This window comes from Nyctereutes procyonoides, unplaced genomic scaffold (assembly GCF_905146905.1).
Source record: "Nyctereutes procyonoides isolate TBG_1078 unplaced genomic scaffold, NYPRO_anot_genome, whole genome shotgun sequence".
NCBI classification, from domain to species: domain Eukaryota; kingdom Metazoa; phylum Chordata; class Mammalia; order Carnivora; family Canidae; genus Nyctereutes; species Nyctereutes procyonoides.
The window spans coordinates 3,904,290-3,976,138 of record NW_026575020.1 but is presented as its reverse complement, the minus strand read 5'-3'; the positions used below and the strand labels follow the sequence as shown (position 1 = coordinate 3,976,138).

Sequence of the window (71,849 nt, the reverse complement as noted above, 5' to 3'; positions counted from 1 at the left end):
CACCAATCTTTCTATCTCTGTAGATTTGACTCTTGTAAACACTTCACATAAATAGATTTATATAATATGTGGCCTTTATGCCTGGCTTCTTGCACTTAGCATAGTATTTTAAAGGTTCATCTATGTCTCATATCCTCCTTGCTTTTTTATGGCTCAGTAATATTCCATCATATGGATATAGCACATTTTGTTTATCCATTATCAGTTTAACGTTTGGATTGTTTTGACTTTTGGCTCTTATAAATAATGCTATGAACATTCATGTACAAGTTTTTGTGTGGACAAATGTTTATATTTTCTCTTGGGTACATACCTAGGAGTGGAATTGCTGGGTCATATGGCAATTCCATGTTTAACAGTTTGTTTATTTTTAAAAGATTTTATTTATTTATTCATGAGAGACACAAAGAAAGGCAGAGGCAGAGGGAGAAGCAGGCTCCTTGCAGGGAGCCTGACACGGAACTCGATTCCTAGACCCCAAATCAGACCCCAGGTCAAAAGCAGATGCTCAACCCTGAGCCACTCGGGGGGGGGTCCCTTTTTTTTTTTAAGGATTTGTTTATTTAAAAAAAAAGGATTTATTTATTTGACAGAGGAAGAGTGTGTGTGTGTGCGTGTGTGTGTGTGTGCGCGCAAAGGAGGGAGGGATAGAGACAGAGGGAGAGATCTCAAGCCGATTTCACACTAAGCGCAGAGCCTGACACGAGGCTTTATCTCATGACCTCGAGATCATGAGTTGAGCTGAAGTGAAGAATTGCTTAACTGAGCCACCCAGGTGCCCCTCATGTTTAACATTTTGAAGAACAAACTATTTCCCAAAGTGGCCTCATGATTTTACATTCTTGTATGTAATATATGAAGGTTTCATATAGGGTTGAATATATAGAGGATCTTTGGCAAAACCTGTTATTGTCTTTTTGATTCTAGTTTTCTAGTGGTTATGAGATGGTATCTCATTGTGGTTTTGATTTGCATTATCCTAATGATGTTGAGCACCTTTTCATGTCCTTATTGACCATCTCTGTATTTTCTTTGGAGATATGTCTGTTTAAATCATTTGCCCACTTTTATTTTTTATTTTATTTTTAATTTTTAATTTATTATTTATGATAGTCACACACACACAGAGAGAGAGAGGCAGAGACACAGGCAGAGGGAGAAGCAGGCTCCATACACTGGGAGCCCGACGTGGGATTCGATCCTGGGTCTCCAGGATCACGCCCTGGGCCAAAGGCAGGCGCCAAACCCCTGCGCCACCCAGGGATCCCCATTTGCCCACTTTTAAACTTTTTTTTATTGGCAGTTGTAAGAGTTCCTTATGTATTCTAGATACAAGTCCTTTATTGAATATATGACTTGTAAATATTTTCTTTCATTCTGTGAAATATCTTTTCACCTTCTTGATGGTGTCCTTTGAAGCATATAACTTTAAAGTTTTAGGGCCCAATTCATTTATTTTCTTTCATCACTTGTGCTCTTGGCATTCTATCTACAAAACCATTACCTAATTCAAGTCCAAGAAGATTTAATTTATTCCTATGTTTTCTTCTGAGAGTTTTGTACTTTCAGCTTTAACATTTAGCTCTGATCCATTTTAAGTTAATTTCTAGATCTGTTCCTTTGTATTCTCAGTATGTTAGAATTTGTTAAATGTTTCTTCTGAGTTTACCTTGTTTTTTTTTTTTTTGTCTTTTGTTCAATTAAATATGGTGTATTATGTAGATTGATTTTTGTATGTTGAACCAACCTTGAATTCCTGGGATAAATCACTGGGTCATGGTGATTTTTTTTTTTATATATGTTGCTGGATTGGGGTCTTAATATTTTGTTGAGGATATTTTTGCATCTATATTTATAAGGGATAATTGTAGTTTTATTTTCTTGTGATGCCTTTGTGTGGTTTGGATATCTGGATAAGTCTAGTTAAAGATCTGCCAATTTTGTTAATCTCTTCAACATACTAATTTTTGGTTTTACTGATTTGGTTTTACTGATTTACTTTTTCCTATTCTCTATTTCGTTTGGTTCCATTCTTGTCTTTACTACTTCTTTTCTTCTGCTTGATTCAGGTTTAGTTTGGTCTTCTTTTTCTGATTTCTTTTTTTTTTAAAGATTTTATTTTATTTAATCATGAGAGATACAGAGCAGGAGAGAGAGAGACAGAGACACAGGCAGAGGGAGAAGCAGGCTCCATGCAGGGAGCCCGATGTGGGACTCGATCCCGGATCTCCAGGATCATGCCCTGGGCTGCAGGCGGCGCTAAACCGCTGCGCCACTGGGCTGCCCCTTTTTCTGATTTCTTAAGGTGAAATGTTAGGTTCTTTATATGAGATCTTTCTTCTTCTTTTTTCCTTTAAGATAGGCATTTATAGCTATATATTTCCAAGCACTTACTTAGCTGCATCCCATAGGTGTTGATATATTGTGTTTTCATTTTCATTCATCTCAAAGTATTTTCTAATTTCCCTTATGAATTCTTTGGTCCATTGATTGTTTAGGAGTGTGCTGTTTGATTTCCATATATCTGTGGATTCTTAAATTTTCCTTCTGTTATTTTTAAAAATTTTAAAGGAGATTTTCCTCTTTTTTAAAAAAGATTTTATTTATTTCTTCATGAGAGAAAGAGACAGAGGCAGAGGCATAGGTAGAGGGAAAAGCAGGCTCCCTCCAGGGAGCCTGATGCAAGGCTTTATACCAGGACCCTGAGGTCACCACCTGAGCCACAGGCAGATGCTCAACCACTGAGCCACTCAGGTGACCCTTTTCCTTCTGTTATTGATTGTGGTCAGAGAATTTAATTTATATGATCTCAATTCTTTTAAATTTATTGAGATTCATATTATATCCTAAATGAGGTCTATCTTGGAGAATGTTCCATGAATACCTGAAAATAATATGTATTCTGCTGTTGTTGGGTGAAGTAGTCTATAGTAGCTGTCAGGCCCAGTTGATTTATAGTGTTGTTCAAGTTTTCTGTTGCCTTATTGATCTACTTCATGGTTGTTATATCCATTATTAAAAGTAGAATATTGAAGTCTCCAACCATGATTGTTGAATTGTATATTCCTCCCTTCAATTCTGTCAATGTTTTCTTCATGTGTTTTGGCTCTGTGTTTTAGGTACCTATGTGTTTGTTACATCTTCTTGACAGATTGACCTTTTTATCATTATAAAATGTTCTTCTTTGTCTCTATAATCAATTTTTGTCTCAAGGTCTATTTTGTCTGATATCAGTATAGTTTTTCAAACTCCTCTTGGGTGTTGTTGGGGCGGTATAGCTTTTTCCATCACAGGGATGTTTCCTTCTCTGCTTCTGGTAGCATCCCCAGTGGTAGCTACCTGTCTGTGATCCTAGAGTCCATCAGCCAGCCCCTACCTCTGTGGTACCAGCACCAGATAAGTATCCCCACCTTGGCCCCAGCTTCTGCCCTAGTTTCTGAGCTCTGGTAATACTATCTTCTCCCTGTGTCCCTTCAGCTCCAGGGAATACTGGCAACTTCCTGCTGTTATTAATCTCTTGGTGGCTTCAGAATGCTTTGTTAGACTTCTCAGCTTTTCCATCACCTGCATAACTGGCTTCCTATATTATTTTTTATAAATCTTTTATTTATTTATTCATGAGAGACACACAGAGAGAGGCAGAGACATATGCAGAGGGAGAAGCAGGCTTCCTCTGGGGAGCCTAATGTGGGACTCGATCCCAGGACCCTGAGATCACGACCTGAGCCAAAGGCAGATAGTCACTGAAATACCCAGTGCCCTGGCTCCCTCTATTAAATTGCTTTGTTTTTAATACCTAGAGTGAGTCTTGTTTGCTTCAACCTTGACTGATACAAGATGCTTCCTGTCCCCAAAAAGTTTTTTTTCCCCAAAAAGTTTAAGGTACAGAAGAAATTAAGGTGAGATTATACCCCTGTTCCTTACAATTATGACCAAGACCAAGCATAACATGATGCTTTACCTAAAATAAGGGAAAGAAATCCAAGATTGCATAGTGCAGGAAGGCAGATGGACATGTAGATAGAATAGAGTTTCTTCTCCCCAAACTGATGAACATTCTGTTGGTGTGTAGTGCCATGAGCTTAGTCCCCTGGATGATCGTGGGCAAGTTGCTTCCCCTCTCTGGGCCTTATTTTTCTCAAGTGTAAAGTGGGGAGATTGGGCTGCCTCGCAGACACCTATGCTTTGGCATCTGAGACTGAAGTGCAGGACTTTTCTTGTGGCATCCTGGTTATTGCTTAACCACTCCCGTTATCCCAAATCTCCCAAATGGAAGCATGAGAAGACCTCATTGAACCTTCCCTCCAGGCCAAAGGTTTTGACTACTCTCATCATTGGCATTTGGAGCCCATTTGCTTTCAGGGATATAAGAAATCTCTTGAATTAGGTGGAAAGGACTCTTAGGGGTTATATCTAGGCAGGGTGTTGGTAAGGAAGAGCAGGCAACTTTAACTTGGAATTATTCCAGAAGCTTCCTCCTGCAGCCCTTTTCCATGTGCCAGATGCTTCTAAGAAAAAACTGAGAGGCATAAGACCTGTGTTCCAGCCTTGCCTCTGCTGTAACTTTGGGCAAGTCAACTCCTCTCTCTAGTTCTTGGCCGCCCAACTGAAAATCATGGGATTGGACCACTTAAGGTCCAGGCTCTCTTTTCAGGATATTTCTTATTATCCCCAAGGATTCTCTGGCTGATATAGACCCTCATAGAAGGTACAAAAGTATACTGGGAAGGACTGGAGAATTTTGTGGCAGATGCAGCACGTTGTTGGGGTAGAGGGATAAGGGGCTGCTCATTCTGGTCTCCTTAGCAGCCTCTGCCTGATGCTAAGTGGTGGTGCTCATTCCAAACACTTTTCCTCCTCTCCCTGTCCTGCCCAGCCCCTTTGACTCTGGCTATGTGGACATTGCATGTTGTGGTCTGGAAGACTCCAGTTTCAGTTTCTGGTCTCTGAGCAAGACCATGGGGATTCCCCAGTATTTTTCAACACTAATTGTGAGCTTTCCTTCTTTATGATAGCATGTGATCAGTGACTATTCACTGTGAACATTTTCTTTATGGATGGTACAATATAGGAGGAGTCCAGTTTGACTAAACTGGGCTCCAAGTCCCATCCCATCCATGGAGGCCCAGGATGGCCCACCTCCACTGCCCTTTCTTCTCTGAACTTCCATCGCACTTTACTCTGGGGACACCCAAATTGGCATATGCAGCAACGGCATGTGAACTATTTTCTATTCTGGAGTAACTTTATGCTTCTTGAAACCAAAATTGTGCTGTGTACTTTTCTGGGTCATCTTTGCATTGCTTCAAACAGTGCTATGATTTAAAAAATCAATTTTAAAATGTAGCTTGGTATAGTTCAATAATAGTTCAATAATGGGTCCCCTGGTTGATGTCCTCTATCATGGAATGTTCTGTATCATCCCACTTGTTATGGAGCATGTGTTGCATGTCTAGCAAGCTTCTCGAGACTGCTGCTTCTTTCCTTATGAGAATCTTTTTTTTTTCTTAAGATATATTTGAGAGAGAGAGAGGTGAGAAGGAGAGAACATGAGCAGGAAGAGGGGCAGAAGGAGAGAGAGAGAATCTCCAGCAGACTCCCTGCCGAGCACAGAGCCCAACATGGGGCTTGATCTCACCACCCTGAGATCATGACTTAAGCTGAAATCAAGAGTTGGATGTTTAACTGACTGAGTCACCCAGGTGCTCACTCTCCAGATTTTTTTCCTTCTGGAGAATCTTAAAAGTCAAAGCAAGGACTTTGCTTCCAGAAGTGAAGTCCCTTACTGATGCTTAGGGTTTTGTGGGATTGAGCTCCATTGTGTTCAAGCTATGCCAAGGATGCTTAGTCTTATAAATGAGGGTGAGCTCTTTGAGTTTATGTTCTCCATTTGGAGTGCAATGAATACTCCAAAGTGTCCATACAAAAGATATGTCCATAAGAGAAGCAGTGTGCTTGCTTATATCCAGAATTTCTTTCGACCATTCTAGGTCTTTGGTCCTTTAAAGACTGATTGCCTTACAGAAATGGAGGCCGTTCAACACTGCCTGATCAGCAGGTGCCTAATAAGCATTTAATTGATTAATAAAGTGACTTTCCTAAGATGAAAGCACTCTCTCCACCTCTTTCTTGGGAAGTCCTTTTTTTCTTTTTAAATTGACTTTCTTGAGAGTTGACTACAAACGCTGGTCTCAGCAGCAGCTTGAATAGGACCTGTATTGTGGCAGAGCAGAGAACACCTTGGTCACAGGGAATAGGCGCCAGGACATCTATTTTGGTTCTACAGTGACTTCATTTATTCACTTTACAAATATATTTGACAAGCACTTATGTGTCAGGAATGGCTCTGGACTCTATACAGCAATGAACACCTATGGTCCCTAGCATTACCTAGCTCTCTCAGGGCATATTGGGTGTATTAGTCAGCTCAGGCTGACAAAATACCATACATTGGGTGGCTCAAACAATTGAAACTTATTTTATCACACTTCTGGAGGCTGGGAGTTGCAGATCAGGGGCCAACAGAGTCAGCTTCTTTTCTCAGCTTGCAAGATGGCTCACTAGCAATGTCCTTCTCACTATGTCCTCACATGGCCTTTTCTCAGTGTGCAAAAGGGGGAGGGGAAGGGGTTAGAGAGAGAGAAAGTCAGGCCTCTGATCTCTCTTCTTATAAGGACATTAATCCTATTGGATCAGGGCTCCACTCTTATGATCTTATTTAACCTTAATTACTGCCTTAGAGGCTCCAACACCAAAATGTTGTCATCCTAGGGGTTAGGGCTTCCATATATGGATTTTGGAGGGACACAAACATTTCTTCCATAGCAGTGGGGAAGATGGAAAAATAAAGAGGCAATTTAAAAGTACAAGCACTAAAAGCATAAAAACATGCATGAAAAGGTATGCATTCAACTCAATATGAGAAGGGAAGAGGATGCAAATACAGAGGTATCCAGGAATATCATGGTATTATTCTGTACACCTTGATGTATTAAATATTTCATAATATTTAGTAAGAACTAATGGGTGGGGGTGAGGCAAGCCCAAGATGCCACAGGAGCACATAGGGAGAAAAGTGCCATCTAAGAGCAGTAGGAGTAACCCAGGGGAAGAAAGGAGGATCGTGACGAGTGGTCAGTAGCAAGTGCCAAGGCCAGAAGTGTTGCTCAGCAGACCTTGAACAGGCTGCTTACGTTCTCAGAATTGCTCAGTTTGGGGAGTTCAGGACCCTGGGAGAGCCCCACTGCTTAACCTGGCCTTCTTGCAGGGGAGATGTAGCCTGTGGGCCAGATTTTTGGCCTTTGTTACCTGAGCAATGGGAGGTTGTGTTTGGCACACAACACATCTTTTGCTTTTGCTATGTCTTCAGAGCAAATCTCTCTTTGCCGTTGTGATGTGTCAACAGATGGTGTGCAAAGCATTTCTTAGAGTTGACTGTTCCCCACTAGTCTATTTGTCTATTTGTCTATTCATCCACTCATCCAACATCCACTTACTGAGCTCCTGCTCTGCCAGGTATTTGGTCAAGGGCTAGGACTTAAAGATCTAATAAGCCATGGTCAACTACAGATCACAGAGCATACCAACTAGTGGGAAATAAGAAGTGACCACATTTGCATAGGGCTTCCATATTTCTAAGTGCGTTCTTATATCTTATCCACGTAACCTTCATGGTTTCTCTATTTGCTAGGTTTCAATTTTCTGATTGAGGAAACTGAGATCTCAAAGAGAAGTGACTTGACCTTTGACTCCAAGCTAAAGGGCTTTTCCCATCATGCCAGGCTGACACCAGGCATGACCTGAAGGACTCAGGCCATGGTTGTCCCCTCCTTGCTTGGAAGGGGACAAGGCTCTCAGACAAGGCTTTCCGCACCTCGTCTCTGAGAATGTGTGCTCTGCTTTTGGGGAAGTCCTACCCAAGAACAAAAGTTTCTAAGAAGGAGCAGGGAAGAGGATCTGGAAGAAACCTTCCTAGTTATTCAGTTCAACCACACACTAACGACTTGGTGGCGTAGAGGGTAAAGAATAACGTAGTTAAGCTGTTTCTGTCTGTAAAGCCCTGACCATGGCCTTACTGTTTCTTACCAATTTTTGGACCCACCTTGTATCCTTTTAATGAACTCCTTTTTCTGAATCAATTAGCTTAGGTTGCGTTTTCCAGTTAAGAACCTAGGCTGCTAGAATTTGTAAAGAGCGATGGACTATTTACTGATGTGACCCACCCAGTCTTCTCAAGTGAAATGGGGCCCATATGCAAATTCTGTCAACAAACTGGAACAATACTGATTCTTCAAGATAAGATTCTAGGGGCCTAGGTTAGATGAACCCGTCTTATCGTGTATATTAAATGAGATATGCAGAATGTATGTATGATAATGACTGAATCCAGAATCTAGAAGAAATTAAAAAATACCAAAGACATGTCAGAAAACAGTATTAAAAAGTCTGGATTTGGGGGATCCCTGGATGGCTCAGCGGTTTGGTGCCTGCCTTTGGCCCAGGGTGCGATCCTGGAGTCCCGGGATCGAGTCCCGCGTCGGGCTCCTGGCATGGAGCCTGCTTCTCCCTCTGCCTGTGTCTCTACCTCTCTCTCTCTCTCTCTCTCTGTTTATCATGAATAAATAAAATTAAAAAAATCTTAAAAAAAACCCGCCTGAATCTGGGGCTCCTGGGTGGCTCAGTTAGTGAAGCATCTCCCTTTGGCTCACGTCATGATCCTGGGGTCCTGGGGTCAAGCTTGTGGGGAGCCTGCTTTTCCCTCTCCCTCTGCTCATGTTCTCTTTGCCAAATAAATAAATAAAATCTTAAAAAAAGTCTACATTCCCCTCTCTCATAGCTGAAATATCTCAAAAACGTTAATAAAAGCGCATTTATCTTTGTCAAGCTTATGCATGAGCTGAAACATCAGATCACAAAATAAGGTGAGCAGAGTGCAGGAGCAGTGGACACTGAGCAGGAGTGTGCTAGGAGGCATGGTCGCTGCAGGTGACCCTGATGGATAGTATATTTGAAAGCTCCTAAGAGTAAATCATAACAGTTCTTATCACCAGAAAAAAATTTTTTGTATCTATGAGACGATAGATGTTAACAAATTGTGGTAATCATTTCACATTTCTAATATGTATTACATCAAGTCACTATGCTATGTACCTTGAACTTAATACAGTACTGGATGTCTATTATATCTCAGTAAAACTGGAAAAATTGTAAAAAAAAAAGGAATAATTTAGCTGACCATAAACTCATGACCCTGTTACCTTAAGAAAGAACAGGGTGAGTCTTGAGCAGGGCAAGAAAGAATGGAGATCTTCTTGAGAAGGTGTGATCTGGAGAGATCTAACAGAAGGAAGCGCACCCCGAGTCCCCTGGAGGGAGCCAGATCTGTAGAAACACAGTCCCACCTTTCCTGCAGCTGGAGCCCTGGTCAAAGTACCAATTTCTTGGCTCTACCCAAGATGTCCTACAACTTCCATAACCCTCTGGGCAAGTAGATCAGTCGAGGATGGAACCTCTTATTCCTCCCTCCATCTCCAACCCCTGTTTTATTTTACTTGGGAACAATCTATTCCCATGTGAAGCCAAGGAGAGTGGGCCTCCCTCAGTGCTGGATAACTTGTATAGATTTAGGGTTCCAGCCAGCAAGGGACACCCCAAAGTTGAGAAAGGTTCTGCTTTGAACTTACCCTGGAAGTTTGTAATCTTCAAATCCAAAGAAGAAGCTCTCTTAATTCCAGCGTATGTGTATATTTTTTGTCGGTTGGTCAGTATTAAGAATTATATCTGGAGAGAGGCTATAATCTTTTTAGGGCGTAGGGCCCCTTTTTGGTCTTTAGCAGGCTTTGGGCCACCATGAAGGAAAGGATAAGGCAACAGAATGAGGTGAGGAGCTGTGGGCCTGCAGGGGGAAGGAGGCAGCTCTCTAGGACAGGCACAGACTAGCGTGAGGCCTCAGGTCACCCTGACACCTGTTGCCATGGCCTGGTGGTGGTTTCCTGCCGCTTGTCGGGACACGCGTGCACAGAGTACACCATGGGTTTGCCTTAACAAGAAGATGCTTCCTGTTTTGCCACCTGGGTTCAGTGCAGAGAGGAAGAGTTTATGGGTCTGTGTTTCTCACGTCGCCAAGCTCTGAGAGGGAACAAGTGGGGGCAGGTGACGATGGGGGTCTGGGAAAAGGTGAGAGAAAAAGCAGAGGAGGGATGCCTGGGTGGCTCAGTGGTGGGACACCTGCTTTCGGCTCAGGTCCTGATTCTGGGATCTGGGGTCGAGTCCCGCATCAGGCTCCCTGCGAGGAGCCTGCTTCTCCCTCTGCCTGTGTCTCTGCCTCTCTCTCTCAGTCTGAATAAATAAATAAATTAAAAAAAAAAAGAAAGCAGGGGAACAGTTTGTTCTAGAATTGCTCAGAAAAAGCTCATGCTATTCTAGTCTCAGCCAGTTCAGGGGAAGAGATGGCCACGTTGTCCTGCTCTCCCAACAGCTCCATGTCAGAGCCCCTGCGTGTGCATAAGGGTTGCCCAGAATTCCCTTGGCTTTTTTTGTTCCTTAGTGAGAGTCACCATGATGACTTTTGCAGTGACCTTTATCTTGGTGAGGTGGCGAAGGCATCTGGAAACTTGGACTGAAATAGCCTCTGTGGTAAAAGTAGAGGCCGGAAATAGTGATGCTGATCTCAGGGCAAGTGATGAATGAGAAGTCCAGAGTGCCTGCGCCCCACCGCTCAGACCGAGCTCACCACTGGGTCAGTCCTACATAATTCACAATGGAATTTGTATATTTTATTTTAATTAAGTTTATTCAATCAATCAATTTTAATTAGGTTTAATCAATCAATTTTAAATAAGTCCAATTAAGTTTAATTAAGTTTACTCAATCTTAATCAATTAATGTGTGTAGGAGGGTAAGCTTTATTTCTACTCACACTCTTACAACTTTGCATAAAATTGTGTCTCTACTTCAGAGATGGCAGAGATGGCAGGTACTATAATAAGCGATGCACCCCTATGCATAACACAGTGAATTTTAATGTCCCCCACTGCTTTGGGGGAAGAGAGGTCACAGCATACATTTTGAGAGACTCCCCAACAGTTGTCTGGCACTCTGGTACAGAAAGGATTTGGTTCAATTTCTTGCTGGCTTAAGATACTAAAAGGCACATAAAGTTTGGTTGCTCATCCCCTCTGGACTGGAGTGGGGCAGAAGGTGGATATAGGGAGGTGATCTGGGACAGAGGGGCAGTCCCTGGGTGTGTGGGCTCAAGTTCCTGTTGACAGAGCTAGTTGATCCTGAGTGGCTGCTGGGGTGACTGAGGGTAGCTTGAGTGCTCAGGCTGGGTGGATGCTGCCCTGGTGGCCTTTGTCTACCCAACACACCTGTTCACTGCCCTGAAAACAGAGGAGGGGACCTCCCTCTGCCCCGCCCCCGGAATCACTGGCATTGATGATGTTCCTGCTGAAATCCTCTTTGATGGTGTGAGGGCAGCCTCAGCTGAGGCTGTGTCCATCCTATCATGGCCCTTGAACAGCAGACCACACTGGGGCCTTCCCAGACCATGGATGCCATTGACCAGAGCTCATGTAGATGATAGGGGCTGAGTATAAGGGATTTCTTTGCAGGTCACAGTAGTGCTTGGTAAGGACTCTGGTGCCTGCAGCATCTTCATCTCCACCAGCCTGAAGTCCCTCCTATCTAAGCACCAAATCACATCTCCATTAAGCCACTGCTTCACCCCATTTGTCTTCAATGCAACCAGGTCCTGGATCCAAGAGGACCTGGATCCAAGAGGACCCTCCTGAGTTGGAGCATGTGAGCAGGCTCAGGCTTGGAGCTGAGAGCCACTCAGCAGCCCAGGTTCCGTGATGCCTTCCAAGAGGCTACCCATGATCTCCCACTCAAGGGCTGCTGGTTGAGTGCCTAGAGTTTGTACACTTTGGTTATTAGAAAGCCCAGTCTTTATGCTTGTTTAGCTTGAGACCATCTGTTGTGGTGGAAGAGTAGGGTTTCCAGCCTCAGCTAGGCCAGCCAAGTTTCCAGGAGCCCCTCTCATATTTCCTCCACTGGGGGTTGAACCAGATGATCTTGGATGCCCTCTCTGGCCTCAGAGTTGGGGGATTTCAGTGACCATCTCCAAGAGGGGTGGAGAGATTCAGAGAAGCTTAGTTTATGCACATTTAGGAAATCCTAGTAGAGCTTTGGACAGAAAGAAAACACAGGAGGAGTCTTGAAACCATCCTTTCCACTCATTTGTTTAAGGAGACCATGTCTGCTTCTTCCTCCTCCTCTTATACCTTCTCCATGGCATGCAAAGCCCTTCTCAACATGGCTCATTCACCACCTCTGGCCTCAATCTCTGACTCCCACCTGTCCCCAGCCATTCTGGGCCAACTTTGAGTTCTCCCAAAGCACTGTTCATATTCATTCTTCTGAGCTCTTCCACATGCTCTTCTCTCAAGGAGAGAAGGGTCTTTCTTCCTCAGTTAGAGTCCAGCTCATCATTTAGGAACCAGCTCTAGTAGCCCTCAGTTCCTTTAGAATTTCTGGTGCCTCAAGCCCAGAGTATGCCATTCATACCCGCTGCCCACAGCATGTGTTCACAGTGCTATCATAGTACCTCTCAATCTAATATTTATCCTAGGCATGTATGCATCTTTCATCTCCACCAGTTACAACTAAGTGGCAGCTTATTTATTTCTTAGATGCTTAACACAGCACCTGGCATATTCCTGATGCTCAAACCAGTGGATATTAAATCAACTAAAGCAATTTTCTGTTGATTTGACCTCAAACAGGATTCACCCAGAGCTCATGAAATAGTGGCCATTCTTTGGTACAGCTAGGGAGGAGATGGGCAGAGGAGAGAAGGTTAATGGGCCTATCCATACCTAACTGCATGGTCACCTGCTCCCCCTCCTCAAAGGTTAGTGTCAGCTTTGGCTTCTGAGTAAAAATCATGGGGTCTGTACTCTGGGAAGGCTTCCAGACTGATAAGGCTGGTCAGCAATTTCAAGGATCTTATCCTGCTATTTGAGAAAGGAAGGAAGCTGATACTTATTCAGACTCTGCTATATCGCCAGACCTGGAATCACCTCATTTAATTTCCCAACAATCCTATGAGGTAAATACTCTGATGCCCATTCTACAGATGAAGAAATAGAAACTGAGAGAAGTTAAGGACTTTCCCAAAGGGGACGGATGTTTAGTAGCAGAGAGCAAGGAATGGAACTCCCCCATCCATCCTCTTTCCCCTAAGTAACACTAATTGGTAACCAGAACCCAACTTTACAACTACCGAAAGTCCCAAAATTGAATGTTTCTGAAGCCAATACACCAGCAAAAGTGGAAGCCCCTTACAGACTGGGTATCCATATGACTCAGTTCTGAAGCCAAGTCTTCACGTCCATTTCTGATTGGTGAAGAGTAGGTCACATGCTTGTGTCCTAACTTCAAGGGAGCCTGGGAGTCGGAGTTCTTGACGTCTTGGGGAGGCAGGACCATAACAAGGGAATTTTCTCCAGAAAGGCCAATTATAAGATGATGGGCATCTACAAATTTGACAGATGTTCACGACACTGACTTACCTTAAATGTCACACCAAAGGAAGTTACTTTAGATGCCCGAATACATTTCGCTTTCAAATCCTGCTCCTTTCTTAAAATGTGGTTTGAAGGAAGAAGTTTTATTACACAATTTTTGGGGATATAATTTACATATAGTAAAGTTCACCTAGTTTAGTGTACACATCTAGGGGTTTTTATAAATGCACATAATTGTGTAACTAGTACCACCAAGCAAGACACAGTATATAACAGTTTCATCGCCCCCTATAGTTTCTGAAGCAAAGACCTTTTAAGCAAAGAACAAAAATGGAGCTGAAGAGATCCTCTGTGTAAATATCAACATATGCATGCAGAGCCTTGGCTCCTGTCCTAGGGGTAGAGAAAGACAAAGATCGCTAGAAATAGATCGAAATGGTCAAAAGTATAATCTTTCAAATGTCAGTTTTAGGGCTTAACACTAGAAGAAGGATGAGGTTAAGTATTGTGGTTCTAGCTCATTGCATGAATTCCTGCTTAGTTGGACAGGCAAGCTGTACCTCGAACAAATGCATAGCTTCCCACAGATTCAGGTAGAACAAGGTCTCTGACCTTCTGACCACACTCCTTGTCAAGCAAATGAAGGGCACATGGTGGGTCTGTGTCCCCACTTCTGCATCATGATCCAGGTCACAGAATCTGGAAACCCTGGGTTTAAGAAGTGGCCAAAGACTAACATTGTGCGGGCGTGGTGGTGTGGACTTGGCTTGGGTGTGCAGGCAGAGGAGGAGGAGGAGGGGAGTGCACTGCAGGCCTGGGCTGGGGGCTGGAGGGAAGCTCTCCATGGAGTCTAAGAAGTCTAATTTTGAATATGGCCTTTTAGGTTATTATAAAATATGCTTTTCATTATGGGAACAAAAATCCTCAAAAAGGATAGAACCTCTCTTATTTAACAGTTTATTAGCTTGATTTATAGCATAAATATCTGGGCATGTGCTATGTAGGCCTCCATTGGTTGGTACTCTTGCCCAGGCCCCCGCAAGTGTTCGAGGCAGGCCTAAGTGAACGCATTGAGCTTCCTCAGAGATAGTTACCAAAGCTTCCTGCAGGCCAGGCTCCCTGGTGGTAGCCCGGTGCTCTTCTCCTGGGGAGGTGAGAGAGGAAGAGAATGAGCAAACATTTTTAGATGTTAACCATGTTCTTGAATTTGACCGGGGCCCGACTCCCCTGACTGGTGGGTTTATCATCACCAATTTAAGATAAGGAAAGGGAGGCTTAGGGACGTGTAAGTGCCTCTGTGTCCAAGCTCGGATTCCAGCCCAGATCTGTGGAGCTGCAGACCAAGAGGTGCCCCATGTTGCTACTAGGGAGTTGCAACTTGCTTCTGTCTTCCCTCTCACCAGGAATTGTATAGGGCAAGAAGCCAGTCACTTAGATGCATTGGAAAGAGGCCTGCGCCATGGCTTTGCAAGGGAGGGTAGTGGGAATCCTTATGTTTCCAGGACCTTCACTGAGTTTACCCTGTTTTTTTTCCCAAGCATAAAAGGGCAGGGTATAGGTTGCTAGGGCAGGGAGAGTGCAAACAGGTAAAGGAGGTACATGGGAACTGGCTGTGGAGCAAGGGAAAGAAAGGGAGGAGTGGAGGTTTCTGTACAAAACCTTTGGCTTTAAGTCATTCCTGATTTTTTTAAAGATTTTATTTATTTCTTCATGACAGACACAGAGAGAGAGGCAGAAACATAGGCAGAGGGAGAAACAGGCTCCTTGTGGACAGCCCGATGCAGGACTTGATCCTGGAACCCTGGGTTCACGCCCTGAGCCAAAGGCAGACGCTCAACCACTGAGCCACCCAGGTGCCCCATCATTCCCGATTTCAAATCCAGGTCCCACTATGAGCTGATCGTTTGATCTGATCTTGACAGAGTTGTTAACTACTTTGGAACCTCAGTTTCAATACGATCACTCACAGAGTTTTCTCTGAGTCTCTGGGAAGATGACCCGAGACAGAATCAGTGAGGCACCTGGCCTGGAGCAGAACCTCCCTGACACTCCGTCCACCCTTCTCCTTCTTGTTGACTGAATCAGCTAGCGCATTTTGGCATTCTGTAGATCTCTACAGCTGAGAAATCTAAAAATAAACTTGAATTATGGTGGGTTTAGCCTTGAGGTCTCTAACAAGTACTTCTGTGTAAATAGCAGAAGTGAAAAAAAAAAAAGGCCATTTCTAGTATTTGAAACCCAAGTTAAAGAACTGTCATCATGTGGGCAACTCATAGAGGAGAGGTGGGGGTGGTAAGGGCACAGATTTGGTATTTTTTCTTTGTTGTTTTTGTTTTTGTTCTGTGATGATGTGTGGGACTCTCCAGGGACATGTGTCACAGGGCTTTAAGGAGAAGGGGGAGGTGAAGGTGCAGCAGGTGGGAAATTTGATTCTGTCCCTGACGTTATAGGACAGACTTGGGGGAAGGGGGAGTGTAGGTCAACGAGTGGAAAAGGGGATCTCACACTCAAAGGTCCTGTGGCTATAATGCCCTTCATACATCTGGCTTCAGGTCATGATTGGGCAAGTTCCTTAATTCTTTTTCAGTGAGATTCTGAAGAAAGGCAATCTTTGGGGACTTGCCTTATTCCTGAAATGCCAGTATTTCTGAAACTTAAAGTGGGTAGGTGTCAGGGCACCTGTGTGGCTCAGTGGGTTGAGTGTCTGACTCTTGGTTTTGGCTCAGGTCATGATCTCAGAGTTGTGAGATCGAGCCTGGCATTGGGCTCTGCACTCAGAGAGGGGTCTGCTTCTCTCTTTCTCTCTCTGCCCCTTACCCCCACTCACACGTCACACTCTTTCTAAGATAAATAAATAAATCTTAAAAAAAATAAACTGGGTGGGAGTGTGTGCTGGTGGTCACAGAAACTCATGAAAAGGGAAAGTGAGAGGCTGACCATGGCCCACACTGATGGGAGTCACAGTTTTTTGTCTAATTGTTATTTTTAACAAAACACTTTCCTACTGTCAAATCTAATGTTCGCTCTTCCTACATTCCATGTTTTATAGTCTCAGAGAGAAGTGAATTCCTCCATGGTCCTAAGAGAGCCAGGACTTGTACTGACTGCCTCCTTCTTTATACAGGACTGGCACTGGCCATCCCAAGAATAGTATGCAAATTGGGCTCAGGACCTGAGACCTGGGGAATCCAAGTTACCCAGACTTCTGCCCTGTGACCTTGACTTCTGCAGCTCTTTAAAAAAAAATGGATATAATGACATTGTCTGTCAATGTTTTGTTTTGCTTTTTTTTGGTAAAGGAGTCAGTAACCTAATAAAAACATACCATACCATGCTTGACATGACATTGATCTAGAACTCTCTGAGGTGACAATGGACAACCACGTTACCTCCTGTTCCCATTGCACATAACCAGAGGGAAGGAATTTAAATGTCAGTAAGAGGCTATGGGATAGAACCAAGGGGGAGCTTCCTGATTGTAGGGGGTTGTAAGAGCTACCGCAGGATGGAAGTGACACCTTTCCAGTCCCTGAGCTTCCAGCACCTTTTGGTGTTTGCCGAATACCAGCACCTCTCACCGCTTGCTGGTGCCTATATTCATCATCCTTGAGCCAGCTCAAACGTCCTCCCACTCCCCCAACTGGACTTCCCAGCATTCCCATGAAGAATGACGGTGAGCTTTTCTTCCCTGCTTCAGAGGGTGACTCTGGTACTTCTATTCAGCACCCATTTTGTTCCCCCTGACCTTAAGCCAAACCCCTGAATTACTCCCTGTCCTGAGTGCTCAGAGGGCAGGGATGGGTCCCATTCATCCTTATCACCGATATCTAAGGCAGCACCTGGCACATAGTCAGTACTCACTAAAGAAATGCTGCACTTCACCATGAGTTGCCTGTTGGTGTTTTTTCTTTAAACTTTATTAAATTTGAAAACTTAAAAAAAATCTTGAAAACTCAATCCCCAGTGCCAGCATGCATATAAAAATAAGGACTCTCATGCTCCGTTGGTAGGAGTGTAAACTTTTTTGGACAGTTCAACTTTTCTGGACAGTAATTTGAATTACTTTAAATTTGTATGCCTTTTGGGATGCCTGATTGGCTCAGTGGTTGAGCATCTGCCTTTGGCTCAGGGCGTGATCCCAGGGTTCCAGGATCGAGTCCTGCATCGGGCTCTCTGCAGGGAGCCTGTTTCTCCCTCTGCCTATGTCTCTGTGTCTCACATGAGTAAATAAATGAAAAATCCTTAAAAAAATGAATTTGTATGCCTTTTGACCATATCATTTTCTTTTATTTTCTCTTCCCTTCCCTCCCCACCCCCTCTCCTGCCTTCCTAAGGGATTAGTGAATGGCTTTTCATAAAGATATTGCTGTTGTTATATTCCTAGCTGTGTTTTAAACAATAGCAAAAACAGAACCAGTATTAATATGGGTCTGGATAAATAAATTGTGGTTTATATAAGAGAATACCAGATAGCTATGACAATCAATGATATATGAGTGTGTATCAATCACGTAAGCAAAGTGAGAAAACCCCATTACAAAATAGGAAGCATGGTACGGTCCCAATTTTGAGGAAAACATAAGGATATACCCATGGGAAAGTGTCTGGGAGGGTTTACATCCAAATATTTTACCCATCACACTACCTTTTTATGGGTGGTGGGATTTTAGGGGATTTTAATTTTCTTCTTTTTATTCTTCTGAATTTTCTCAATTTCCTACAATGAACATGTATTACCTTCAGAACATGGCAAAACATCTTCAAGTGTCTTGAATTGATCCTCTAAGTAAATCCTTGGTTCTCAAATTCTGAAAACTGCAGAAACAAAATTTAAAAGTAGACAGGGTCAGAGGCACTGTTGGAAGTTCTCTGGGCCAAGAAGTTCTCAGACATTTTTTTAAAAAAGATTTTATTTATTTATTTGACAGAGCACAAGCACATGAGAGTGTAAGCAGGGGGAGCAGCAGAGGGAGAAGGAGAAGCAAGATCCCCTCAGAGCCAGGATCCTGACATGGGATTTGATCCCAGGTCCTTGAGATCATGACCTGAGCCAAAGGCAGATGCTTAACTGACTGAGCCACCCAGGCGTCCCAGGTTCTCAGACTTGGTTGCATGTTTTGAGTTACCCGTGGAGGCTTCAATATTCTGTTGCTCAGTCTACATCCTATGCCAATAAATCAGAATCACTAGGGTGGATCCAGGCATGAGTGTATTACATCTGCCCAGGTGACTCTGATGTGCAGCCAGCTCTGAGAACTACTGCTGTTGAGTCACATTGCTCAACACAGCCGCCACTAGCCACGTGTAGTGATTTCAATTTAATTACAATTAAATAAAACTAAATAAAAGTTAAAAATTAGTTCCTTAGTCACTGGCCACATTTTAAGTGCTCAATAGCCACATGTGGTTAGTGGCTACCATACTGGACAGCACAACTGTAGAGCTACCCCTTAATTTGCAGGATGGGAGACCAGAAAGGCCTCCTTGTAGCAGGCTTGATGCTTGTGGAAGGAGAAGGTCCCTCTTCTTGCTGCTCCAGGGCTACAGAACAGATCTGCCTGGGCCGTCAATAATCTTGTGCCTAGAAAGTTCCTTCTGCTTTCTTGTGTGTTACCCCATCCTCCACCTTGAGCTTGGGGAAACTTTATGCCACATGTTTATTTTCAAGAGCTTGACAGGCCCAGGCCCTCCTGATCTGTTCAGCCTGGTCAGGCCAGCAGGCACGCTGTTGACATGGAATCCAAGGGCTCAGGGGAGAGTAGAACAGGGCTGTTTTCCACGGCTGCTGAGAAAGGTAAGTGAGGCTGATAGAATAACAAAAAGCCACTTCAAAACACATCAGAAAAAGTCAGAAAGCAGAGGCAATCAGAGGTTTGAGAGACACCCCCCCCCCAAACCCTGACAAAAGAGCAAAAACAAGTCACAGAGGAGCCTGCAGCCCTGATGGTTTCGAGACTGTCGCGGTTGCTGACTTGAGAACGGGCCTGTCCCAGTGGTTCCGCGAGGGGCCGGGAGCTGAGGCCTTGGGGGCTCAGAAACTTTACCTGAGTTCTGAGAACCTTGCAGCCAGGGAGGTGGGACAGTCCCTGAGTGCTCAAGGCTCTGGGAAGACAGAGGTGTGTCGGCATGGCAGGGCCAGGCTGGCTGGGTAAGAGAGCATGTTAGCCCTGAGACTGGCCACCTGTTAGGAAGCAGAATCCACCCTAGCCCTGAGCTTTGGGGGCCTACTGCCTGGGAGGGAGAGGCCTGCATGGACCTGGTTCACCGTGAAATTCAAGGCCTAAGGCCACCCACATCCAGGAAGTCCCTCCTTCAGGATCTGACATAAGGAGCCAACCACAGAGACACCAAGCCTGGTGCTCCCTTCCCTGCCCCCATTTCCCAAACTGCTATAGGGCAGTGAAGTGTAGGGAAGGGAGTCTGGAGTCGGTGGACTTGGGTTTAAGTCCCAAGCACTGTCATTCACTTGCTGTGTGACCTTGGGCAGGTCGGTTTACTTCTTGGACTTTAGTTTCTTGACTCGTAAATTGTAGTGTTGGCATACACCAATGGTTCTCAAGCCGGGCTGCATATTGGAAAAACCTGATGAGTTGTAAAAAGGAATGAGATTCTAACTGTTCTGGGATACAGCCTGGCCCCAGGGATTTTCAAGGCTCCTTGGACGATCCCAGTGTGTAGCCACAATTGAGAACCCTTGGTCTATCCAGCATGTCTCAGGTATAGCATACTTGAGCCATCTTGCTAAAATTCAGATCCTAATTCTATAGGCCTGGCATAGGGTATGAGAATCTGCATTTCTTTTTTTTTGTTTGTTTGTTTTTGTTTGTTTTGTTTTGTTTTTGAGATTTTACTTATTTGAGAGAGAGAGCAAGAGAGAGAGTGAGAGCGAGAGAGAAACAGGAGCTGGGTGAAGGGCAGAGGGAGAAGCAGACTCTCTGCTGAGTAGGGAACCCAATTCAAGGCTCAATCCTGGGACTCTGGGATCATGACCTGAGCCACCCAGGTGCCCTGAGAGTCTGCATTTCTAATAAGCTCACAAGGAATGCCCATGGGCCACAGCTGGAGTAGTAGCAAGTCTATCTTTAATATTCACTTCTCTCTAGCAGCAACTCAATCTGGGTTTTATTTTTTGGAACTGGCATGGGTTGTGTATTTCTGCCAATAGATACCATCACTTCTAAATTCTTTCTTTTCCCTCCCTTCCTCACAAGAATCACTTAAATTCTCATTTGTCACTGACTTCTGAATAGGTTTGAGTCAAATTTCCCTTCAGAGTAGAAAATGAAAGATAAAGCCAGACTATGATCTGAGTTCCAGGTGGGGCAGGGGCCATTTTACTGGTGGGAAAGACTCCACATTGCTGATAATAATAGATATTGAGCTCCCACTTCTGTGAGGTACTGTTCAAGTGCTTTATATAAGTTGTCTCAATTACTCCTCACAACAACTTCATGATAACTACTGATAATGCCCCCTGTTTACATATGAGAAAGCTCCAGCTTAAAGAGAATCAGAAATTTTTCCAAGCAAGGAGCAGTTTGGGACTTGAACTCTGGTGTCTGTGTTGACTAGACCATGTAGGGCAGGATTAGTATTTGAGCTACATGCCTGGTCAGACCTAACCAGACCCAATGAGATCCAACTAGACCCAACCAGATTCCACAAGACTCAACCAGACCTGGCCAGACCTGACCAGATCCAACCAGACCTGATCAGATCCAACCAGACCAACCAGACTCTACCAGACTCAACCAGACCTGGCCAGACCTGATCAGACCTGACCAGATCTAACCAGACCAACCAGAATCTATCAGAGTCAACCATACTTGACCAGACCTGACCAGACCCAATCAGACCTGACCAGACTCAACCAGACCAAGCCTCTTGGCACCAAGTTGTTGGCAGGAAGAGGGGTGGGATGGGGTTTGCATGAGTTTAGTTTAGTCAAACAACTTTCTCCACTCACTTTCCATATCTCCTTAAACAGAAAAGGAAGAGTGGTAATAGCTTTCCATCCCTATCTGCTGGGGCCAGGCCTCCGGGTTCTTGCATAGAGTTTGGCACCTGGATTCATAGTTTTCCCCACTTAGCTGCCTGTCCCTGCATCAATCTCTGCTGCCTGCATCTTTTTTCTACTTGTATCATTTTCTTTTTTTCCAGGGGAACACGCAGTGTGTCCAGGTTTGTGACTATCTTAATCTTCCTTTTGTAGGCGTGTCTAGGAACCTAGAGCAAGGCTTACCCCCACCCCACTTCCCAAACAGTGCCACAAAGAAGCTTGTCTGAGGCTACCAAGATTGCTACAGACTCTAAACATCTCAGATTCTACTGGGTTCTTAGCCAATATGGTAGTCAACAGCCCAGCCCAATAGTTTTTCTAACTTGACCCAACCCAGCTTCTTACTTCCTGATATTAGGGATATGGGCTTAGAGTGGGGTAAGGAGGTGAGAAAGAAAGAATGAAGATGTTTTCATTCTCCTACTAGAGCTTGAGATCCTGGAGAAAAGACTTTGTCTTTTCACTTTCATATTCCCAATACGAGATGATTGCTATTCCATAGAATATGGTGCTGGGCAGACAGATGCATAATGCTTGTTATGCCCGAAGGAAGGTGACTCGGGCACATTTTCTTCTTGCACTGAATGATTGACAGCACTGATAGCTCGTCCGGCTTGGCGACATAGTCACCTGGCACAGATTGAGTTTGTGAGGTTACTGGGAACCCTGTGGGCACAGTTACTGGGAAATCTTTCTCTTTCACCACATCTTCTCAGGTTCTGCAGCAGATCAGGAAGGTGAGGTTTTCCTTGATATGCTGGGTATGTGGTAGAGTGCTCACATTGAGAACGATCAGGAGATGCCTGGCCTGGCACTAGTTAGGCAGCCCTGGGGTTATAGACTGTGGGAGTGACGAGATCCCTCTCTTCCTTACCTTCCAAGGAGGAGGCAAGGGGGAAGGGGTCATCCTATTCTCAAAATTGGGTTTGGATATCTGGGACGAAAAAGTATAGGGTTTAATCCGCATGGAAGAGTTTTCCTCTGCAGATAGCTTTTCTCTTATAATTAAGAAAGAAAGAGAGAGAGAGAGAGAGAGAGAGAAATCAAATACGCCCAAGAATTGAATGTGATCAAGAATCTAAAGTGATTTTGCACTGGTCATTTGGGCCCCAGTCAGGGAAATGTTCCCATGTATTCAAATTTTTTTTAATAATAAATTTATTTTTTATTGGTGTTCAATTTGCCAACATACAGAATAACACCCAGTGCTCATCCCATCAAGTGCCCCCCTCAGTGCCCGTCACCCATTCACCTCCACCCCCCGCCCTCCTCCCCTTCCACCACCCCTAGTTCGTTTCCCAGAGTTAGGAGTCTTTATGTTCTGTCTCCCTTTCTGATATTTCCTACCCATTTCTTCTCCATGTATTCAATTTGTGTAAGAAAATGTTCTTGCGTTAACTCGTTAAGACTGTCTTATGTCTTGAGTCTTACAAGAAATAAGCCAATGAGAGGTATGGCCCCACGGCTAAGGTGCCTGTTCTGGTGGGAGTGGGTCCAGCAAGAAGGGCATTAGTTAGGAGAGGCCCCAAAACAAGACCCTCTGTGATTCAGGTGGATGTTCCTGCTGGGGTCACATTATTATTATTATTTTTTTAAGATTTTGTCTACTTATTCATGAGAGACACGGAGAGAGAGAGAGAGGCAGAGACACAGGCAGAGGAAAAAGCAGGCTCCCCGCAAGGAGCCTGATGTGGGACTCTATCCTGGCTCTCGGGATCATGCCCTGAGCTGAAGGCAGATGCTCAACTGCTGAGCCACCCAGGCATCACTTGGGGTCACATTATTGCTGTAGACCCAACTCTCTTCCTCTGGCTTTCCCGGGAGATGGGTGGGCTGTGAGGTTAATTCACTTACACCATCTCCTCTGAAAGCATTATCCAGTCCAGGGGGATGAAAACTGGTGATTGGTGGTATTTCTATCTCCTTCCATCAATAGCTGCTTTTCTGTATTTTAATTGCTGGGGTTAGAGCTTTTGATTGTGTGGAACCATGAGGTGGGCCCCGGGGAGTGGATTAATTAATCTTTCATTTGACAAACATCTCTCCTGGAGTATCCATTTGCTCCCATGACTTATATCTATATGCTGCTGACTTTTAAACCTATTTCTTTGTTTTGACCTCTCTCCTTCACGTGAAGCTCACACGTCTTTTTATCTTTTTTGAGATTTTCTTTTCTAAGCCCACATTTCTAACAAAAGAAAAAAAGAGAGAAAGAATGGATATTGCATGTAAATGATTGCTGTTAGCTTACGGAAGTTGTTCTGCAATACATATTCAGTGACTCTATTTCCAGGTGCAGAAGCTGAAGCCACCAGACGGGCTAGATTTGCCTAAAATCTCAATAGAAAATCTGTGGCAGTGACACCGTCCTGAGATCACTCGCATCAGACATAAACCAGGTACTCCAAAGGGGAAAAAAAAAAAAAGGAAAGGACAAGAAAATTCATATCAGAATTAGAATTAGATCGAGGGCTTCCCCGCTCAAAGCTGCGAAGAGAGCCTTAAAACTATGGCAGGGCCGCCTGGGTGGCTCAGCGGTTTAGCGCCGCCTTCAGCCCAGGGCACGATCCTGGAGACCCAGGATCGAGTCGCACGTTGGCTCCCTTCTTGGAGCCTGCTTCTCCCTCTGCCTGTGTCTCTGCCTCTCTCTGTGTCTCTCCTGAATAAATGAATAAAATCTTAAAAAAAAAAAAACCTATGGCAATGGAATTGATGCCTTTTCTCTTGGGTCCTTCTAGTTAGACATGGTCTGCCTTCCCCAAGGGAGTGAGCTCTTCTTCATCCTCCTCTCCCCTGCACCTTCCAGCCCAGTGGGTGGCAAGACCAGGGGCTCAACAGGGATGTGGGGGGTTGAATCTGGTGGTTAAAGCTGACTTGTGAAACTCTTGGTTGTAAACAGCATTAAGTGAGGGCACCTGGCCCCTCCCATCCTCTCCACTCAACTGTGTCCGAAAGGCTTGGCCCAAATCTCACCATTTTTAAAAAAAGATTTTATTTATCTATTCATGAGAGACACAGAGAGAGGCAGAGACATGGGCAGAGGGAGAAACAGGCTCCCTGTGGGACTCGATCCCAGGACCTTGGGATCATGACCGGAGCCAAAGGCAGCCGCTCAGCCGCTGAGCCACCCAGGTGCCCCTTAAATCTCACCATTTTTAAGAAGATTTTCCAGTTGAACGCAGTTTCTGATATTTGGAGCAACTCCTGTCTGTTCCCCTCATTTAGCACCCCTTCTATATGCTAATTTATGTGGGAGGGGGCAGTGTGGCACATGGCTTGCAGGTGTGGGCTGTGGACATGAACCTCGTGTTTAAACTCCAGCTCCACCATTTTCTAGCTGTGTGCTCTCCAGTCATTCCTCTGAGCCTCAGTTTCCTTATCTGTAAAGTAGGTTGAGTAATAATTCTTCCCTCATAGGCTTGTCATGAGGATTAAGTGGGACAGGTTGTGCGGAGTGTTTAGTGCGTTGCCAGGCACACAAGACATTCTAGCTATTATTGTTGTAAGTTTTCACAACGAAATGTTTTGTTTCTCCACCTCTTTGAGGATGGTTACCTCACCTGCGAAGCAGAGGAAATAATATGCAATCGAAGTGGATTGTCATGACAACAAAAAGAGAAGCTACATAGGAAAATGCTTTGTGAACCTTTTTAGGTTTGGGTGTGAAGTGTGACTGCCCCCAAGATTACACAGCTAGTACGAAGTGGCACCCTTGTGGAACCACCACACCCTCCCCCCCACTGGCACACACACACACACACACACACACACACACACACACCCCAGCAGGGGCAGTTCCCCACCTGGAACGGCCTGACCCCTACTGGTGTCCTAGGGAAGTTGCTCTTTCTTCCAGGTCATCTGAGCAAGTGCTCAGGTCCCTTGCGGTCCCCTGCAAGGCATGGGCCTCCCCCTGAAGAAGCTTACAGAGAGAAGTGTGAACAAGCCTTATTCTCAACGAGTCCAGGTGACACAAAAGTGGTGGCAGCAGAGGGGCAGAAGGAGGGGGAAGATTGGGAGTGAAGTTTCAAGGGCGGACTGGCATCAGAGCTGGTCTCTGAAAGATGAGTAGCATGTTAGTTTGCTCGGGCTGCCCTAACAAAACACCACAGACCGGGTGGGGTACACAGCAGAATTTTGTTTCCTCACAGCGCTGAAGGCTTGAAGTCTGAGAACAAGCTGTTGGCAGGATTGGTTTCTTCTAAGATCTCCCTCTTTGGCTTGCAGAAGGCTGTCTTCCCGTGGTGTCCTCACACGTTCACCCTTCTGTCTGTGTTGCCCATGTTCTAACCTCCTCATCATGTAAGGATGCTAGTCACACTGGGTTAGGGCCTGCATGATCCATGTGACAGAATTTGACCTTAATTACCTCTTTAAAGGTCCCATCTCCAAATTCATTCTGAGGTCCTCTGGTTTAGGACTTCCACATATTAATTTGGCACAAGGGAAAATTTAGCCTCTAACAAGTAGGATGTTTTTTTCTTACATTTGCTCAATTACAAAAACAAAATGTGGTGAAATTTTGAGAAGCATGGAAAGGAAATAAACCACGAAGAGATGACCATATCTGCCCAATCTTTTTCTTTTCTTTTCTTTTCTTTTTTTTTTTAAGAAAAGAATATCTGGCTTTCAAAATGGGTATACAGCACCTGCTGTTTTGTATCTATTTTCACTTGACAAATACATCATGAACTTTCCTCCTTATAATTAACTCTCCTTCCACAACATCCCCTTAAAAGGCTGCATATTGGTTCATTCTAAGGATGTATTAACTGTGTTCACTCAGTGGGTGGCAGAATTTTGATTAGCCAAGATTGATAGCCAAGAAGAAGCCCTATGGGATGGAATAATACAAGCTTCAAGAGCACTGTGTTGGTGACACTTTAGCAAAGTGGAACCAGCCAGAAGAGTTCCCAGAATCAAGTTGATTACACTTACATGTATGCGTAATTTTTTTTTTTTTGGTGGGGATAGACGTAGATGTGACAGTGCTATTTCTTCTAAGAAGTCCTGAGGTGGTCCTGAGAATTGAGCCAGCTGTACCATTTATATCTGACTCATCAGAATCTCAGTGACACCCCACAGCGCAACTGAAATTCAATATTTGACTCTACAGGGTGACATGGAACTTAAAGACTTACTAGTTTTAATTGCGATGCTGCTTTTTTAAACAATGAGTAACTTTTAGTGATTGGTGATGATTATTTCCCCCTCTCTCTCATTCCCCTCTTTCTCTCCCAACTGTTTATCCCTGATGAAGAGAAGTCTCTGGTAACACAAAGCAAAGTGACAGAGATTTAGTAATAAAGATTGGTTTGTCTTGTTTCACACTGAAAACCCTGAAGGATCCAAAAGGGATGTGCAGGTTGGTCCAGGAGGGCTTCTTGGGGAGAAAGGAGGCAGGGAGCATATCTTCAGGATGCCCACCCACGGTGGTTTTTAAACAACCCAACAGACCATTCAAAAGAGAGACAATGCTTAACCCTGTTAATTTCAATAACTCAGACTTTCAAATTATGTGATAAAGCCCACAGAATCTTAGGTTTCACTTGTTCTGTCATGCAAGTGGAAAAAGAGGAAATGGGAATGGCTCTTTATGTGATTTGCTAGAAAAACCCACAGGATAGCATAGAAATCCAGAGGTGTCAGTTTCTAGATAATTGCCCATTCTTTTTTTTTTTTTTTAAAGATTTTATTTATTTATTCATGAGAGAGAGAGACAGAGAGACAGAGTCACAGGCAGAAGAAGCAGGCTCCATGCAGGGAGCCCAATGTGGGACTTGATCCTGGGTCTCCAGAATTATGCCCTGAGCTGAAGGCTGAAGCTTAACTGCTGAGCCACCCAGGCACCCCATAACAGCCCATTCTTAAGTGAGCAAATCTGTCAGAATTACAGACATTTTGGGAGGCTTCTTTCTTTCTTTCTTTCTTTCTTTCTTTCTTTCTTTCTTTCTTTTTTTTACAGGGCATGGGAATCACATCTATAGTCTTAGGAATCTTACTAGACCCTTTATTTTATTTTATTTTTTTATTTTATTTATTTTTTTTAATTTTTATTTATTTATGATAGTCACACACACACACAGAGAGAGAGAGGCAGAGACACAGGCAGAGGGAGAAGCAGGCTCCATGCACCGGGAGCCCGACGTGGGATTCGATCCTGGGTCTCCAGGATCGCGCCCTGGGCCAAAGGCAGGCGCAAACCGCTGCGCCACCCAGGGATCCCTCTTTTTTTTATTTTTTTTAATTTTTTTTTAATCTTACTAGACCCTTAAAAAAAAAGATATATTTGTTTATTTGAGAGAGAGAGAGCGAGTGAGCGTGTGTGCATGCTCATGCGGGGAGGGCCAGAGAGAGAATCCTCAAGCAGACTCCTCACTAAGTGCGAGACTGTATCCCACCACCCACGAGATCATGACCTGAGCTGAATCAGACACTTAACCCACTGAGCCACCCAGGTGCCTCCTTACCAGACGTTTGTTGAGTGAATGCATCCAGGGACAGCTTTATTCTAACCAAGTCCAGCTAAGAACAATGATGGATACTCACACCAGTCCACACACTGCCCCGGAGAACAAGATTTATATTCTTGTAGAAATCTTCATCCTCACACCTTATCAGACTTGATTCCTTGAATTGGTTTTCTGATGAAGAGTGGCACTTCTCTCTCCTTAGCTACAGGGTGGGACTGGGGTGCAGGGCGGTGGGGGGAGAGTCCATCTTTCGTAATTCCTTCTTAGGGACTTATGTTCATGCTGATGGCTTGCATTTTGGAGGCAATTTCATCAGTTGGCATGATAAAGAAAGAAGCAGACCTGCTAAACTCAATTTTACTAGCAGAAATGGGAAAGAATGAAGAGAATTGATTTACTGTGAAGCAGAGCATGGATTGTTTTCGTTTGCTGGCACCATCCTTTGGGTCCCCTTTAATGATGAGAATTCTGATTTTCTTTATGTCAGGGGATTAGATTTATACCTGTTTCCAGTGCTGTGAGTATGATAAAGGGTGTGTAGATGATTTCCACCTTTAGGTGCTATTAGCCCCTCGACTATGGGGACCACATAGGAAAAGTGAATCTGGAAGGTTGGAGTTTACATCAAACCTTTAATAAATCCACATCATGAAAACTCAATTAAGATGACTTGGTTTAAAAAAGGATTTACCACTTTGCAACAATTCACATAGACAGTTGTTCTGCATTTTATATCCTCCCCCCCATGTCATTTTTTTTTTGAGACTGCACTGTGTGCCTAGCTCTGGAGGAAAACCACATAGGCCAGATCTCTAAGGCAGACTATGCTCCCCAATTCTGTGCAGGCAAGTTCTTTTGGTGTCTCTGCGCACCCACGTCCAGTGCCTGGTGAGATAGTCGTGGTACCCAGGAAAGTGGGAAATGCTGCTGAGGAACAGCGCCCACATTCCAGCAGTCATGCGGGGGCTGGCCACCCCTCTCCAAATGCCTGCAAGGCAATGTGTGCCAGGGCTAACACACCCCCTGCCCAAAGCCAGGTAGCCTAAGGAGGAAAGAGGGACAATGATGCTCCAAAGGCCCCATGCCGGCAAGGTGCCCAGGGCGAGAGTGGTCATTGGGACAGTTCTGCATCACTCAATTATGAAAGCAGACTCTAATTCACTTTCAGTAAAATAAAAGAGCCAGTTCCACCCCAAGGCAGAAGACGCTGTCAGTGGATGCAAAGTGAGATTTGGGGTCTAGGAAGCAATAGTGTCTCCTCCCTTGGCTCTGTCCTGGATGATTGACATGGCCCCATTTTACTCTTGTAGTCACCCTTCATGAGTCACTGGACTGTTATCCTGTCCGAAGAGTGCATATTCTCCTGGAAGGAAGCAGGGCATCGCTAGTGCCTTGAAGGGCTAAAGTCTAGGGCCTCAGATGAGTAAGGAGAAGGCATGAAGGGAAATGATGAGTGTGTATGTGACACAGAAGACACAGGGGTTTTGTTTTTTTGTTTTAGAGGGAGGGGGGGCACACACAAGTATAGGGCAGAGAGAGAGAGAGGGAGAATCCTTGCAAGCTCAGAGCCTGACCCAGGGCTTGATCTCATGACTCTGAGATCATGACCTGAGCCAAAATCAAGAGTTAGCCCTAGGTGCCCTAAAAAACAGTTTGTCTCATTCCTCACTGAATATAAACTCCTGGGGGCAGAAGGTTTTGTGTTTTATTCCTTGATGAATCCCCAGCATCCCCAAGTCTGGGGCATCGTAGGAGCCCAGTAAATATTTATTCAATGAGTGCTTCTGAAATGCTGAGTGAGGGAGTCCTTCCAATGAAGGCTTCTCTGTGAAGTCTGATGGGGACAAAAGTGGTGTAAGGCAGGGTGCCTGTCCTAAGGTCTGGCCAGATGCTTGCCTGATAACCACTTGGCATTTATTGGTTCATTCATTCATTCATTCATTCAAGGGACATTTCCTCAGCCCCTCTTCTGTAATATACTACCCATCACAAGTCGGGCTCTGAGGTTACCATGGTGACTCAGGGCGGTGGGCGGGGGGAACACAGTGTTTGATAAGCATTCATGGGGCTGGGGTGGGGCTGAGGAGAGGATTCAGGCAGTTCATGTCAAGGCCTACCGTTCCCCAAAGGCATGTTGGGGTCACCTACCAACCACACCCCCCCACTTTGTACTTCTCCACTACAGAACCCACTAAACATGACCTTCCCTCTGGCTAGTCCTTTGTTGCTTCCCAGCTCTTTTCCACCCCAGGGCCCAGCCCCATAGTCAATGTACAGCACAGATATGTGTTACTATTAATCCCAGTAAAATGTAAGAACAGTTCTCAGAGCTTTGTGACGTTATTGGTGCTGGTATGGCTAGGGGACTGTGACCCTCGTTTGGCTGCTGTTCCTTGGTCTGACTTTCTTGGGAACTTCTTGTGGGAGGGGGAGCAAGCTGGCTAGGATTGGGCATTCCTGGGATCTCTATGTCATTGAAATACCACCTGGCCCCCATGGGAGACTACTGGGTGGTAGGCCCATGGACTCTGGCATAGCACAGAAACAGTGCCCTTCACAGGGCCGCCTGAGGATGGTAACAGTGTGGGGATCATTTGGAGTTATCCAGGTCCAGGCTGGAGGGGCTTTCACGGGGCAATATTGTGGTACCTTAGATCAGCAGGCATTACCACCCACACATTTGTTCTGATCTCATGATTCTTTCAGGCTTTGAATATGGAACGTCAGAACCCAGTCACGTGGCTGCCACTGAGAGAGACCATTAAAATGCAACTAGAATTTTGTTTTGGTACTTTTTACACATCAGCTGCAAATCTTTACAGGATTTTCCCCTTCCCAGGGTAAAGAGAGAGAAGAGGAAGTGAAAACAGGAGGGGAGAATTTTCTTATAGCACCTCTCGCCCTACAGATAATAACCGAAAACCCCTTTAGGTTTGGGCAGAGTCTTGTACTTTTTAGTAAATTGTGCCCATCCAGACTTTGGTTCTCAGAGCTCCCTGAGGCGGGAGGCAGAATTCTGAGCTGCCCCACTTTTCCTCTTATTTGGAGACAGGAGGCACTCCTGGAACTGTAGGCATGGGCTGGGCGCTGGCTATTTGGGGAAAAGGAGGTAATTCTTCAGAGCTATTCTAGAAAGGCACTGGGGGTTTCTGAACCTTTTCCGGAAAGCTCCTCCATACCTGGCAAAGAAAGGTCTGTGTGAACAGGGATCCCAGCTGAGTATCCTCTGGGTGGAGCCCTTTGGCCACAGAAGACAGAGGAGCTGTGCTCCCCAGCACTCCGGCACCATCTGCTGCTCGCTCTCAGCTGTGGGACTCTCCTGGAGGCTGGGGATCCCCCACCCCAAAGCCCAGGGACTTTGAGAGCTCCTAACTGTAGTATCTGCCTCCAATAAAAGGGTGACTTCTCCAGAGTCTGGTAGGCATATCTCCCAACTCTCTTGCTGCTTTAGGAGACTTTGTTGACAATTTGGCATACAGCACAGGCCGGTGGGAAGATGGGAAGGGTATGGAGGCCAATGGATGAGGCCCTGTTCTCCAATGCAGACAGATGGACACAAACTCAATACAAGGGCTAAATAGAGGGTTGGGAGCAGGAGAGGGGATGGAGTGCTAGAGGTGCTTGAGGTAGCCTTGTGTTGGAATCTGGGTGCCAAGTCCCAGGGCAGAGTATCCTGGCTCAGTGGCCCCTGTTCTGGGCACCATGTACTCTGTGCTGAGGATCAATGCACAATAGGGCAAGTGTCAAGCTCCAAGGTGGCTAGGGTGTTTGCAGTTTGGATGGTTCCATTTCCATGGCTCCTTGGGAAGACTCCATAGTGTGGCTCATTGAGCCTAGAGTAAGGGCCTGGGACATGGAGGATGGACAGGCGATTTGCTGGGGAGGGCACATTAAGGTGGCCCTCTCCTGCCTCCTGCCTCCTGAGGGTTTTGGCTTGTTTGGAGTTTGGGAGCTTGGCAGTGGAAGAGAGGCGAGGGATCAGGGTTGCTGGGAAGGAATGGGTTATTCCTTCCTTTGTTTGACAGATATCAAATGTAGGGCCACTGGGCATCTCCACTGGACTGCAGACCAAAGTGCTCAACAGAGAAGCATTAGGATCATTGTGCAAGGGGCCCTCCCTCTACTCCACACTCCAAGGTTTGCTGTCTCCCTCTTCTGAGCTCACTTGGTGGGTGGGTGGGTGGGGCAAGTAAGTGACCCGTGCTGGAGGCATTCAGCCCATCTCTCTCCTCTGTCTCCAAGCTTCCATCTCCTTGGTCTGTACTTAGGTTCCCGTCCTCTCAGAATATACCCCATCTCCTGGCTGTCTAGTAAGCTGTCAGTAAATATTGGATGAACATGTGAAAAAGATTCATCACTGACTCTTCGAGGGGTCTCTGCTTACCATCTTCTTTTCTGGAGAAGAAGCAGCTTGTTTTTGTCTATGTCTGAGGAAAAGATTAGGGACAGAGCTGGAAAGAAAATTGCACAGCAAATTAACACCTGGATCTGGGAGAGCTGAAATCCTGTCCAGATCAGGATCCAGGCTCAGGGGACACCCAGCCAGGACCACTGGGGATAACAGAGCAGTTTGCTGGTCTGAGACAGGAGGAAGAGGAGAAATGTTTGCAAACCGGGTCCTGGCATTGCAGGAATTTGCCTGGCCTCTGCGCTAGGGCCAGGTCAGTTGGTTTTCAGGTGAGTCTGGGAAGATTCTATCCAGGGAGATCCCAGCTTCTTCTGTCTTTCTAGGGTACAGCAAGTGGGGTGAATGATAAGGAGCAAAGATGCTGGGCAACGTCTCAGGGTGGACACTTTGGACCCCAGAACCATGTTTGCAAATGAATAAAGCTCTGGTACAGAGTTGACTCAACAGCTATTCAACAACTACTCAAATTTCCTACAAGCTAATACCAAGTTCCTTGTCCGCGATCCACCCTTGGGGGTGGGGGAGGCCTTGGGTCTGGGATGAGCACTGGGTGGAGACCATAATGTAATGGGGCCTCACTGGTTTCCCTAGAACCTTGAAACTGGCTGAGCAGGAAGCCTCCTGTTTAAAACTTATGTAAACAATCCTAAGCCTTTTCTGAAAGTGGGTGGGGGGAGCCTGGGGTGCATGTGAGGGTTGAAGAAGGGAGTGGTCATAGATGGCTGCCTCTTGTTGGCACTGGACCCACCCCTGATCCCCAGAACGGGACCCTCAGTAGCTCAGAACCTGTCCTGGTAGCCTCTGGGCCTCCCTTGTGATCTGGGCACATGCCAGGGCCATAGGATGCTGATCAGCCCAGCCCCGCTGTTGAATCAGCCTCCATCACTTCATTTTGATGGCAACTTGAATTTGTTATCCTTCAAAGATCATCTGTTGGAAGGACACCCGCCTCTTGTTACATCTCCCAGCCTGCCTGGGGGCAGCTCTGCAAAGCCAGTGTCTTCGCTTCAGGCCTGCGTGTTCCGACACCAGCTCTGGCACCAGCAGGGTGGGAAGATGAACAAAATTATTAAGCCCATGAGTTGAAAGGACAATTAATTCTCCTGTGGAAACTTTTGTTTCTTCTCTTCCTGGGTAACTTCAAATGTGTTAATCTAGTACTGTCTTTGGCTTCGTAACAGGTCTCATTCATAGCAGTCGTGTGGGTTTTTTTAGCTTTATTTTTCATTAGCGTGTAGTACATGTGAACTTTATATAAATATAAACTGAGTTTTGAAAAATGGAAGAATTAGCCATCACCTCTAATCTTACCACAAACACACTCGATCCAGTTTCACTTCCAGTCCTCATCCAAATGTGTATTTAATTATATATAATATGATCCCAATATACATTTACCTTTTGAAAGAACCTAATCTGGGAGCACATGCATGGTCCCATGTGGCTACATCACCTTTCTCATCATCATTAACCCAAAAAATACCTCTAGCTTCATAATTTATTTAATCAACCTCCTGTCGTTGGAAATTTGATTACTTCTTCCTTCACACTCCCAACCACAAGATCTGCTTGTCTTTTCTGGGCTCTGTCAATCCCTGGGGGCCAGGCAGAGAAGGTGGTCTAGATTTGGGAGTCTGGCAGGGTTCATGTGACTCCAGCTCTCCCTCACGTGCTCCCTTCAGCCCAGGTCCTGAGCCTGAGTCCTGCCAAGCGGTTCTTGCTGTGCCCAGGTGTCCACAAGAAGCTCCTCACTGCTCAGTAGGGTAAGGGCATTTCCAGGGCACATCTGTGCAGTTTTTCATCCATACTAGCATTCACCCACTGGACTCTGACCATGTGTATAGACCTCTCCTTACCAGATGAAAGGCAGGGGCCAGGTCATACTGGATCTTTATTACTGATGCCTTAGAGTGTTCTTGGCATATAATAGATGCTCAAGGGGTGGTTGAGGGGATGAAAGGTGAAAGAATGATTCACAGCCTGCAAGGAAACCTGTGTCAGCAACTCCAGCTCTTTCCCCAGTCTGCTGTAGAATCTGACACAATGCTCTGCTACAGGGCTACAGGCTTTGGCTCAGGGCAAAGGGCTCTTTACTGAATAGCTTACTTCTGACTCTTAGGTAGCTCCTGCCCCTTTCTCAGAATTGGTCCATGCTCTCCACTCCCCGTTTCCTAATTTCAACCATAAAGTAATGATGGTTTAATAATGTAGGGTCCCCACTCCCCCCATACGTCCAGCTTTAGATCCCCTTTTAGTCAATGGGGGACCAACTTGTCTCAGCTTGCCCAGGACTTTGCCAGTTTTAGCTCTGCAGGTCCCCATTCAGTCCCAGTTAGAGACATGTAAACCGAGGGTTTTGTCCCAGCTCCCTGCACCCAGTTTTAACAGTGTCCTGTAGGGGGCGCTAGAGGCACAGCCTGGGAGGCAGGTGCCCTAGTGGAGGGAGCATTTGTCTGCCTTCCCAGATGTGAGGCCCTACCACCTGGACACCATCAGACTAGGGATTCTGCTCCGCCAGAGCGGGTCAGAAAAGAGCCCATCTCCCCCCACCCCCCAACCCGCGTCAGGGAGCTGACACCTGTTGCAGAAGAGGGTGTTACCTTGCAGACAATCCTGGTTCCCAGAGCCCTCTGTTTCTTGACCCCATGAAAATAAATCATGTGTATAAATACACATGAGCTCTTTGTCTCGGGCTATCAAACTACCCAGTGTGTTCTAGCTGATGGCAGCTCTGCCTACCCCAACAGCAGGACCCTCCAGCTGTGCGACCTAGAACAATTCGAGCCACAGCAGAACAAACTGGCTTGCTTCTTTTAAAGTGTGTCTATGGACTATTCACCTGTCCCTGGTTTATAGACCTACCTTGGGAAGTGGGAAGTCATAAAATTTACTCTCAAAGTCAGTGGGGGGGGGGGAGGTAATAATGGTAAGGTAATCTTGCTACAAGAGAGGAGACCCATGCAGATCCTGCTTTGGGCATTAACCTGGCTGCGGCCAACAGCGAGTCAGCTGTTCTGATGAACACAGATTTCCTGGTGCTTCATGCATCAGCCCCCTGCTTTGGTGCATGACCCTGACCATTGAAGTGTAGATGTGCTCAACTGGCTGACCAAGTGTTTAGAAACAATTGCTATCATGGTGGGATCTTTTTACCAATTCTTGTATTTGCTCACTCTTTGTTATTAAGCTTTGTACTTTGCTGATAATGATAGTTCAACAGGTATTCTGTGAGAACTGTTTTGTAAGGAGGGCCTGGCTGAAAACACCAACACAATGATTTAAAAATCCAGAGCTGCCATTTATGACTTGACATGTCATCAGTGTGGGTGTTTCCGTCTGCACAAATATCTGGGACATGCCAGTGAGGATACCAGTCGTTGATAGAGCTCGCTAAAGAGAAGGTATTTGTTTATAAGCCTTCCTCCCTCTTAAAAAAATCATTTCAAGAACGGGAGGGGTTATGACAAAGCATTGGTCCTTTTTTGCAAAGAGTTGGAGAAGAGAGCGGGCCAGGGCCAGTTGGCAGCCTGAGTTCATATTTCACCCGTGCAGTATCTATTCCCCTTGGTGCTGGACTCAGAGGAATCTGGGGCAGGGACATGCGTGGGGGGGTTCCTGTGACCTTGAATGAGTTATTTAACTTCTCTGAACATCAGTTTGTCCATCTTTAAATCTAAGATGATATTCAGAGTATCCCCTCGTTAGGTTATTGTAAGGGTTAAATGAGATGATGTGCATCGTGCCCTGAGCCCTTAACCCCAACAGACTGGCAGGGGTTCAATAGTGCTTTGTTGAAGAATCAAGTGTCTCCCTTTACCTTCCCTCCAAGCTGACTGCCTATTCAGTTAAGCCTATACCACATCAGCTTGAACTGTATTCCAGTTAAATAAGGCTTTCTTTGTATTTCGATATACTCATTAAGTAGGTTTGGCTGTTTCCCACACTTTCCCAGGTGCTCTTTTTTTTTTTTAAGATTTTATTTATTTATTCATGAGAGACAGAGAGGCAGAGACATAGGCAGAGGGAGAAGAAGACTCCATGCAGGGAGCCTGATGCGGGACTCCATCCCGGGACTCCAGGATCATGCCCTGGGCTGAAGGCAGATACTCAACCACCGAGCCACCCACATGTCCCTAAAGATTTTATTTTGTATTTATTTATGAGAGACACACAGAGAGAGCCAGAGACAAAGGCAGAGGGAGAAGCAGGCTCCCCACAGGGAGCCTGATGTGGGACTCAATCCCAGGACTCCGGGACCAAGACCTGAGCCAAAGGCAGACACTCAACCACTCTGCCACCCAAGCATCCTGGGTGCTGTGTCTTGAGCCATCATCATCGTCCTTACCGCCCCTCTCCCCCCAAGCCCTGTCCTTGCCACCACCGGTAGCTAACATTTATTGAGTGTCTACCATGTAGTAGGCATCAGTCGAGGTCCTTTCATCCACCTCTCATTCTCTTCTCCCAAGCTCCCCGAGAAATTGATACTGCAGTGACTTTGTCCCCATGGTGCAGATGACAGAACTGAAATGGTGTCACTGGACTTGAACCCGGAACTGCACTAACGCCTGTGTTCTTGACACCACTCTTCACCGCCTCTCTTCATGTGGCAGATCTTGCCCCTTGACAGGTTGGATTTCGCTAGTTTTGCTTTTGGAGAGCACATCAGATTCTAGGTTCCTGGATGCTGGTCACAAATGGTTTTGGGTTTCTGGTGACAACTCAAGGTGCTATCTATCCCCTGTTGTTTAGTGGGGGAAAAGTAGGATTTCATTGCAAGAAAAGTGATCCTCGTCTAAACTGGCATGATGGGAAACACTAAAAAGTGAGGGATGTCAAACGTTTGGCAAAGTTCAGGTCAGCTAGACTTGAGCAGGTTTGTTTGTTTTTTTTTTTTAAGTAGGTTCCAGGCCAGTGTGGAGCCTGATGCGAGACTTGAATTCATGACCCTGAGATCAAGACCTGAGCCCAGGTCAAGAGCAGAGGCTCAAACGGCTGAGCCATCCAGGTGTTCCTTGAGTGTCTGAGTGTCCCGAGGACCTGCTCTCTACAGAAGAAGCTGTAAAGAACAATTCTAGGCCTGGCACCTATCATTGGGTCTTAGATGAGTCACTCAGTTCTCTTCTTTGGGCTTTGATTCCCCCTTTTGGAAAATGAAATGGTTAAAACAAATTGGTGGTTCTCAAAGCTTTGATGTGCTAGATTCCCAGACTCCCACTTGGTATGCTCTAATTCAGTACGGTTGGGTGGAGCCTAGGCAGCCTCCCTGGGGGAAAGGCTGAGCCCATTAATTTGAGAATTGTCCACCTGGACCATGACTGACATTTGATTTGAAAGCTAATGTCCCAGGATATGTGTTTTTTTGAGGAGGAGGAAGACTCATCCAAAGCACACACACAGGAAGAGGTGGGTCAAGTTTAGAGAGTAACTGTGCACAACAGCCATCTGATATTGGTACTTCCTGAAATTTCTGAGACTCAACTCTTTCAGAAGCTTCCCCAGAGCTCACAGACTGACAGGAAACCACGACAAGGGTAAAATGCAAACATAATACACCCTATCAGATGTGGGGGCAGTTTTCCATGCAGCATGATAACTCGTATCCTCAAAGCTTATAAGTCATTTGCTTTAAATCTGTGCATTTTTCTTGTTTTGGTGGCATGGAGAACTCTGAAGAAAAGGAGGCTTCAAAAGGGAATAGTTTTTATGCGTATATCTCCCAGTAGAAGAACTCTGATCTCCAAGGAGATTCTTTTGTCTTTAAGTCTTTCAGATTATTGATCCATAGGGATGAAATCCTAGGACACATCTTCAATCTCCATATCATTTTAGTATCTTGGGCTACAGCCTAAGGCTATCTCCAAGCCCCCCCCCCCCCCGCAAATGGTGTGTGTGGGTTGATTAACTTTGGCTCAAGGTAATAAATATAGATTCCATTGGTAAAGTGATCTACTCTAATATGACCTTCAGGAAATTAGAAAATCAGACTCAAATGTATGAAAAGCACTTGGGCATATAGTAACTGCTCAAAAACATGTTGGCTTTTAATATTAGGTGATCACAGGATCAGCTTTCACGAATTTGTCCTTGAGTTACAAACTGCTTTTGGCCCAGGGATCATTTCTGAGAAGACAAGGTTCCTAGATCTCCAGGTAGCAGGAAATATACTTTCCTTTTATTGCAGCCTTCGCCAAAGATCTTTATCCAGACTACTCTGTAGGATCCTTCAGATGATTTTGGATGATGTGCAGATCTTCTAAATAATGTTCTTTAAAATAGTACTTAAGTATAAAGATCACCAGTAAAATATCTGTATTTAAGAGTATTTTCTTTTTATGACAAAAAAATGGTTTCACATTTATGCTGATATAAAGTTTCCTTTTAAAATAAATGATGTAAGTGGAATAAGTTGATTCAGAGAAAGCTGTTAAGTAATAATAGTACAGGTGGTACCCAGAAATGGTAGAAATCATGGCAGTGCATGCAAATGACTGAGTTTTGAGAAGTACCGTGTTCATGCATTGAACCCACCTGCTCCCCAGTTTGCTCCATGTGAAACTATTAACGCTCATTTGGTGGAGTTTGCATCTATACTATAGTTATAAAAATCTTGTGCTGGACAGGACCTGAAGGTCATCAAAGAACAACACTCCTTATTTTAGACAGGTGGTTTCTGAGATCTCGAGATGTGCTTTAAGTGCAGTACCTGCTGGAGGAACTATGACTTTCCCCATCAGAGAAAACATTAGTGCTTTCTAGTAGCCCAGACGTGAGGAGTAGAAAAGGCATAGTCATTTACCCCCAGTTCATTAAGAGACACTGGAAGAGAGAAATCGTGTCCCATGGCAGGATCTCAGAGTGCACTTGTCTTGAAATACTTTGAAGGTCTTTTATTTGGGAGTGGATTACATTTATTCTATTTGATTTCAAGGTGTAGAAGCAGGACTTTGAGTTAGCTAAACAAGGAATGAGCTGTCTTCAGAGATGATGGGCTCCCCAAGGCTAGAGGTGCTTATGTTAGCATCGTGTGACAACCCTCAAGGACACGGGGAAGGGGATGCTCTCTGTCCAAAGACCAGATGGGACCTGAGGTCGTTGCCACTCTTGAATGTCAAGGAGTCTGAGGGTAGCCTTTCCTTCCTTTTAAATGGCTTATCATAGGAAACTATTGTCTGTAACTGTCTCAGTTTTATGTAAAAAGCAGTTAAATCAGGGACGCCTGGGTGGCTCAGCGGTTGAGTGTCTGCCTTTGGCTCAGGGCCTGATCCGGTCTGGGATCAGGTCCTGCATCGGGCTCCTTGCATGGAGCGTGCTTCTCCCTTTGCCTGTGTCTCCGCCTCTCTGTTTCTCATGAATAAATAAATAAAATCTTAAAAAAAAGTCCCCTCCCCACATTACATTTTTTTGATTAAAAAATTATATGAACCTTTTTTTTGTGCTAAATGAGAAAACGTTAACATAAGCCCACTGGTTTAACTATTTCCTGCAATGTATTTTCAAAATCTGGTGGTTAAATACTTGATAGTTTGGGATTTGCATTTTAATTAGGGTTTTGTTTAACAATATGCAGTAATTATTAGAGAGGTATGTAGACTGGTCTGGTAAATCGAAAGTTCCATCATTTTGCACTCAGAAAACTTCTACTTGGACTATAAAATACGTTGAACCAGGTGAACTTGTCATTTTGTAGGCAAAAACCTACATAGGCAATTTCATATAGTTCAACCTAATAATACTAAAGACATTTATAAATAGTCTTATAATTTCTAATACATTTGGATATCATTTTCTACTAAACTCAGAATTTTCCTTAGCATACTGATCAAAGAAACATTATCACAGGGATCCCTGGGTGGCGCAGCGGTTTGGCGCCTGCCTTTGGCCCAGGGCGCGATCCTGGAGACCTGGGATTGAATCCCACGTCGGGCTCCCGGTGCATGGAGCCTGCTTCTCCCTCTGCCTGTGTCTCGGCCTCTCTCTCTCTCTCTCTCTCTGTGACTATCATAAATAAATAAAAATTTAAAAAAAAAAAAAAAAAAGAAACATTATCACAGTAAGCCAAATTATAGTTCAGCACGATTCTTCTCAAAAGGCTCTGAGTTCCTTTTGACTTGTTACTGCACAGTGAATTTTTCATTTGCAAAGATGTTAAGCCCTCTAATGTGCAAATCATTAAGAAGCCAATGGTTGTTCCAGCAAGGTTTGCCCAGTGCTGAGAAACAAGATAAAACTCCTGCACACGCTAAGACCAAGTGGGGAGACCATGTGTGGTAGTGCTTGAGGGTAAAGGACAACTATTCATGAAATGAGGATTTAACAAAGCATAATCCCAGCTTCCTTGCCGTTCACATGAGAAACCAAAGCTTCAATTTAACTGCAGGCAGTGGGAGTTTCACACTGTCAGCACCAACTGTCTGAAACCCCAAACTGGTATCTAAATGTGAAGGACCAAGGCTAAAAATTTAGAGCATCTTAGTTAAATGTCAGATTCTTTTTTCAAACACACTAAACTGTTTTATCTTTTCCATAGGACATTTGTACTATGTTAAAATGAGATAGCTCCTAGTGACTTTCCCCCAAAGTTCTGTTTTACAGAATAATATTCATGTACTGCAGGAGAACCATTTAAAAATACATGCTTGACAGGGAAAGATAGGAAATTTGAAACTCTTCTAAGAAAACTAGGGGACTATGGGGCATTTCCTGCCCCGTTTTTTGTTAAAAATTGATCAAAATATAAGCCCTTAAATTCTACGCATTCATACTCAAAATAAATCCACTAAAAGTCATGGCTTTTTTGTAGTAGTAAGGGCACTGAGACAAAGTAGTTCAATCTATTTTACAGTTGAAACAGGCTCTGAGTTTAACTGATTCGCCCAACGCCTACGGGGATATGGAAAAAAAAATCAAAGACCTCAATTATATCCCACATTCTCAAAGAAACTAAGAAACATCTCCAACATTGTTGATTTCTCCAATCAGATCACTCTGACTAGGGGAATTTTAATTCAATCTTCCCTGCCCGGCGGTTAAAAAGCGATCAAATCACATCTGATTAAATTCATTCTCCAGCCAATTGCCTAGTATGGTGTGGGCAGGCTTGGCGGAGAGCTGCTCGCTTTTCAGTGCCATTTCCAGCTGGGCAAAGGCCCCACTTCCATCATCTTGGAGACTTCAATACCATGGTAAATGACCCGATTTTGCTCTGGCACTCCTTTCCACACACGTATTTAACAAATTCTTTGCCCAGTTTTGACAGAGATGGCCTACACCCACAAAGTTTATCCAAGTTGTTGGGTAGATGGCTCAGGTTCTCAGCCCTACAATGTCTGACACCCAAAAACTGATCTATTTGACCGGTTAGTTCTTCAATTTACAAACAGGACAAAGATCCCTTGTGATATTTAGAGAAACAGAGACTAAGGGTTGTTTCCACCCAGTACCCAAGCTTCCTTTCTTCTTTCTCAGGAGGCTGATGAGTGCGGTCAGCTCAAGTTCAACAGCAGTGATTTATAAAAAATGTCTCTATAAGTGAAGTCACGCACGTATGAAGTTTTCTGCATGTAAGCTGAGGGCTTGTGTTCATTTACCCACTTTTTCAAAGATAATTTAAATGTAGAAACAGATTTCCTTTTACTTTGGAGTCAAAGACCAACCTTTATATGTGGTATGACCGTGAGGAAACAGATCTTCACAAATGTCCTGTATAAATGAACGTAATACTGCAGTTTACAGACGTTAGGGGAGACCAAGGCCCTGAGGATGCAAATTTATAATGGCTGTGTGAGCCCACTCCCTGCTGTCACTGCATCACAGTAACAAAATGATACACTTGCTTTGCATAAAAATAGTGATAAAAACACAGAGACATTTTTTTCCACTTATTTATTACATTTGGACCTTTAAGAAACATATACCATTAGATATACCACTATTCAGTAAAAATCTATTCTAGTTTTTGGGAAGCATAGGTGTCACAAACTATCTTGTTTCTAGTCTCCAAGACTTTACTAAGAGTTTATCAAAAAGGTAGACTCTGATCTATGGGATCCTGAGCCTTGAGGTTTTGAGTTTTGATTATTGTAGAACAATTTCAAATGAATGAACTGAATTCCCAGCTGTTTTCCTCCTGGAATGGTCTAAGCATTTTGAAGTTGTCTAGTCCACTGCAATATTCAATTCCTTAAGCTTTGTGATCTATTCTGTCTTTGGAAAACTTGGTAAAAAAGTAATTTTTTTTCTGTACAATAAGGATGAATTTATCAGAACACACCCGGTATGAATTATAACAAAAAGCAGTATACATAATGTGTATGCGCCATGTTCGTTTTAATGACTACTTCATAAGCTGGTAACTACTCAAACTATGGAGGCTATTTCTGGATCAGTAAGACCCAAGCTCAGTTTAGTCAGCTCCCTAACACAACTCTTGGTACTCCACATTGATTAAAAATAAAAAAGGGTAAGTGAACAGATACATACTCATACACGATTACCTTTTCAAGAAGCTACTCTTTGTGGAAGAATACAGGGAGGCTGTTGATGGGGACTGGGAGGTTTAAAGCTATGGCTTTGGTAAGCACCCCAGTGAGCTGTAGGAAGGCATTTTTAAGAGTAGATTGTGCAGCATCAAAGGATAACTCTCTAAAAGAGGTGGGCGTTTTCTCAGTTAATTTAAATTCTGAGGCTTTCAGTAGTTGAGGGCTAAAAATAAGACCCAAAGAAAAGAACCAACTTCACAACGGCTTAAGAAAGGTGACTGTGCCATTTGGCTCGTGATGCTAAATGGTCCAAAAGCCTTTGGTGGTATGATATGGACAAGAAAAATATTAATACACAAACCACATAACACCATTAAAACTCAAAAAACATTTTTTTTTTCATTTAAAAAAGTATTTAGAACACATAAAACAAGGCAACATTTATTCTTTCTTCTCATCTTCTGGTGTGGGGTCTGTCGGTGGTTCCTCCACTGTTGCACTGTTGCTCTCTGAGCCAGTGTTACTATCACTGGTCCCTTCCTCGGCCATACTGTCCACCCCCTCCTGCCCGCTCTCCTTGTCCTCAGGAGTAGATGTGCCTTCTTCACCATTCTGTTGGCTTTCCGTTGCTTCTTCAAGGTGTGTCTCCTCTGTAATCACACATTTGTCACTGTCAGTTCCAAGATAAAAATTTACTCTTCTAATTATGCTATGCTGTCCAACGTGGTAGCCACTCACCACAGGTGATGTTAAGCATTTGAATGAACTAGTGTGACTGAGGAACTGTTAGCACCTTTGAAAACAATTTGGATTTGAAAAATCTACTTTTTAGCCGTAAATTTACAAAAGCTAAATACAGATAAATTATTTCTGATGAAAACTTAGCTTCTAAATTAGATATGCAACAGGTATAAAAAACACGAGATTTTGAAAACTTACTATGAAAAAGAATGTAAAAAAACTGATACTTAAAAATGTTGATAACTGGTTGAAATATTAAGATATCCTGGGTTAAATATATTATCAATATTAATTCATTTGTTCTGCTTTACTTTAAAAAGTGTTAGAAAATTAATAATCACACAGCGACTTACATTTTATTTCTATTGGACAATGCTGTTCTCTGCTTTGGGTTTAATTAGTGGGAAATGACATAAGGGCAGTATTTCAGGTACTTTGTTAAAATGTCATGCTGGGCTGTTTTCTGTAAGCAATTAAGAGCATGAGGTTTTTGCTCAAATAGTCTCAATTTTGTTTTTTCCTTCAGCCTCTAAAAGGATAAAATCTGAGTAAAGCCCCAAAGGCATGCTCTACTCACAGATGACAGAACAGAGGCCAAACACAGAGTGTTTTGTCTAGTTGCAAAATGAGCAAAGAATCATACTCCATACCCTAATTCTCAAGCTCCTGCTTTAATCACGGACATGTACTTACGCTCCAAACTTGTTAAGATAAAAATATGTTCACAAAAAATCAGAAAGGCTCAGATAATGAAACTTAAAATCTGACTATCTGAAATGCTAATCTGAATTAAATTTTTAGTAACATGTGGTAAAGAGATCTATATTCCATTATATAGAATAGTTTTCCTGATGTCAAACTGGAAATTGTCAGTTGAATGCCAAGTATGACTACTGTCTCTCCCCCTTATTGCGGTGATGTCCAGGGAACCTTTGGCTGTATTTCCCATAATACTTCTTTTTTTTTTTTTCTAAGATTTTATTTATTTATTCATGAGAGACACAGAGAGAGGCAGAGACATAGGCAGAGGGAGAAGCAGGCTCACTGAAGGGAGCCTGATGCGGGACTCGATCCCAGAACTCCATGATTATGCCCTGAGCTAGAGGTAGACACTCAACTGCTGTGCCATCCAGGTGTCCCTCTCATAATACTTCTTTTTAAAGATATTGTTTATTTATTTGAGAGAGAGAGAGAGAGATCATGAATAGGGGGAAGGGCAGAGGGAGAAGGAGACTATTTATTTATTTGAGAGAGAGAGAGAGAGATCATGAATAGGGGGAAGGGCAGAGGGAGAAGGATAGAGCTATGTGGGGCTCTATCCCAGGACCCTGGGATCATGACCTGAGCTTATGGCAGACACTTAACTGACTGAGCCACCCAGGAGCCCCTCCCATAATACTTTTAACTTAGTCCTGTTTACATAGGGCACTGGGCAGGGTCATAACAGTGCCAGAAGGTAAAGTGATCTCAAAATTTCAAGTAATCAATTTAATTGATATTTTATGTGAGTTTTACATCTTATTTTGTGCCTTGAGGAATGCTTTTAATCAGGAAAACAGTATGCTTGGAAGTAAGAACTTCTCTTGGATCAAGTCAATAGACCTTTTCCGTAAAGACTAGATAGTAAATATTTTGGGTTTTGTGGGCTAGGCAGCCTCTGCAACTACTCAACTATACTGTGGTAGCCCCGAAGCAGCCACAGATAATACGTTAACACACAGGTAAGACTATGTTCCAACAAAACTTTACGAAAACAGGTGGCAGGACAGGATCTGGCCTGCAGGTTTTACTTGCCCAGCCCTGTCTTAGGACACTAAAGATGCTTGATCTTAAAAGTAACAACCACACACTATGTTTTAACAATAAAGGTTAAAACACGGAGTGTCATTACTGTGTCAAATCCTATACTAAGTGATTTTACATATATTTCCTTATTTGTCCTCTAGAACTCACTGTCAGAGGCCGGTACTAAAGTACTTACAGGTGAGGAAACAGATTAAATAATTTATCTAGTCATAGGCTAGTAAGTGGTGAAAGAGTATCAGACCCAGATCTGTCTGACTCCAGGGCTAGGATCCTTAACCATTCGTATCATTCTACTTTATATGCCCGAGCTGGAAAATGGCATGACTCAATCCAGACAAACAGCCAAGACCTCAAACAGCCAGACTAGAGACCAATGCCCCACTGCTCTTTTGTATTGACACCAAGATTTTATGTGAATCTACCACAGAGATTAGGATTTGGAAAGGAAATGTGTAGATCATATAGAGAATAGCCCTTGACAAGGACTTTGCAGTCAGCTGGCAGGTTACCTGTCTCCATAGGGATGCTTTCGTCGTCCTTCTTCTCCTGGGTCTTACCAGCAGCTGGCTCTTCCTCGGGAACCATGCTGCTCTGACTACGTTCAGCTTGCTCTGCTGCTTCTTTCTCCCTCTCCTCTTGCCTTTTGCGAGCCTGTTCTTCTGCCTGTGCAATTTCAGCGGCAATCTTTTCCATATCCACTTCTACTTTCAAACTGCACAACTAGTAGTCAGAAAGAAATACAACTCTCTTAGTAATGTTCTTTTCTTACAATCTCTGAACCAGAGGAATTATTTCAAAAAGTGGGTTTTCTTGGCTATGAACTATATACATTTTGGGGGGGGGGTGGGAACGGACGTGGTTTTAAGCTCTTGTGTCTATAGGAAAAAAAAGTTGCGCTATCGGCCACTTAACATCAAGTATTATGGGACACTTGGTGAGGCAATGCTGAGAGCACTGGACTTATATATATATATAAGGCTTCCATTTCCTATTTCAAGATACCAAACACTAGGTTTACTTGTGTACAAAATGTACACCATAAACTACATTTAATGAATAAATCTCAATAAAATGGAAACAACTCATGACAGCATGAGTTTAAATTAGACACCGGGGGTCTAGGGTCTATAGGCCTAGTACATATGTGTATACTATATGATATTTTAAACCTATTGAAATTTTGCCAGAAAATGGGAATAACTTCATAAAGCAAAAACCTTACCAGTTAGAGCAAAGTTAACCCTGTTTCAAAGTGAATAACATTTAATAAAAATACTATTGTGGAGAAAAGAACAAGAAAAAAGTACCAGACACAGTGATAAAAAGTACAGTGAACACATTAAATTGATACCCTTTTAAGTTCATTGTTAAATGAATCTGTGCTTTCTAGGAACTTCCTCTTCTTTTCCTGGTGTCGCTCCTCTATCTGAAGAAGTTCAGCTTCTAGTTTTCGCTGAAAGACATGATCAGCCTTTATTATTATTGAATTATTTTCTCAAAAGCAAATGGCAAACATAAAACATATTTCATTTCTTAATGGCCCATGCTTTTTCACAGCATGGCAAAGGTTTTGAATTTTGAAATTAAATCATCTGTTGTACAATATGTCTAGCTAAGATTTTAAAAACATAAAATGTGGTACAGAGGAGTGACTACAATTAACAAGTATATGTTAAAGAATATTGTTTCAGGCCTAAGCAATGTCTTCAAAAAAATATTTAGTTAAGCAGTAACATCTGAGAAGATGTCTTAAAATTCTCCATACACATACTTTCCATCACAAGGGTCTGTGTTACAGTTTTGACGACAAACTTATTAAAATCTCTGGGAAACCTCTACCTCCTCAAGCCTCTTCCCTGAATGAGGAACAGGTAAGATGGAACACAGAAATATTTAGCCTGTACACTGACGCATGGCATACAATCATGCCACTGGGGCTCTGTGACATACAACCATTTTATTGTAACAAATGCTTTGTGACTTTACCTGATGAACCATTAAGGACTGGACCTGTCGTTTGAGGACCTGCATTCTAGCTGTTGTGACAACTGACCGAACGTCTGGCACCACACTCTCACTAAGGATTTCACTGATGAGGCGGTGGTTTCTCTGGAAACGGGCAGTGGCTGTATGCTTCATTGAAAAGCCATCATCATAATCTGGAATAAATAAGATGTCTGGAAATGAGGTCACTAGTAACCATAAACAGGAGAGAGTAACAATGTGAACACCTAATCACCAAGGAGCCATGGCCCTCACTGGCCTAACAAGGGGAGAAGCTTCCTTGCTCAGCAGGGAGTCTGCTTCTCCCTTTCCCTTCCCCCTGCTCATGCTTGCTCACTCTCTCTCAAATAAATAAATAAAAATCTTTAAAAAACAGAAACAAACCCAAGGGGGCCTTAAGGGCATCGTAGGAGCAACGGGGCAGTCATTTGATTAAAAACCATAGGGAGGATTACATAATGTTCATTGGTCAGGGTACTGGTTATTCTCCTGAAATCTTCAAGTGATGATGAGTCTCTTAGAAGGACTTGGCTGAAACACAAATGATATAAAACCATGTGTCTTCTGGCATGAAAATCCAATGGGAGGGCTTGCGTGTTACAGCAGGACTGCAGTGCTGCTGAACGGTTTCCTCTTTCAGTAGTAATTTAGGGCATTTATATGTGATGACAACACAGGAGCTGGACAGCGTCTTTGTCACCATATGACTTTAATACTGAAGTAATGAAAAATGCCCACTTGCAGAGAAAACATTAACTCCAGCAACACTGTGTCTCAGACTGACATATATATCTTATGCAATTAAAAAACCATTAAAGCCCTAAAGTAATTTTATAGGAAAAGAATGTTCACTACCAAATTTTACCTTTAATTTTTATCAATCTACACATGTATAGAGTTGTCAGCATGTAAAGACATTATACTGTTTCGTTCCCTCAAACTCATATACTTACAACATGGATCTGATTTGTATGCTTATTTTCAATGGCTATGCAACAGTGTTTCCTTCATCTCAACCCTTGTCTATCACCACTGTGGTTTGGGGCATATCTGCTAATAATCCATACCATCATTTAACTTACTTAAATTAACTCACTTAAAAAAAAAAAAGCTTCCTCTTAAGCAATACAATTATAAAAGTTCCTTTCTGAACTATCTAATTATCTCAACATCCCACCAGAGGTGGAGGAACCATGCTTTAGGAACCTTTGCCAGCGGTCCAAATTGTACTGCTTTGTCACAGTTTAACACCTCCTTTATTATATGGTAATTAGGTAGTTCCCAAAATCTCATCATCATAAACACCATGGCCAACAGACTGTTTTGCAAATTATTTTATCTCCTTTCAAGTAATTTCTTTAGGAAACATACTTCTGAAATGAAAATTACTAGAATATAGGATACCATTAAAAAGAATTCCATGACTGGGACACCTGGGTGGCTCAGCGGTTGGGCTTCTGCCAAAGGCAGATCCTGGGCATGATCCAGATTCCAGGGCATGATCCTGGAATCCCAGGACGGAGTCCTGCATTGGGCTCCTCATGGGGGAGCCTGCTTTTCCCTCTGCCTATGTCTTTGCCTCTGTGTCTCTCAAGGAATTAAACAAAAATTCCACGACTTTCCTGGGTTTTTTTGGGGAAGTCTTTCATATTTACACTTTGGATTATACATGGTATATTCATGCTACCTCTATCTAAATTATATGCTTTCTTCTTTCATTTATAGGGCTCTAGTGTTGACCACTGGCAGGGGAAATCAAGTCTTAGCAATCTGGGCTTGTCTTTCCTTGCACTTAGGAGTTGTCTGACTTGGGGCAGCGGTGGGCTTATATTTTCTAGTTGTTTTCTAATTCACTAGCTATTTATTTTACCTCAGTCTCTAAAATGCCATTTAAAAAACCCTTCACTGTTTGGAGTGGAGTGCATATGCCTTCTCCGTAAGAGCAGCTGGCAGCTGCTGTGCTGCTCATAGGGGGCTGTCCTTCTCTTGGATCGGTGCTCATCTCCACCTTGCAAATCTTCCTTTTTCTGCTCAGTTCTGGGGTGAAAAATCCACGGTCTAAAGTCACTCTTCTCCTGGCATCTTCATTTCCACCTGTCCTTTCTTACCAGCAGCTTTAAGTTGCTATCTTAAACTTGTAAAACATAATGGGCTGAAATCGAAGGAACAGAGAAGAGGATCTTTTAAAGACCGTTCCTGAATGAGTCTCTAAAGTCCTGCTCAATGCTCACACTGTCTCCTTTCACCTAAAAAAAAACTTTAATTGCTTCTACTTGTGGTTCCCATGTGGCTAGCCTTTGTTTATACTCTTCTACTGATTCCTCATCCTTCTAATTATTCATAGACTGGATCTTCTTTTTAGTTCTGCAGGTTTTTCTTGCTTAATCCAATTTGAGTAATTTTTTTAAAAAATATTTTATTTATTTACTCATGAGAGACACAGAGAGAGAGGCAGAGACACAGGCAGAGGGAGAAGCAGGCTCCCCATAGGGAGCCCGATGCAGGATTCAAGCCCAAGACTCTGGGAATCATGACATGAGCCGAAGGCAGACACTCAACCACTGAGCCACCCAGGTGTCCCAATTTGAGTTATTTTGCTCTGTGTTTGCTAGTGTGTCCTTACCACTGCTGATTCTATTTAACACTCAGTACTGTTTCTATTCCATATTTTACTCTATTATTTATTATTATTATTCTATTCTATTCTATTTATGAGAATATTTGTCAGTATCCCAGTCCATTCTTTTTAAAAACATTGTTTTCCTTCTCCTTTTAGGTATACGTTTATCCATGTTTTTAGGTGGCATTACTGTTTCCTCTATCTGCAGTATCTTTAAAGTTCTTACAAGCCTCCTCTGTTACCCCTACTCTGAGATGGGATCTTATTTTCTTTTTTTTTTTTTAATATTTATTTATTTATTTATTTATTTATTTATGATAGACATAGAGAGAGAGAGGGAGAGAGGCAGAGGAGGAGGGAGAAGCAGGCTCCATGCCGGGAGCCCGACGCGGGACTCAATCCCGGGACTCCAGGATCGTGCCCTGGGCCAAAGGCAGGGGCCAAACCGCTGAGCCACCCAGGGATCCCCGGGATCTTATTTTCTTGATTTTTTTTTTTTTTTTTTTGCTTGTAGCTAGAGCTTCTGGCCTTTTCCACCTCATAGCAGCACATGAGAAAATGTTATTTGTACAGCAGGTGTGATTCATGGAGGAGTATGCTTCCCAGATGCAGGTGGCTAGCTCTGAGGTTCCTGGCAGCTTCAGATCCTGCTTGGCTGCAGAGACCAGGGGTAGAATCTGTACACCTGCAAACTTGTCATGGGATGCCGCCAATTAAGATGCTCTGCTATTTGTATGTGTGTATAAAGTTTGTATGTGTGCATTTCCTCATGTTTATCATGAGCTATGTTGGATTTCTGAATTAAATAGAAAGAAAAATTCATAATACTTCTACCCACTCATTAACTTTCTCCCTTAAGTGCCTTTAATTCAGCAAGTTTAAGGAACCAACAGGAAAACAAGATATAAATAGAAGACATTTAGGTTTTTAAAAGCAGTTGCGGCAAAATTATGACTCCAAAACCTTCCCTGTATAAAGATTCTGGTAAACTATAAATAGTTTTTGCTGTCTTCTACACTAACAAGGATATACCTTTTTCTTGTGGGAAATTAATATACCTTAAAATAATTACTCAAAATATTAAAATGGCACTTAAATATGCTTTGTTTCCCATTTAGGATAGGAAATAAAATAAAAACTTAAGAGATTGCTTTTTTTTTTGTTTTGTTTTTTTACCATCTGGATCTTCAGCAGGCTGAATGCTCATGTAAGGTTCTCCTTTCTCCATGCGAGACTGTCTCTGTCGACTTTCTTCCTCTAAAGCAGCTTCTGCACGACTTTTCGCATTTATGTAAGCAAGGTATGCGGGGGAATTATGATAGGCCTTCATAGATTCATTGTACTCTATCTGAAATTCAAATGTTTTTCAGTTTTATAATTAACATATTGCAGGTTATACAAATACTTTATCTCATTTGACTATCAAAAGACATAATTATCTCCTTTTTACAGACAAGGAATCTGAAGCCTAGAGAAATTTGACTTGACCAAGGCAGAGACAGTACAGCCTCAACTGATTACAGCTTTTGTTTTTTATAAACAAGCAAATGTTTATGCATTTTATATATTGTCTCCATCCCACTGTGATCCCCATTCTACCTTTTCTGCTTCGTATTCGTTTAAATATTCTTGTTTTTCTTCATCAGTGAGATCTCGCCACATGCCACCAATAATCTTGCCAATCTCCCACAACTTTAGGTCAGGGTTGGAAGCTTTTACTTGGTCCCAGACCTTAAAAAGGAAACATGAAATTTTTAGGATGCCTAACAATACAGACCTTTAAAAATATTTTTTAACATAGAAACTTTTAAACATAAACAAAAACAGAAGGAATAGTATTGAATCCTTATGTTCTCGTCGGCCCGCTGCAACAATTATCAATAGCTGACCAATCTCATTTTCTCTGCTGGATTAATCCATGGCAGATCTCAAGATATCTCCAATCACTGTTGACAGTTAAGATGAGCTAACCCAGTAAGATAGTCTCTCTCTAAAAGTTCACAGAATTTAGAAGGAAAGTGGTTAATCTGTATAATACAACAGACCATATTTTTAAATATATGTGTAACAATTGTGAACACAAATTTCTAAACAGTGGTGAAAATAGCTAAATGCTCTTGCTATTAATAAAGATCCTGGCTCTATTTGTTACTTTAAGAGAACACAGGTTCATAACCAAGCCAAACCAAACCACAAGGGAAAATTAAGAAGTATAAAGAAAATGAAAATTACCATAAGCTTATTGTATAGATATAACCCCTGCATTCTAGGCCTTTTTTAAAATTCAAACATACAGTTGCTATTCTTTTTATAAAAAATAAGAGTCTAATACATGTGGTCCATATGTATGCCTTTTTGCACTTCAGATTTTTCTCATTTCACTGAGCTTCTCCAAGAGGCTATATAACATTGTCTTGTGGATTTAAACTATTTTTTCAATGATGTTCTTCTTGCTGGATTTTAGTTCTGGTATTCTGAAATCAGAATTAAGTTCTTTAAAAACTGCAATTCCTTATCCTTACTCTCTAACTATGCACAGAAACACTGGCTAAGCCCTTATGAAATCTGATATAGAGCAAAGCAGCAAAGAGCAGTCCTCATTCCCTTTTGGCACCTAGCACCTACCTTTCTGCTGTACCTCATGTAGGGCATCAGCGGCTTATCTGGTGGCTTTGGGGGTTTTGGAATCGTAATACCAGAGGATGCCTACAAAAGAGTTAAATACATTCATTATTATTACTTGCAAGTAGTTAACCAGCAAAATGAAAAGAGAGCCCTTAAAAAATTCTAATGCGCCTTTCTTCTACTGGTCCATGGATACAAGATTCTTATATTTTCTCCACTGAAAATAGCTATCTCTGCAAATTCAGAAATGTTCACATCAAAAGAAAATAAAGAAAATGACTTTAGGCACATAATTTTAAAATATTTTACTTAGCAGTTTTTTGCTACTGGTTTGACAACCTGGCTGTAAGAACAAATAACATATTACATAATAATCCATACATCGAAAAAATATTTATGTTTATATATCACATGTCCCACATTTAGGACATAACCTAACACCCTTTTACTGTGTGCTTAATTTACCATTACATACAGTCAACACTTGATTATCTGCCCAAGTCTAGGCTCCTTCAGAACTTACCACTCTCACACTGTCTGTGGGGGACCTGTACTATTTCAGAAATGCACTGCACCCCTACATAAAGAATACCCCTGCAAAAACTATCTTCTGGTTCAAGATGGAAAACAAAAAAACTAATTTCCTTTATCAAGACTAGAGATTTTATTTTTTCTTAAGGTTCTAGGACCATATCTAGTGGCTTTCTACAAAGTGGATCAAAAGTATAAAGTCATGCCTTTTCTTGTCCTTAGTCCTAATAACATAGGAATGTACCAAGAACAGAGAAATGGCAAACACAGGGCCCAATTAGGTTATTTTTGAGGCCTTATACTGATTACAAATTTTTGGCTTTGTGGAGAGAAAGAAAAACGAAAATAAAAGGCGGAGGGGAGACGAAAAATATTTTTTAAACAGGTTAAGATAAAGGTAGGATAGAGGGGGGGAAAAGGCCAAGAAAAAGATGAGAAATTGGTTCTCTCTATGGGCTAATATCTAAGAGATACCAGGCACTGTCTAGTGGGCGACCCAGATAACTCCAATCCAAGAGCACTTATTTCTGAGCTTAGTTTCATCTTAGCATACATGACTACATTTGGTTAAGGACCCAGAATAAATTAATAATGACTGAATCACATTTATTTTCTCCCAATTTCTAGGAGACAATGGATATTGATGCTCCTTGCCGGGTGAGGGTGAAGAGGTGCTGGCTTCATTATCAAAAGACAGGGACTGGTGAATACCTATAAGGAGTCTAAATGAGTGACATTTTGTTCCCTTGCTCTTCAGCTGCTCCTGTGATAAAAGCCTGGACAAACTCCTCCTTTTTTGAGTTGGGACACCAATTATGATTATTTTTTATCCGAAGGCTCAGAGATTAGTGTGTCCCATTCCATGGTTTTCAAACAATGCTTCCTCCTCCTCCTCCTCCGAGGGTCTTCCTCCAACCCTATTTACTTGCCGTAACTCTGCTTCTTCATACGTGAACTTGTTAGGATATCACCTTTGAAGCAGTATTTCCTCCTCTTTTCTTTCCACTCCTCCCATACATTCACACCACACCTCATGCCAGTGCCCGTGCAAACAGACCTTGTTTTTTTTTTTTTTTTTTTTTCATTCAGCATTGGGCAATGGAGTGAAGCGAGCCACAGGGTTAGACACTGTCAACAGCAATGGTATGAACAGGCCATAAGAGAAGATCTGTCTCAAGGTCTGTAGCTCTTTTAAGGAGGGGTAAAGGAACTCCTATGAGGCTAACCTTACATCACTGGTTCAGAGCAAGATTCACAAAGGTCTGCATTTTCATACATGCAGTTATTAGAAAGCATTTCCAACTTGTATCCAACACAAATTTTCAAAATTCCATAAGGTGGGTTACAAATAAAGTTGGAATTGTCCAATAATTGAAGTTGGTAGACCACCCCTAAGAGATTTCCTTTAGAGATAAAGAACTCTAAAATGTCTATATTTAAATGTATTGAATTAAAAAACTTTAAAAACAAATTATAGTAATATATGCTCTGATTACTTTTCAAAGAACCACAATTGATAACATTAATGGATTTGCTTACTCTTCCTCTTTTCTTCCAAAGGAAGGGATACCCAAATTGTCTACATACTAAGGCTACATTTTCATCATTTGAATGAAATGATCTATATTTGACTAGTCAACTTATAAATACAAACAAAACAAAACCAAAAACAATAACCAAACTTAAATTCTAGCTGGTTTTCAGGACACTAAAGATGTATATCACTAAACTTCTCTAATTTATTTACCATCTCAGCAGACATCTTCCTACAGTGTCTTAAACATTACTCTTAAAAAGAAAAAAAAAGCAGTTCGAACTGAAGACATTTTAACCTTATTTTGATAAGAGTCCATCAGAAACAACCCCTGCTTTCCTGCCTGTACTCCTCTGGCTTGAGGAGTAAAAGCTGCTGGTCCCTTTACTAAATGGCCCCCAGTGGTTATACTTTTGAGGGAATGTTTCCCTTCTTAGCGGTTTCCTTCCTTGTTTCTATCAGGAAAGGTACCTCTAGTAGGAAATGTCCCTCTCTATAATTTTTTGCTTCTAACTGGAAATGAGTTGGGGGAATGTAAGTAACATGCTTGTTAAAACTGTGCTAATATAAGAGTAATTACTGGAGGACACCTGGGTGGCTCAGCGGTTGAGCGTCTGCCTTTAGCTCAGGTCATTCCCGGGGTCTTGGGATCAAGTCCCGCATCAGGCTCCCCACAGAGAGCCTGCTTCTCCCTCTGCCTCTGTCTCTGCCTCTTTGTGTCTCTCATGAATAAATACAATCTTAAAAAAAAAAAAGAGTAATTATTGGGAATTGCCTATGAATAAAAACCATGTTTTTGTGAAATTTATTTTGATCACTCAAGAGATTTTGTTGTTGTTTCTTCTAATTCTCCACTTTCTCTGGTAGGGTTTTCTTCTAGAATAAAATTTCCATTACAGTACAGAAATAAGCCATTTTTAAAATTTTGTCTCAAACTTTTCACACCTGTACTTAAAGAGGATGTTAACCAACATTGGAAAGGACTAACTAGGAATGAATTCCATCTCACTGCTACTGCAGGTACTCCAAAAAATTTCTGCAGGCTGTAAAAAGTCTTGAAACTATTCAAATGTACTAGAATCATGAGGGAAACCAGATTTCTGTAGACCTACAGGAAGCTACTTACTTGATAGGGCTTCACAGACTCATTTCTTCAAATTAGTGACTTAAGGCTATTAGCAAACGATAATATCAAATAGGAACCGAGAAAAAAAAAGGTAACACATTCTTGGGGGTCATCTTAAAATAAAACACTTTAATAATAGTCAAAATCAGATCCATTAAGTCCTAACAAAGTTTAAGTTAGATATATAAAAAAAAAAAAGTTGTGTAAAACTTTTGGCATAACTAATTTTCTCATACTGTGATTCAGTGACCTAAAAGTTGAAGGGGCTGAGATTAACAGGCTGAAAGCCTTCAGTTTCTAGGCCCCTTCAGGTTGAGTCTAGGTTGCATACACTTTTTGGTACTATGAGGTCAATAATACCAAGAAAACCACCACAAAAAACTAAAACACCAAATCTTCCACATCCAATAACCCTCCTGTATTAATCTACCCCAAAGCTAGTGCCCACTCCAAATATTGGGTTCTAACATCTCCCACTGGAAATGAGGAGAAATATAACTGACTCAGGTCCTGAGACAGTGGGTGACTTTTCCTTTTCCTACTGAATGATCTCTCTTTATTAACAGAGAATTCCCATAGATATATCCAAGTTAGGAACAAAACACTTATACAAACGGAAATACAAATGATGCTTATAATACAGTTATCACCATTTCTATTCCATTAACATAGATAATCAAGAGCTGACTGTATAGAGCTATTAAAATGTAATCATTCTCTTTTCACTCCTCATGAATAATTTTCTGCATTAACATGAATGATCCAAAATTGATTTTGCTCCTTGTTTAGATTAAAATGCTCTTTATCATTGGATAACCTTGCCACCTGTTATACTTGTGAAACACATTTAGGCCAGGGAAAAACACGTACCAATGCACATAAAAATTGTATGCATTGTGAAATGCATACATACACACACTTTGTCAAAATTCTTTTCAGATACCATGAAATATGCATGGCACATAAAACTTGATATGCTTATGAAGTACAAATTATGCAGAAACAATGAAAAATTTAGACAAACAAAACCTATCAAGCTAAGCAATATGCTTACCAAGATAGACATACAGTTTGATAGTTACAAGTTTTCTGCTCTAGCTTGACTACAGGGTGAGAGGGCTCTTTTGAAGTCACATTAATTGAATTATTTATGAATTATTTATGAATACAGCAAACAAAAACCAAGTATTAAAAAGTTTACAGCCATTCTGGGTTGTGTAAATTCTCACCAATGCCACATATATGTAGGTATTTGGCTTTTGGATTTATTTTTATTTACTTTTGGTAAATAACTTTTACATTTATTTCTTTGCTAATTAAGCTTCCTTGAACATAGTTTAAGATGATTCTAAATAAAAAATCTGAAGTATTATCACCCAATTTGGGTGTTTTAGGTTGATCATTTAAATGAAACATCCTCAGTTTCGGAAATTATACCGCCTGTCCTATAGATAAATGCACTTTTAGTTGTAGGTATCTAGTTTGGCATGTCAAATTAATTTCATTCAACATGCATTCTGAAATTCTTTGAAGTTACATAAAAATCTTTTTATAACTGGAGAGAAATGAATCTCAGAAAATCAACTATTAAATCCAAAAGACAAATAATTATGTGCAGTGGTTCAAACTGGTAGGCCAGCGGCAATAAGCTCAGGCCCATAAGCCTGGCTTTTATTAAGAAACTGAGTTCTTGAGCCTCATGTCAATTACCTTAAATGGTACTCTTTATCTCAAAAAGGGTATTTTAACCATAAGAAATTCTAGGTTTGTCTACATATAGTATAAGCAGTTAGGTGCCCAGGGCTTTAGCTCTACCAACCACCAAACAGAATGGATTCTTCTTTTCTTCTATATACATATTCAGATTTCACTATTTTTTTTTTCCTCCAGTGTAAGATCGTACAACGAATGTTTAAAATAGTCAAAAAGCCAGGTTAAAAAAAAAATTTTTTTTTTTAAATGGCTGTGCTGGTGATTCAAAAGGACCTAACTCTGGAGGCATTTCTGGTCAAATCCAGTTGTTTGCCGGATGCTGTAATAGTTGATTCTCCTACCGTGACCCGGCTGTTGGTGCCCGGGTTCCCTCCCAGCCTGTAGTTGTTGTAGGCGAGATGACTGTATGGATTGTATCCCACAAACCCTGGTGTGCTGGGCATTTGCTGATGGAAACAAATGAGACAAAAACACGAATGAGAAATGAGCTCAAACGAGGAAAACACAGAAATGAAAAATGATCTGCATATGGCATGCAAAAGCAACCTGAATTTAAACAAGCAATGATGTGTTGTAATTGTTCTTTTTCTTTCATTGAGAAACCAGTCTGCAAGTGTTTTTTTTTTTTTCTTTCTTCCCTTTCTTTCTCTTTGCAGGGGGCCAGTCATGTTTGTTAGTGTGAATGTGTGTGCTTGTTTTTTTGGAATAAGCAATACACTGAAGTGTCTCAAACACTCCGGATTACTTTATGATCAATAATATAACAACTTAGCAATATATGTCTGAGATAGGAAGGCCTGCAATGTGATAAACTAGAAGTCTGAAAACACTTTACATGCAAAACAAAACGTGATTTACTTGACAGTTATGTAGATGCCGCCAATGTATTTAACTACTAAAAACAAAAACAAGAAATGGATCGTTTTCAGAGACAATTTTAAATCATTCTATATAATGTGAGATGAAAAGATACTCAAATCAGGAAGCCAGAGTTGTCCATAGAAAAGAACATATGTGGAATTCAATGGGTGTCACATACATGATTTCAAAACAAAGACTTATAAGAAATGCATGGATTTCATTTGGGGGTACTATCTCATCTTTTAAACCCAGTCATTCTTTTTTTTAGGCTTTCTCTTCCATCTCTTCTTTGATCCATCTTCCATAGGTCAATCATTAACACTTTCTGCCTTAGTTTTAATGTGAACTACTTTTCTAGTTGACAGACTTGAATTTTCTTTTTTCATCTACTTTCTTGATAGCTCTGACTCTTTCAAAACACAACTGCTCCAATGGAATTTTTGGGTTTCGTGAATTATGTGTTGAATCACAAATGGGCTCCTATATAGCAGTGCCTTCATGGTTAATACAATGACATCCAATGTTCATGAGAATCAAGGTATAATGCATAAAAAGGATGTAGCAAAGAGAAACCAAAAGTAGGGTATTTTACCTAGTGAAACTGAATCAAAACAGCTAATTTAAACATGCAATTAACAATATTAGTCCTCAATTGTAGAATGTAAAATACACAACACATCCCAACTAAGCTGTGGCTGTTATAAACACAATTTTCTAAAACATGCCGCTGCACATATCCTTAGTGTCCAAAAGAAAGATATTCAAGCAGATACTACATTTGAAACTCTTTAGAAGAAGAGAACAACTGATCAATTCTAGTCTGTATAGTTATAAAAGACGCAAATTAAGCATATTTAAGTAGGCAAAACACAGATGAAGTATCAAAGGCACAAAAGAAGTGTATATTACTTGGAGTGGTACATTTGGGTGGTGGTGGTGGGGTGGTGGTGGTGGTGGTGGTAGTGGTAGTGGTGGTGGTAGTGGTAGTGGTGGTGGTGGTGGTGGTGGTGATGGCAGAAGTATGGAAAAAAAAGAGGAAGGAGGATAATTCATTCAAAATCCATTCTGTTGGATGTGCTAATCCCTAGTCTTCTTTATTTTATGTGTAAATGTGAAATTACAATGGTACAGAAATAGGACTAAAGAAAGGCCAAAAAAAAAAAAAATCCCTCTCTACATTCGAGAAGTCATAAGGGGACATTTGGTTTTTGAGCTATTTTTATTATCCCCAAAAATCAAGTTTGTCTTCCAGAGATTATAGACTGTCAGAGGCAGTATGTACGTCAAAATGACATCTTCAAAGTTTGCATAAAGAATGAGAATCACTGTTCAACATTATGAGGCAATAATGTAAGAAAATTAAGTAAGGGAATTAAAAAAAAATCAAAACTAAAACATTACAATTATACCATTTCCAAAATTGAAGTACATGGTTAGCTCTTTGAGGTCAGAATCTCAACTGTTCAACTCCACCTGTATAGCCACTAGCAGAGTGCCAAGGAGATGGTCTTAAGAAATGTTTTTGATTTAAGAAAGAAAACAAACCAAACACAGGACTTTAAGATCTACTGGAAGTAACTTTAGAAACTGTATGTTACATAAATTGAAATGAGAACATGAGATACAGTATCTCTTTTAAGAAGTATTTTACTAAGGAAAAATAAATTGTTGATAAATAAAACTAAAGCATACATCTGAGGGTTAGTAAGAGAGTCATCTAGTGGAGAAAAAAATTACACAAGGACCTAATTAGTAGGGGAGCCTGCAATTTGGGGGATAAGGGGTAAGGAAGGAGGGCTAACAGCTGTTAACTGCTTTTGTAGGCTATGGTCAATGTTAAGTGTTTTTTTTTTTTTTTTTCCTTAAAGACAAAAAACAAAAAACAACAAGGAATCCGTTTCGGCAAGGCCTGAACAGTTTGTTATATCTGTTTTGTGGATTGGACGATTATTTTACACGCTGTCCAAGCTGGGCCAGAACTTGCTGGGTGATAAACCTAGTTCACAAGTATGATTTAGAAATTTGGAAACATACTCAATAGGCAGGATCTGACCCACAGATAATGAAATCCTTACTTAAACAGCTTGAAAAATAAAAATTTATAATGAGTGTTATTATAGAACTGGAAACTTTATTGTTTAATATGAAAATTATATATAAACAAGGAGAGAAAATGTAACCAGTTGAAGGTTAGGTTTAAAAATAATAACAAATGCCAGAATGAGCATTCACTCAATATCAACTCTCGATAGAGATTAACTAGAAAGAGGTGTTAAACTTATCATTTATTTCCCATTAAAAAAAGAACTGAGCATAGGAGGTTGGAATTTCAGCAATATGTTTCTTAAGATGTTGGGGTTGGTTCAAGGTAAGATGCAAAGAGTTATTTTATTTAGTAGGAAGTGCTGTTTTTTGGCTGAATTTTTCATCCTGTTGCTGTGATGATTGAGTGACTGTCACTGGAAGACATCTGGGTTTTTGTATCAAGGCCAGACTTGGCTATTACATTAACAAGAAAATTAAAACTTACTGTTGCAGGAGCTGGGGTGGGAGGTGGGGCATAAGATGGTCTTTCTGTTTGAAAGAAAATAAATAACTTCTTGTAAACAACTGAGATATAATACTATGCAACAAAACTACCAATGGTCCTGTTTTGAAGAAAAAAAATGAGAGTATTTTGGAATTCCCATTTGCTAGGGCATTAGTCTCTTATTAATAGATAAATATAAAAAATGAAACTTACTTGACATTTTGGAAGATTAAGTTCTCAGTTCCTTAAGAATGAATCTGAGACACTAAAATAAAAAAAAGAAAAAAAAAAGAAAAAAAAAGAGAATCAAAACTCAGCAAGCATAAGAGATGTTTTCCTAAAGAATAGGGTAGTTTAATTGGTATTTCTTAGTAAAATTACACTATCTTCTAGTAATCAAATCTTTTGCATATTTTACTAGTTCTTATAAGTCATGTGGTTCATCAGAATTAAACAACTAAAACAAATTACTCGGGATACTAAAGGTGGTATTAGACATGTACTTTCAAGTTTTTTTGCATATCAGGCCACCTCTTGCATGGAAAACATTTTGCTAATGCCATGTAAACATTTAATCAAACTGATAAAAATATAATGACAATAGAATGTGATTTATTATCAGGGCCCACCCCAACAAGGCCTACCAGATACTATACTAACAGCTCACTGATCAACAGCAGCTCTACTTCTATTTTTTTTTTTCCCCCAGCTCTACTTCTATTAAAACAAGGCAGCATTTTATTCCTGGAAGCAGTGCAAAAGGTAACTGGTTGATAATGAGCTTTACATTCTCTTATAGTGGTAAACAGCTTTGTATTTCCTGGGAATAACTTTTGAAAAACTTATTAATCCCTCAAAGCCCATTTCAAAAATATATCTCCTCCAATGGGACTTTTCCTGATAAATCACCTGGGGAGAACAAACTGCTTCCTTCTCTGAACTCCTACCCAATTTACATAAATCTATAACATTGTTCATTATATTGCATTATACCTGCGAATACGGCTAGACTGTAGAACAGAGGCCATCTCATTCATTCTTGCAGTCCCAGCACCTAGCTCAATTCTTACATTTTGTCCTAGTATTACCAGCTCAGAACAAGAACATACACGTGTGAGCGTGTGAGATTGCTCCTTACGTCAATATACATCACACACAATGTGTACAAAGAGACAAACATTCATTTTAGGAAAAGAGCAAATAACTTCCATGACTGCTGGAGTACTTTCTTCGAACGTTATGTCAAACAAGCATGATGCTTTTGCTTCTATCCTACACTTTAAGGGGACTCCCTGGAGCATGAGGAATAAGAGGACTGTGTGGAAAAGTATTTTTTCAATGGCCCGACCTGGGTCTCTTCCTCTTTCCTCAAGGAAAGGGCAGAAACCACGGATTTCGGTGCAGATTTCCTTCCTGCTAACGTTTGGGGGCTGGGGGTGGGGTGGGGTGGTGGGCAGTGTGCTGTCAACAACCGGTAGGCCTTGCTGCGGGGAGCCCTGACAATAACTGCCAAAGCTCCCTGGTACATCATCACACTTTACTGTCAACACTTTACAATCCTTGCCCTCGCCTGCTAGGATAAATTCTAAGTAAGAGTGGGCTTGTACGTTCGTCTGCCACAGGGACCCGTCCCTGGCGCCTGCCATAAATACTAGCTGCTTGTTGGGCCACCTTACACGAGGAAGGCTCACCGCTTATCTTGGTTCATGGTCACAACCAGCCTACCGTGAGATATGTTTGGATATCCCTACTTTGCACGTGGAAAAAAAAAAGGGAGTCTCGGCGAGTTTAAGTAACTTGTCTCAAGCCGCACAGGCAGGAAGTGCCAGAGCCGGGTTTCAAACCCAGGCCAAACGGTTTCAGAGCTTTCGCACTCCACTCGAAGCCACCCCGTGGGTCGCTGCCCAACCCGGGGGGAACCACCTTCCTGGGGGGGGGAGGGGAGGGGGCTGGACCACGGGCTTGGCTCGCCCCCAGGGCTTCCCCGGAGGTCGTTTCCTCTAGGTTGCCGTGGAGAACGCGCTGGACCAGGAACTCCACTGGAGAGGGGACTGCGTGGGTGGCGTGACCGATTCCGCGGGGTGCGTGGAAGAGGCACATCTTGCCTGCGGGGAGGGGCCCCAGATGGGACTCCCTCCCGGCCCCCGCTCCGCTAGGCCTCACGGAGGCCGCAACCGGCCCCCAGCTCTGGGCCCGCGGCCCCGCCTGAACCCCAGCAACCCCCGGGAACTCGAGGTCCAGCCAAGCCGGGACACCGCAACTCGCCACCCTCCCGACCCGCTCGGGCCCAGTCGGAAACACTCACCCGCGGGCAGAAAAAGCGCCCGCAGCTCCGGCCTCGTTTCTCTTTGTCCCGCGCACGCCCCGCCCCTCGCGTCCGGAGCGTCCCCACTCGCACTTTCCACACTCTTCTTAATTGTCTTCCAGGCCTCACGCGACTCTTTAAAAAACAAAAACACCCTCCAGTTGAGGATGCGGTGAAGCTTCGTCAGTCAGGGATTTTTTTCAGGCTCCATACGTTCCTCCAAACCGGCGGAATGTGGGCATTTTCGGGCTGGGCGCCGATTCGTCACGGCGAAGTGGGCGGAGGGGCCCGGCGGCGGGAGCGGCCTGGGCGGCCGCCGCGCGGGGCCGGAGCGGCTGCAGGTGGCTTGGCGGGAGTCGCGGGCCTCGGGTTCCACGTACGCGGTTGCTCCGGGGCCGACGCCGGAGCCGCCGCGGCCGCTCCCGCAGGTGGTGGTACCAGGTGGTGGTGTTTTCCGGGTTCTTCCTTGCTCGCGCTTTCGGAGCCAGAGCACGTACTCGGGCGAGCCGAGGATGGAGGCGAGGACCACCGGGTTCTTGGAGTTTCCGTTCCCACGCGCGCCTCGCGGGGCTTCCCGCCTCAACGTTCGGGCGATAAACCTTGACCGAGAATGCAGCGCGGGGACCTTTTCGGTTTTCCCCAGCGCGCGGGCGCTGTGATCGCCAGGTTTCCGAGCCGGGGCGCAGAGATGCCAACCCCCTCGGCCAGGGCTGTGCGCCCCTGCGGCGCGGGGGCTGCCGCGGCTCTCTGCCCGGCGCTGCCTGGGCTCATCCCCACCTTCGGCTCAAACTCACCCGACCTTCCGGGTCCTGCTCTGACTCTCACTGTGGTGCCCTCTTGGACCCCCCCCCCCCCAATAGTCCTTCCTCTGAACTCGCACGGTTCTTTGGTGACTTTGCACTCTGTGCCCTTTTCCCTACCTACGCTGGTTTACCAGTTAGTACGCCTTTCCTGGGGTATGTCAACACCTGGCCCATGCCGTGGGCCGCTGTGGAGGGACAAGGATCTGTAATTGCTTGAAAACGCTGTTGACATTTAGAGGGACTGACTGAATTCTTGGGCTGCTCTTGGGTGCTTTTAGGTGTGCCAGCAGGGACCAGGGCATCCCCAGAAGTCTGCAAAGCCAGCCACAAGAGAGACATCTTGTCGAATTCTTCTGCTCCCAATATTTTCATACTCATAAATAGCGGTCAGTGAAACTAAAGGGAAAGGTTGAAAGAGAGGTTGTCAAAGGATAATAGGCCTGAGTGATACTTGAGAGAATGTACAGTTGACCCTGGACAGTGGGGGTGGGGGGGGATAGAGGGGTGGGTTAGGAACGCTCCCTAGTTGAAAATCCAGCTACAACTTTTGATTTTCTTAACTATAATATAATACAAATATAAATATGATCCAGCTATAACTTACCTACTAACCGTCTACTTTTCATTGGAAGCCTTACGGATAATATAAATGGGCAATGGTTAACTCGTATTTTGTGCCTTATATGTATTATATATTGTATAATTGTATTGTAGTTTATATTGTAAACTTTGTCTTAACGTTTTTTTTTTTGGGGGGGGGCGCATTTCTAGGCCATGCAGTTCCTCTGCAAGTTGTTTCAAGTCGTTGCAAATCTCAAAAAAATTTTTCCCATGTATTTATTGAAAAAAATCCACGTGTAAGTGGATCGGCACAGTTCAAACCCATGTTGTTCAAGGGTCAACTGTACTTGAAATTGCCTTTTTAATATAAAAGGGTCTGAGACATGTAAAAGATTAACGTAAGATACATGAAAGCTTCAGCAAGGATCCCAGTACTGTCTTGCTCTGGTCTTGTCTCACTCCTTCAGCCTGGTTTCTTCCCTGCACTTGGGCTTATGGTGGGGCAAGTACGTTGCTGAGGCAAATGCTCTATCCTTGCATCACTTAGGCAGTCCTTCGCAGGTGCTGGATGTTACACTGTAGTGAGAAAGGGGTGGAACAGGAATGGTGGAAAAAGAAAGGAGGGGGATCTGAGTGGAGCAGTAACATTAATACACTTTCCTACCTCCTGGTCTTTACTTAAATGTCAGACCTATTTAAAATTCCCAGTCTCCATTCTCTCCATGGTCTGTGCTTCATTTTTATATATATATATATATATATAACTCTTATCACCACCTAATATACTCTATTTGTTATGTATTTATTTTGTTGTCTTTTTTCTTCCCCTCACAATGAAGGCTTCTTGAAAGTGGGGATATTTCACATCAGAACAGTATATGGTACATCCATGTGCTCAATATTTGCAGAATGAATACATGGTTATCTCATTTTCTCTGCTTGGCTCTTTTTCCACTCCCAGAGATTTGTAAAATTAAGAAAGGAAGAATACAGACAAAATAAAATAGAAAAAAAAAATCTGTTCCCTGGTCCTAAAGAAATTAAGACTGAAGAGAAAAATATTCAGTAAGATAGACTCTGTTTACACTGAGGTGTGTGTGTGTGTTTTCCGTCCAACGCTCAGATATGATCTTGTATATTTTGCAGTATTTATGGGAACCACAGGACAGACTTTTGGAATGGCGATTATTCCTGGCAAGTATGGGATGCATCATTAATATGACTAAACTATTGTAACTATAAACACTGTTAGGAGCCCTCACAGCAACCTAGTGATAAACCCCAGGGATAGTCTCAGGCCCAAGTAGTTTAGTTTTCTTTCAGGCAGCAAGACCCAGGATCTTGGCCTGCTTTCCTCTCTGACACTTAACTTTTTTGAGGTTCATCTTCCCTCCTACCCCCAAACAGGGAAACCAAAACTAGTAAGTGATTAAGCTGGATTGAAGCCCAGGTCTCTTTAACTTCTTCCCACAATACTGTGGGGAGAAGCTGAGAAGGGAAATAGGATGAGGGGTAGAAAGAGAACCAAGGCTGGGAAGGAAGAAGGAAAAGGAGAAAATGGAAGAGAATGAGGAAAGCCCTGTAGTCCTTGGATACTTGGGTGGTCTATGAACAGGCCCTGAGGAGGTCTAGAAGCTCTTTAAAATTCACTGTAATTTTTTGTGCTTCCTCTTCCACCTCCCAGTTAGAGGGTCAGCAGTTCATTAGATTTTCTTTTTTTTTTTTTTTTAAAGGAGTTCAATAGATTTTCAAAGAGATCTGTGACTCAAAGATTTTGAACCAACCACTGAACCATGCAGTTTGTCTGTAGTATTTTCTAGTGAAGCTATGTTAAATGGATTTTTTTCTTTTCTCTCTCTTTTTTCTCTCTCTTTTAAAAGATTTATTTATTTTAGAAAGAGAGAATGAGCAAGAGGGGCAGAGGGAGGAGAATCTCAAGCAGGTTCCGTGCTAAGCCCAGATCCTGAGGCCAGGCTCCATCCTAGGACCCTGAGATCATGACCTGACTTGAAATCAAAAGTTGGATGCTTGGGCAGCCCCGGTGGCTCAGTGGTTTAGCGCTGCCTTCAGCCCAGGGTGTGATCCTGGGGACCTGGGATCAAGTCCCATGTTGGGCTCCCTGCATGGAGCCTGCTTCTCCCTCTGCTTGTGTCTCCGCCTCTCTCTCTCTGTGTGTGTGTGTCTCTCATGAATAAATAAAATCTTAAAAAAAAAAATGCTTAACTGTGCCACCCAGCACCTCTTAAATGCATTTCCCCCCTTAAAATAGGGAAAGGGAGGACAGAGTCCCCTTGCCAAATGGCTTGTAAAAGTCTGATTATAGTCAAAATGGTGAATTAGGTTAATTTTCTCAGCTGTTTCTGTGAAAGCAAAAGTTATGGGTATTCAGTTTTTATCGCTAGAAATAATTGTGCAGGGACGCCTGGGTGGCTCAGTGGTTTAGTGCCTGCCTTCGGCCCAGGGCGTGATCCTGGAGACCTGGGATTAAGTCCCACATAGGGCTCCCTGCATGGAACCTGCTCCTCCCTCTGCCTGTGTCTCTGCCTCTCAATAATAAATAAATACAATCTTAAAAAAAAATAATTGTGCAATATTGAAGCCCAGTAGATTTCCAGGACAGAGTAATTCACAGTGTTTTGTAGAACCTGACCTATGATTTGCTTTTACAAACTTCTGTGTTGCCTACAAAATACATTGAGGATTTGGGATGTGAGGTTTGACATATAATATGGAAAAGGATGAAAACATGGTGGTCCTGGAGAAACTGGGGGTATGGTGTTATCCACAGACCTTATCTGAGGGTCTAGGGCAAGTGTCACACAGGCCCAGTCTAAGCCACCTCCTGTTTTTTTTTTTTTTTTAAGATTTTATTTATTCATGAGAGACAGACAGAGAGAGAGAGAGAGGCAGAGACACAGGCAGAGGGAGAAGCAGGCTCCATGCAGGGAGCCTGACGTGGGACTCGATCCTGGGTCTCCAGGATCACACCCTGGGCCGAAGGTAGCGCTAAACTGCTGAGCCACCCGGACTACCCAGCTGCCTCCTGTTTTTATAGTTTATTAGGACACAACTGCGCCCATTTGTTTCCATATTATTTTTAGTTCCTTTCAGCTACAAGGGCAGAGTCATACAGTTCCTACAGGGATCATACGGCCCGGAGAACATAAAATATTTGCTATGTTGGCTTTTACAGAGCAAGTTTGCCAACCTTGGCTTAGGGTCTAAGTGTATAAAAGAAACTGGAAAGGCTTGTACTGATTGGCCATATACCTTACTTTAAAATGTGTATCTATAGTGTGTCCATCAATATTAGCAATCTGTGTGTCCATGCTGGCCGTAATTTGTAGACAAGCAAATTCTCCTCTGCACAAACTTTCCTTTGATTTTATGTGTTGATCATTTGAGTAATGTGTGTGTACATGATATTTAACAAAATTTGATTTTGGCCCATGTCCCATAATAAGTTTTCACTTGAAACTTTCAAATTAAGAATTTTTTTTTTGTACTTTTAAAACTACAATGGTAGGACATTCAAATTAGGAAAGAATAATCCGTCTGGCAGCAATCGAATAATTTGATGCTTTTCTTTACCTGTTATATTTTTAACTATTATGTAATCACCATCAGCTATGATTATCCTCACAAATTCCCAAAGACAATCTCCATCCAAATGGTACTGTATATTTGAGTGGTGCTTAGTCAAATATTTTCACATGTGTATTATTTCAAACAACTCTGTGATGTAGGCAGGGTAGGAATATTACCAAGGACCACCTTTCCCTTTGTTTTCAAGTGTGAGGTTGAGGACTAGGGACTCAAGTGATTCCTTCCTGGTCTCATGGGGAATAAGTGACAGCGCCCGGGGTGGGATCCTATCATTGTTAGTAACTGAAATTTCTCTTTACTTTCATATATTTGTATTTTGACAGATACAAAAGAGACTGAAGAATACTAATTTCTACTCATCCATAAAATGAGGGTAGAATCTTGTTGCACTGCTGTCAGGAATAGAGATCATGTATGAGTTTGCTGAGGACAGTGCCAGGAGCAGAGTACATTCTTTGCCAATGATGGCTACTATTATTATACTTTTCCCAGGGTTATGGGATTGTTTTGATTCTCTTAATTAGAATATACATTTATTAGAATGTACCATTCTTAACTTTTCTTTTGCCAATAGAATATAAAAACAGTTATCCCTCCAGGTTACAATTTTTGCTTTATTCCCCAAGTGAGCTAACAATACTGGAAAATTAAACTCAATACAATGTATCAAACTCAAATAAAATGCGGCTCTGGACTTCATGTTTCAGTTTTTTTTTTATTATACTGGTATCATTTACTTTGGTAAATTCCTATCCCGATTTAAAATACCCCAAAGCAAATAAAACTTTTTAAAATAAATTCAAATACTGTATTTTAAAATGTACATCTTATGCACACAAGAGCTGCATAGCAGAATTACTTTAACAAGCAGTTACATTCATGATGCCCAGTACTGTTTTTAACACTGCATGTAGATTACACTAGATATATTGTTTTATTATGATTACTGTTGCTTAATACAGTAACTTTAGTACAATAGCTTATATGATTGCATTTTTCAAAGCATTAATAAAGTTAGTAGCATAGCATTTAACTAATATTGAATGAAAACACTTATGTACAGGATGTATTTTTTAGGTTGGATGCTTACACAAGAGTAAGCATTTAACATGCTGTCGTATCCTTGACAAAACAAAATAATCCCTTTTGCTAAATAGAATAAGACAGGCTAAAAGGAATTTAAAATAATTGAAAAAGAAAATTTAAAATTTTATATCCCTGTATTATGTTAAAGATTATTTAACATGATTTTCTCCTGGTTAAAATATACATTTTGTTCTATGTGAAATAGAGAAAGAAAGAGATTGCAAAGACTGTACTAAAATTGCTAACTGAGCTGTAGCCCTTAGATGATATTTTAGCTGGGAAAAAGTATGGTGAGTTGTACTCAACATTTTATTCTGCTTAGAAAAAAAGTGATAGCCTATAAATTTCTAATGTTTTAAAACAGGTATTTATTGTTTAAGGTTTTAAAATAAATAAATATGCCTGTATTAAACAAATTAAGTCGTTTAAAAAACTTGGCAACAATACTTGATTTATTCACAAATATGTTTTCTGTCCATATTTATTACAGTTTGAACAATTTAAAAATGGAAATCCTGCAAATACTCATCGCTTAGATAACAATACTGTTATCTTAATTCACATAAATGACTGCAAGAAATATTTATAATGCTTTACATAGTATCTTATCTAATGCTCACATCAACTATTCCAATTAGTCACATTTAACTTTACTGATGAAAAAGTTGCGACGGAGAGATTTAGAGAACTCTATTTTAGTAACCATAGCAACAAGATTTTCATCTTTTGTTTGTGCCAGTGGCCTTTTGATTTTTTGTAGAGGATGCAACCTTAAAGTTCTTTGAATAAAGTAACTCTTCTGTAAATCAGATCATGATTACAAAAAGCTTTTGGATTAAGATTAATTTAAATTTATTTAATCATCAAATTAGCCAGGGGTGTTCTATAGTTTGCTTGGAATTGCTCGTGGAAAGTGGCTCTGTTATTTTTCTGAGTATGCAAATGATTGTCTCCAAAAAAATTTTTTTTGGTTATGTGAATTGTGAGTCCTCTTTAAGTTTGTTTACAATTGTTTTCTTTTTTAAGTAGAAAAATCTTTTTAGATATAACCAGTCATGGAATAATGATGAATAAGTCAGTGTAATTCTTAATATAATCTAATCATACTTAAACAAATTGTTCTCTTTCCTTAGAATATTCAGACACTGAGTGAAATTTCAAAGACTCAACCAAGCCAAGCTTCACGCTTAGTTTCTGATAAAATTTCATGAGAAAAAGAAGACTGTTTGGAGTAAATAAAGTAGAAACCATACTGAATTTCTGGTTTTATTTTGAAGCTCCCCCTCTTCAAAGAATACATCCATAAATGGATTCAGAGAAATTTTGTCCCTGTTTGTTTTCTGAAGGGACACGCATTGATCATAACATATATACTTAATAACTTACATTTTGGGACAGAGGGTGGTCAGGATTATCCACCTTGGTCTACCCTAATGTCATTTTCAAATCAAGTAAAATACTGTCTTTGGATTAATTAGCTGTTGATGGAGGTTTGATAGAGGGGATACTGCATGATCTTCTCATGATAAGCCTGACTTCTATATCTGGTAGATTATCCTGCTTAGTCTGTAAACACCCTTCATCAGTGGCTGCTAAATGAAGATCAAATCGAAGAGAAACAGATTTTTTCCTTAATCGAGGGTTATCTTTAAAGAAGGAGCCTTCCCATTCTTTAATAACTTCATCCACTTTCTCTGTCCTGAAATGATAAAATAAACCTTTCCATATGAAAAAATATGGATCTATTAAAAATATATAATATGTATTCCATATGAAAAAGAAATCAAGAAATGTGTGTAGTTCATAAATTGAAACATTTAAAATTATAACTCACAATTTACATTGTGGAATTTATAATTTACACACCTTAAAAATCACACAGGTATAATTTCCAAGGAATTCTATGGAATTCTCATGTTTTGATTATATTTTTGGAAAAATGGTGAATTAAGGATTGAGTACTCTTATATCCGAGTTTTTGTTTAAATATATTTACTCATGTCAGATTTAAAAAATGACAGCATATTAAAATTATGTTTGGAAACATGCAAAGATTATTGAGATTACTCAACTGAAGTTAATTTCTTTGCACGTGTTTATTATTTCTTAGTCAAAATTATTTTACTTACTGGATAGTGCCACGAGCCTCAGTGCTTTCCTTCACAATATTTCCATTTAGTATTGCCTGTTTGGTCACTGTTTCCACTTTTTCATTCTCATACTTTTGTGGGAGTTTTGTTGAAAAAGATATTTCATTTATAATGGCTGTGAAAATGTTACAGTGAAACATTAAACCACAATGTTGTAGTCCTAGTCCCAGAAAAATTATGTCAAACTATATTCAAATATTGCTTATTTTTGCTACTTTACAGTATTTATTTACAATCTCTATAAATGGCACTTTGCTTTTCAAGTTCGTTTGCTTAATATCAGAAACTCACCTGAAGGTA

At 42.2% G+C, this 71,849-nt stretch overlaps 2 protein-coding genes across 4 annotated transcripts in view; both read right to left on the bottom strand.

The window, feature by feature from the left end:
* Positions 1-43,320: 43,320 nt before the first annotated feature.
* Positions 43,321-63,453, bottom strand: SMARCE1 (SWI/SNF related, matrix associated, actin dependent regulator of chromatin, subfamily e, member 1). 2 transcript variants are annotated; one of them, XM_055331435.1, is made up of 11 exons: positions 63,344-63,453; positions 61,252-61,303; positions 61,039-61,082; positions 57,989-58,093; positions 52,744-52,824; positions 51,718-51,849; positions 51,295-51,466; positions 47,481-47,653; positions 46,846-46,947; positions 46,004-46,214; positions 43,321-43,597 (listed from the first exon to the last, which is right to left on the bottom strand). In XM_055331435.1, exons 2-11 carry the CDS (start codon positions 61,256-61,258, stop codon positions 43,389-43,391), a joined length of 1,236 nt encoding a protein of 411 aa, XP_055187410.1. In that variant the 5' UTR covers positions 61,259-61,303; positions 63,344-63,453; the 3' UTR covers positions 43,321-43,388. The 2 variants fall into 2 exon arrangements, with proteins under 2 accessions (XP_055187410.1, XP_055187418.1); XM_055331443.1 differs by lacking the exon at positions 61,039-61,082.
* Positions 63,454-68,995: 5,542 nt separating this feature from the next.
* Positions 68,996-71,849, bottom strand: part of KRT222 (keratin 222) — a 9,090-nt gene continuing 6,236 nt past the window's right edge. For both annotated transcript variants that reach the window (XM_055316504.1, XM_055316496.1), the window contains 3 exons: positions 71,841-71,849; positions 71,529-71,664; positions 68,996-71,098 (listed from right to left, as the gene is read on the bottom strand). The exon at positions 71,841-71,849 is cut by the window's right edge and continues 68 nt beyond it. In XM_055316504.1, the coding sequence (XP_055172479.1) occupies positions 70,870-71,098; positions 71,529-71,664; positions 71,841-71,849 (374 nt within the window). In that variant the 3' untranslated portion in view covers positions 68,996-70,869. The remainder of the gene's footprint in view (positions 71,099-71,528; positions 71,665-71,840) is intronic.

Excerpts from the sequence above, each read along its gene's own strand:
- SMARCE1 (XM_055331435.1), bottom strand. Across the intron at positions 46,215-46,845 it reads TTAACAATGAACTTAAAAGG|TTGTGCAGTTTGAAAGTAGA; the intron begins GTATCAATTTAA and ends TCTGACTACTAG. Across the intron at positions 43,598-46,003 it reads AAGCATCCCTATGGAGACAG|AGGAGACACACCTTGAAGAA; the intron begins GTAACCTGCCAG and ends GTGTGATTACAG.